Source organism: Fringilla coelebs (genome assembly GCF_963513975.1).
Source record: "Fringilla coelebs genome assembly, chromosome: 3".
In the NCBI taxonomy this organism is placed as follows: Eukaryota; Metazoa; Chordata; class Aves; order Passeriformes; family Fringillidae; genus Fringilla; species Fringilla coelebs.
In genome coordinates, this window is record NC_140030.1 from 39,829,928 (window position 1) to 39,902,016 (window position 72,089).

At 38.2% G+C, this 72,089-nt stretch overlaps 2 protein-coding genes across 2 annotated transcripts; both read left to right on the forward strand.

Moving 5' to 3' along the window:
• Positions 1–21,828: 21,828 nt before the first annotated feature.
• UFL1 (UFM1 specific ligase 1) lies at positions 21,829–43,073 on the forward strand. The gene is made up of 19 exons (XM_084202243.1): positions 21,829–21,915; positions 22,591–22,736; positions 23,610–23,638; positions 24,345–24,442; positions 25,259–25,373; positions 25,605–25,735; positions 26,343–26,401; positions 29,634–29,780; positions 30,906–31,081; positions 31,762–31,941; positions 32,261–32,381; positions 34,616–34,738; positions 36,496–36,616; positions 37,505–37,668; positions 38,534–38,664; positions 38,806–38,886; positions 39,624–39,709; positions 40,146–40,326; positions 41,009–43,073. The coding sequence occupies exons 1-19, from the start codon at positions 21,839–21,841 to the stop codon at positions 41,219–41,221; spliced, it is 2,379 nt and encodes a 792-aa protein (XP_084058369.1). The 5' UTR covers positions 21,829–21,838; the 3' UTR covers positions 41,222–43,073.
• Positions 43,074–59,625: 16,552 nt separating this feature from the next.
• FHL5 (four and a half LIM domains 5) lies at positions 59,626–68,176 on the forward strand (the record flags this gene model as incomplete). Its single annotated transcript, XM_084203609.1, has 5 exons — positions 59,626–59,796; positions 61,999–62,173; positions 64,385–64,554; positions 66,667–66,853; positions 68,025–68,176. The coding sequence occupies exons 1-5, from the start codon at positions 59,638–59,640 to the stop codon at positions 68,174–68,176; spliced, it is 843 nt and encodes a 280-aa protein (XP_084059735.1). The 5' UTR covers positions 59,626–59,637.
• Positions 68,177–72,089: the final 3,913 nt, after the last annotated feature.

Genomic DNA, 72,089 nt, shown 5'->3' on the forward strand with positions numbered 1-72,089 from the left:
TGCAAAGGGGCTGAAAAACAAGGCTGTCAAAAGAATTATTCCCTCCAAATGCTCTCATCCCTGCTGTGGCACTGAGTGTTGAGCTAGGGTTCAGCCAAGGAGGAGGCTTAACTAAAAGAGTTAGGGTCAGGAAAGAGACCTACAGCTGGAAGTGGGGTGGCATTGCAAAGGGGCCACCTAGAGAGGTGTAGGTTTGTCTCTTCAGCCTGTATCCTTCTTGTGGCAGCCTGTTTGAAGCTCTTCTTCAACTGGATTTCTGTGGTTATTTTTTCTTGTCTCCTAAGAATCCCAAGTGATTAGGTGACAGCTCCAGCCCCAGTTCCTGCTTCCATCACAGGCTCCAGGTTCCTGGGAAGAAAATTCAAGTCTCAGTTGTTCCTTTTCCTAGAAGATTTTTCAGTGTCCTAAATACAGCTAACCTACAGTTTACTGCAATTTTATTCCTAAATATAATCCCGAATATAAAATAAGTATAGGCCCTTTCCTTCTTCATTTTACCCAGAAAAGGATTTACTCTAGGGGTAGATAAAGCCTAAAGGGTTGTTCTTTTTTTTTCAGACAGCCCTTCTTCTGCACCACTCAAGCTGTAGCTCTAGGCTTTTTCTCTCAATCATTAGAGTTGTAAAAGGAAGTGACTGGTGCAAAAATAATTGTTTCCTTAGGAATTTTTCATCTTCACTGGCCTTTTATTTTCTGAGGTTCATTTCAGGGTTTGGGTTAAGGTTATTTTTGACTGAAAGTCCACAGCATGTTTGATCCCATCTGGACAGCAGCTGACAAAGAAACCCATGGGCAGGCTCTAATATTCTCCTTGGAAGAACAGAGAATCTTTGCATGGAACACTGTTTTTGGTTTATGCATCAGTCAAGCATTTATGTCAGTGCCAAAAGAGGTTTAGAGACAAAGAGAAATCTGAAATGAAGTTACAGTGAGGCTGCAATGCATTGTTAAGTAAGAATTGATACTACAACTAATTCTTTGAATGGAGAGGGATTCCTCTCCTATGCTCAGGCTAGGCTTAGGGCACTCTGTTAATGTTAGGTGTGTTGAGGAGAAGAATTAGCTCAGAACTCCAGGGAGACTAAGTCTGGAACTGGGCTGTCAGAAGGAGTTGTGAGTTCAAAAAAAATTTTCTTTTGGCCAGTTTTTAGTACAGATAAAGTCCATCTGGTCTTTTGTGACACATCACATGTAGGATTTGGTGTTAGGGCTTTGGTTACTGTTTTGAGAAAGAGAAATAAATAAATGACACTTTGGAGATATCTTTTACAGTTGAGTAAAGACTTACATGTAAATTTTTTTTTAGGAATATTGATTCTTTTTGGTTGGAATATTAGCCCTGTCCTAGATCAAACTACAGTTATTGCCTAAGACTAGAGCTGCAAGAAAGAAAATTCAGAGCTCCATTGGCAGGGGGGCTGTAATGGGTAACAATGAACCCTGAAATTCTCCCATGAGGAAATTTTTGTCATGACTGGGCTGCCATGCTTTTTTCTGAGGTTCGCCTTAGACTGGGCTTTTGTTAACAGAAATGTAGTAATTTTTTTGAACATGTAAGATGTTTCCATTTTTACTTGCCTTAACCAACAAAGTAATGGTGGATCCATGTGCTTTGCATGGTACCACGAGTAAGGATTTCTTGTGCTAACCACTCACTTGCATATATGAGTAGGCATATATTCACTTAGGCTAAATGCAAAAATTGTGGAAGACAAAGTCACAAGGTCCTGTGTCAAGGAATGGCCTTTTCTTCCCCCCATTTTCCAACATACAGCAACAAACATTCTTATCTTGTTCGCATTATTTCGACAATGAAAATCCTACATGTTCTTGTTTTGTATGACACTGCTTTATTGAGTATCTGTTGCATTACATGCATGTTGACACACAAGTCTGCTCCAGTTTTCTGTCAAGATCTGTAAAACTGAAAAGCCTTAGAACCATGAGTAATGGTTAGAATTAACTGAATTTGTATTCAGTGACTATTCAACACAATTATTTAATTGTATAATTTGACTTACACTCGGCATCACAACATCTATGTGTTTATGTTTGTTATATGCTAAAGCAAAGCATCAAACCAACAGCTTTATGATTGTAAACCTAGTACACACAACATAGCTTATATTTGAGAGAACATAAATAAAACTTTTCTGTTGCTTCTGGCTGCATGGATAATCTTCCATAAACAAATTGTGGATGACTGAACAATGCTAGCCTGAACATGGCTGTTTAGGAGATTTTTGTAATAAACCCCTTCTTTCTCAGGGAGATGCTTATGCCTTAGGCTCTCTGCAGTAAGAACCAGAATTTAATTTTCATAACTTGAGGGAGCTCAGATTCTGTTTTTCAATTTAGTTCACAAAGAACAAGAGAAACCAGCATTTAAATATGTTCATAAAGATTAGTGCATCCAGCCCAGGACCTGATTGGGACCTACCACACCTTCCTGTCTACGTATAAGCAAATCAGTATAAGTGAAACAAGGAATCGCTCTGAAAGGCTCTGATATAAGAATGGTTATGGCAGTACTGGTTGTGGGAATAATCCTAACAGTATGGCAGAGAAAACTCATATTTGGTTTGCTTCTTGAGACTACTTAACACAAAGCTGACCCAGTTTATACATATATTGCTTCTGCTTTATGAGCAGAGCATCTATTAATCAAGTCAGAATTCAGACCACTGTTTTGCCTTCTGCATCAGGCATTACTCAAAATCCTCTTTCACATTCTGCATTAAAATCTTCAGAACTTCACAGCCATATTTTAGTAAAGTACAGGAGCTTGTATATGAAATTACTGCTGTTTTGTATGACACTATTTTCTTGAGTCTCCCCATTTAGCCTATTTTCATTATCATTTAAATATATGCATATACAAAGTTCTTAACATCCTTATATTCGGTACTGAATATATTCAAAGGAAAGCATAATATACATATGCTGCACTCCATGTGCACTGGTCTTATCACTACTTATTACAATGAAATTATTACAGAACAAGAAAACATGACAGAGCAGCATTCAGCTAGATGATATTGAAAAGTTCTTCAGATTGTTTTCTTCTTGTCTAGACTATAAGACTGAGGCAAATGTAGATATATGGTGATGCCTTAAAGATGTAGAAATAAAAGAACAGACTTTCAAGACAATATTAGTATAGGAGATAATATAAAGCTGGTCTTCAATGGAGACCTCCAGGGGTAGATATGGAAAAATGCCTGCACAGGGTGAATACAGTTTTATAAATTTACCAAATTAGCATAATTGGCAAGTATTCACAATTAGAAGCAGAGGTGATGAGGGAATTCCCCCTTCTGGTTAACCCTTTTCTGGACACCCCCTCTGCCCCCCCTTGGTACTAGCTGTACTTTGCTTATGAGAAAATGTCTGGGGAGAGAAGTTCATCCTTGCTTCCCAGAGAATTTAGTCTTGGACCCCCATGGCTTGGAGCCTCTGGAGGATGTATTTTGTCTTTCAGCCTGTCAGGGGAGGAAAATTACTGGAGTTAGATAGGAACTATGTAACTATACAGCAATAGTCTACAGAACTAGGAATATATAGAGAAGATATACAAAAACAAAAATAATTCTGGCATCAGTAGTATATTCTGCTGTTCTGACTGCTCAGGAATTCTAAGGATTCTACTCTGTAAATGTGTGCATAGCCAGCCATGTGCTAATCATAGAAGCAAGAATATCACAATGTAAATTCTAAACACATGTTAACAGCTGGAAAAAAGTATCTGCACCATTTTTTTCAAGTCCTTGTCTTTTTGGTATTAACAAGAAGTACAGATACCTCTTGAGACAAATGACATTTTAAGGATAAATATGAATTTCAGCAGCTGCTATTTTTCAACTTTTATAGGTTATAGAGAATAATTTCTATTTACAGAGATGTGGAGACAGGCGAGCAGGAGTGTTAGCTGAGGGCAAACAAAGGTTAATTGATTTTACTTACATATCAAGCTCACCCCCTTCCCAATACCCATTTTGGAACACATAGCAAGTAAATTTTAACCTCAGTTTTAATTATGTGTCTCTATGTATGTTTACACACATAAGTAAGGGCTTGGACTGGTGACCTAGCTACTCATCTTTGGTTTTTTACCTTCCCTGAGTAACAACAGTGCTAGGCTGTATTGTAACACCAGATTGTTACAAAATAAAACTATTTTGGGACTGTGCTCATTGCACTCAGGGATCCAATTGTTCAGGCCTCAGGCAGTATCTGTACAAATGATGTAAAGAAATGATTTAATCTCCACTGGAAAGTAGAGAAGTATCACTGGAAACAGCTGAAAAGAGCCCAGATAGTGAAAATGGTCAAGCTCATTCTATATCAGGGCACAGGTTTGTCCATGTACTTGCCCTGTGGCAATGGGGCTATAATTAGAGCTGTAGCTGCTGGATTAAAAGAGATGCTGCTATACTCAAACTCCTACTATGGGCAAAAAGGAACATAACACATGAATGAGGCTAAGAATGTATTTTCATTCCATTTAAAGTTTTACTAGTCTAACAGTCTGAGTTAGATAATTAATTGTCATGGTCTTCAGCACATCAATAAGTTTTAATTGCTTTGACCTCCATCCATGCCCATTGGTCCAGGACATGCAGTTAAGCTCCTCACCTGAATTATGCCACAGGTATGTTTGTGCTCAGCTCTGACCCTAGCTTGGTTGCTTGTTGCTTTGTGTCTCAGATTATCATTAGACTGCAGTAACATCCACCACACCTATGCTTCTGTTAGAATGAATGCTGTCCCTCTGCACATTGTTGTACCCAGCCTGAATATTGTTTTTTGTGGTGAAAAATACTTAAAGAGCTATGCCCCCAGCCTGGGCTTTTATAACCCTGATAAGGCATCATCTGCTACAGCACAAGCAGCTGATGAAGAGCCAAGACACAGAGGCACACCTTACCTACTATGGCAGCAGTAAAAATGCATATTTTCTACCCAAACATTGTCCTTTCTATTTCAGACTGTAATGGCTCAGCACCCCGTGCTGCTCTCCATCTGTGCCTCAAACTACAGTAAAGCACTGAACTATCATGGATGTTCTGTTAACATGCTGATATGACTTCTGTACCTTAAGCACATTACTAAGTTTTACAGGATGAAAAAAAAAGAGCAGGAAGAAAAAAATAAGGACTTTAGGGTAGACTATTTTACAATGTTTGAAATAAGCAGTTTAGAAAACATCTAATATTCGCTCACAGATGCTGCCACCTAGAGTCTGGCATTATGACACAATGAACACAAGGATTATAGAGTAACTTTCAGACAGGAATATTCAGTTTGTGTGGAGGTGGAGGTGTTAGTTTCTGGGGGAGTAGGTAGCAGGAAAAGGTTAAAGAGAAGCCAAGCAAGCAGAAGGCAATTTTAGACCTTGAAATTTGTAAGTGTGTTCCTTCAGTAATGGTCAAAGTCAGATCTTGCACTGAAAGGAGGAACGGTAGAACTTAGCATGGGAAAGCAAATTGGACCTGCTATTCTGTCCATTTATCAGAATACCTAAAAAATAGATTTCTTTCCAGTTCAATTTCCAGGTCTGAAAAATAATGGTCAGCAGAATAAGAGATGTTCTAGTTGTGCAACCTCGCCTTCAATTTTGATGAAAAAGCCTGCCAGTTCTCAAAAAGTCATTGAGAAAGCATATTTAAGCTTCTCTCTCTCCCCATCAGTAGAATATTGCAGAAGACAAAATATCCCCATGAGGCAGCCTAACTGGAAATCCAAGGCAGCCTGGAAAATGAGCTATCCTGCTATGCTTTAGAAATTGCAAATAGCAGCAACCCAGTTTCTCAGCTAACCTGAAGGACCTGGCAGCATTTTCTACAAGATGCCTAATTCCATGCCTGGACTCTCACACTGTGTGTTATTTGTTTAGAAATGAGCTACAAACCTGGATCTCAATTTGCTCAACAGGATATGGTTTGATTAAATGTGTCTGGATGCATTTGTAATGGGATTATAGATTTCAATTAGGAGTCATTACAAAGCAATACTTTGTCATGCATACTTTAGCAAGCAGAACTGAGGCAAGGACTATGATGGAAAAGTCTCTCTTTTCCCTCCAAGACATTGTTACTGCTTCTTCACACTCTAGTACTGTTTTTTTCTCAAGTTCACATTATGTTTCTTTCCTTTCTCTTTGCTGGCCTGTTGTCAAATTGATGGCTTCTAGCTCCACTGAGCTCTGAACTTGCTCCCAGTAACAGGCTGATCTGCAATTCTTCTTCCTGCTGGTGAATGACAGTGAATAGATCTTTCCTGTATTTCATTGCAGAAAGGTTAAGCCAATTGCCTCCATGTTGGTAGGGGTACAGCTTGACTGAACTAAACCAGCACTGCCTTACATTGTGTCTGTGCTGCATGGTGGAGAACAGGCTTGAGAAGACAGTGTCGATTCAGTGAGCCCCACGATCCTCCCAGCTGGTGACAGGTGAAAAAGCCAAAACCCAACACCTACTGCTCAATAGGTGAGTAAGCCTCACTTAGATCTGCTTTGTCAGGCTGCATCCCAAAGAGTCCTACTGCAGAGCCATGCACACAAGGATTCCCTCTTTTCCAGGAAGCACTAGACCTAAGGCTGATTTGGCCCCTTTGTGCAAAATTAAGGGTTTACAACATGGCTTGTGGTCAGTTCTCTTCTAATGAGTGGATTCATATCTCTGCTGCCTGCAGTAGAGACTACTGTCACAGAGACATGTAACAAAGTGCAGCTTACAGCCATGCACCTGCATTTTCTTTCCACCAAACAGGATGACCTCATTAAAAATGGAAACGTTGCATAGCCTGTACTGTTCTCCAGACTATGTCCTGGAAGTCTGAAAAGCTATTACCTGGCATGGACTAAAATCATGCTAGAAAGAGAGTTAACAGTGCAGGAATTCCCTTGGATCTGTGCCCTGGACTTGAATAGTCTTGTGTCCTCAGAAAGCAGGAACTCAACACAGCTGTGAAAATAGACGTGCAATTGATTCTGAATAGGATGCCAGTTTAACAAAATACTGCTTGTTAACTATCGTTTAAGCACCCATATCCTCCTGCAAAAAAAATAAGAATGCTGAGTGGCAAAGGTGACAACCAAACAAAGCAGCTTATTCTCCCGGGCTCCCCCTAAGGGCATGGTTACTTAAACATGCCTAAGGGTCACCTAGGATAGGCAAGAGAACAAGGTTCTAATGTGTCAGGAAATCTATTCAGTCCCATACAATATTATAGAACCACAGAATCATAGAATGGTTTGGGTTGGAAGGGGACCTTAATAACCATCTAGTTACAATGCCCCTGCCATGAGCAGGGACATCTTCAACTAGGCCAGGCTGCCCAGAATCTGGCCTTGAACACCTCCAGGGATGGGGCATTCACAACTTCCCTAGGCAACCAGTTCCAGTGCCTCATCACCTTCTCAGTAAGGAATTTTTTCCCAATATCTAACCTAAACCTACTCTCTTTTGATTTGAAGCCATTCCCCCTTATCCTGTCACTACATGCTCTTGTAAATCTTGCCCCATTGTTCCTTACTGGTTAGAGTTACCTTTTCTCCTTATCCATCATTGTGGTGGTTTGTGATGTCTATTATCAATAGGCATCTGGCCTGCTACTGTTATGGTCTGTCAGTGGATTGCACATGCTCAGATTTTATTCCAACCTACAGAACAAGTATCAGAACAAGTCTGCACTGTACTGGAAACCCCGTTTGCATACACTGCTGTGCACTGGCACAAATAGTATGGAAATGACTCACAGGCAATGCACAACTTATAATTTTGCCAAATGGGGCAGTGTATCGGCAATTTTGTTGCATCTGCCATGATATTCAGGCCAACTTTCTCTTCTGCAAGGGAAAGAAAACTGTCTTCCAGACCAGATGAATTTAAAAGGAAATATGACAAATTCTGCCCATTCATTCCACTAACACATTTCTATTCACTAGTTACTATTTTATTTATATCCTTTAGCATAGCAAAGATCTGGTGCCTCTTAGTTCCAGTATTCTGGATAGCTATTACCAACCCATGGAATTGGGTGGCCTACTAAGAAAAAAACTCCTTTCTACAAGAACAGCACAAAAATATGCAGTTAGTTAGCCTGGACTGATCACCTAGTTTCTTGTTAATCCTTTATTTGATGGAATTTAGTTCTTTGAAACATACAGAAAAAAAAAAAGTAAAAAACATGCTGGAGTTTAGAGTACAGATAGAGAAATGGAAAACCAACTGAGAAAAGAAGAACAAGAGAAAGTGAGAAACACAGGTAACAATTCCAAAGGCTCACGGCAGGCTCACATGGTAGAATTATCATTAACTGTGTCAGAAAGGAGCTGACAATATCCTACAGACATATCTGATTACTTCAGCAAATGAGAGAGTGGGAAGAAAGATTGCTAACAAGTTGCAGTGACTGAAATTAGGTTATCCTGAAAATCAGAACATAGGAGAAAATAAATTTTCAAGTTATAGGTATGTTTTTGAAAAGCACCCACCTTTATGCCATTTTCCAGTACCACAAAGCACATGATGTTAGAGATAATTATACATAATTGTCAAAGGTCATAAGCAAAACAAGTCTTAGTTAAATATAGGGTTATTTGACCAGACAGTATCACTGAAAATGTTTCCTTCAAAAGGTATTTCCCTTATATCTGAAATTAAAACCTGACCTGCAGATCTTCCATTCTGCCCAACTTTCTAAAAACTCTCTAGACCTCTTGGCTTCCCGCTGGTCACCTCCAGGAAAACCCTCCAGGAGAAGGATGTCAGAAACTTACAGATCAGGAGCAAGGCTGAGTATCTGATATGTAGGGTGGCCAATGAGTTCAGGGCAAATCAAGCAACCAGCAGATTGAAAAAGAATGCCTTAAACAGTCTGTGTGATTCTTCTCTTCAGGGAAAAATGAGAGTCAGTGGAGCCCATTTGCACTCTTCATTTTCTCATCAGCCCCAGAAACCCGTATTTCCTAAGATGTTAATTTATATTGCAATACTATTTATAACAGTGCTTTTCTCCAGAGTTAAAACTGATAAACAGGGAAGTACAAATATGGTGGGATTTAGACAGGTATAGGACCAACATGTACACGCCAAAAGGTAGCTGCCTGGGAGAATTAAATGCCAGCACTAATGAGCAGTGATAAATTATTTTCACAACAGAGACAAGTTTTAATGCTTTAAATTGGCATACATTCAAGTTTTAGGTGAGGGTTTTGGGAGGTCTTTAGGGGTTTGGGTTTTTTCTTGCTTGTTTAGAGAAAATAGAAAGTATTTCCAAGACTGCATATTGGAAGAAATATTAATTCCCCTTCATCTTACAAGATCAGAGAAAAGAGTATCAGGTCTGTGTTCTCAGTAACACTTGTCTGCTTCCACTGAGCAATTCCAGAGCTGCTGTATTCCATGTGGCAGTATAATGAAGTTCATTGGAACCTCAAAAGGCTCATATTTATTTCAGCACATGATTTTTTAGTGCTGTTCTAGGTAACAGTTTTGATCTATAATCCCTGGGTGGTTAAAAGCCACTGATGTTCTCATACTTTCCACCAGCAGGTGAAATCTCCTAAACCAACAGCCACTGTGGGGTGTTTGCTGGATGCACAGCTGGGATTTTTCAGAAGTCAGCCTTTGCAATCTACCCTCGATTCAATGAAGCTGAAAGACATCTGACTTTCAGCTAATAGAGCGAGGCAGAGAGCATTTTTCAAGGAATGGGAAAGCAATTCCAGCAGGATTGCAGTCACACAAATGAAAACATGACCGTGTTTTCCTTGGAACAACACTTCATTATGTAGTGAGGAGATTTCATAGGCATACACTCCTCCCTTATCCTCAAATGAAGCACTTCACTGCCCAAATGGTAGGAAAAGCAGAGGCAAATACTACTCTGGGTTTACCTAGCCATTAGTCCTCAATAAGCTGACACCTCTAAGACTGCGTGTAAAGTGGACGCATGCTCACACACAACCTAACTCCATGAAGGACTGTTTTCTTAGCGTGTCCTTATTAAAGCATTTTAATTGCTCTTTACCTGACATATCAGCTACTTGCAAAGATTCCAATATTTTAGCACAATTATTCTTTCTTTATATTCATATCTGTTTCGATTTTTTATTCAACTGAGAGCTGAAGAACAGGAGAACAATGTTAGTGCCTTCTGGGCTTGCCATAAGGAGAACTGAGATGATCAGTAAAAATTCCCAGTAAGCACTCTGTCAAGAACTGAAGTATACAAAAAAAGGATGACCAACTTTCTGCTCTAGGCCAGCTGTGCCTCTTCAACACTCACAGCTTTACTACTGCTGACAATGCAGTACAGACAGGCAACAAACAGCACTTGCATGCGGAGCATCTCTTGGCTAACAGTAGACTGCAAGATCCATAACAATTCAGTCCTGCTGGGAAGCACAGGCAAAAGACACTGCTGCAAGAATTACAAATTCTGACTTTTGATTCAAAGGTACTTCTATGACAGGTCTTGCATTTCAAAAGATCTGTTCTCTGGGGATGTGCATCTTTCCATTGTATTCATATATCATTTTGCTCAGTATCTGTGGTCTCAGATTTCCCTTTCTATTCCTCTTATACAGTGTCAGTCTACTTGATTTGGCATTTATTCTATTCACCTCTGGAGTCATCCTAAGGCAGCTGGTTAGCCATGGAGAACATAATAAAATTAAAAACAGCAAACAAAATCCCAAAGGGAATAGGTTGACTACCTCAGGGATATTTCATTTTATATAAATAAGCTATGCAATTTAGATTCATGGAATGTGAGAATCCAAGCTTTGACTCCAATTTGCAGGTGTTAGTTCATGCAGAAAAGAAACATGTTTAAGCGGGTAATTCTCTTGATGTCAGAATTAACTTATAAATGTGTAAGTTATTTGTCCATTTTCCTCTACTTTCAATCATTCTTCACTACTGTGAATTTATTCTCTATAAGACAGATCTCCGAGTTTCTGAAACGTTTGGGAATGAACAGCTGTACTATCAGTGTTAAGCTCAGCCACACAAATTCATTGTGTGAATTATTTTATTTTACAGATTTATTTTGCAGATTTCATCTGTGCAAAATCCAAGAGTAAAACAGTGGAACTTATTTGTAAATCATCCTACATATTATCAGCTCAATGGCTATAAACATTACTTTGATTTCTGTGCACTCTGCTTTCCAGTCTTTTAAAAGTTATTGCCTCAGCTACCTGCAAGCTGCATTTTTTGTCATGAAACCTACACACTTCATAACCCATTGCTGAATAATCAGAGGTTTGTAAAAGCATATTTAATCCATTGGCACAAATATTTTCTTTCATTAGGTATTTTACAGTTCATGCCATGAGGTTTTTTTACTATATGGAACTAGAATGACTGCCTTAAGGTCTAGATCCCTGATTCCGTTAGTTGAAATTTTTTGCAAGGAGAGGATGAAAGGTTGCTGATTTCTGAGACTGGAAATATATTTGAGTTCATTATATGGATTGGATACTTGGATTAAAATATCAGATTCTGACTACACAATTAAGATTCTGTGAAATCCACTTCACTTTTCCTCCACTTTTTAAAACTCCATTCCTCCTGATTTTTTCCTCCATATTATGGTGGATTGACCCTGACTGGATGCTGGGTGCATATTGAGACATTCTGTCACCCTGCTCTGCAGCTGGATGGGGAAATTTAACAAAAGGCTCATAGGTCAAGAGAAAATAACAGCATGGGCAGGAGTTACTTGACTTGAGGAAATTAGTTTAATTTATTACCAAACAAATCAAAGTAGGATAATAAGAAATAAAGACAAATCTTGAAATAACTTCCACCTATGTCCTGGGCTTAACTTTAATCCCAAATTCTCTTTCTCCTCCTCCCCAGCAGCTAGGTGGGACAGGAGATGGGGCTGTGGTCAGCTCACCACAGGCTGTCTGCTGCTCCTTCCTCCTCCATGTGGAATTCCTCACACTCCTTCCCTGCTCCAGTGTGGGGTCCATCCCATGGGAGACATTCCTTCATGAACTTCCATGAAAACTGGCATATTATTTAGACTTTAATTCCATTACTTTAAATTACTATTCTTGATAGAATATCAACTTCCATAGCTTCAACCTTCATAGCTTCTTAGAACAAATAAAGAGTGAACCAAAAAAGCTGTAAAACAAGGAGGCAAATAAAGAACTCAAAAATTTATTACTTTAATAAAAAATAAATTTAAAAATATAGACAGAAAAGTAAAACTCATCATTTTCAATTTAAGTTCAGGTTCTGCTGAACATTAGGGACAACTCTTGCTCACCCATTCGTCAAGGAAGGGCCAGGTTTCTGTTTGTGGCTCCTGCCTGCAGCACTCCTGGTCACCACTCTCCTGAAATGGCAGTTAAAAAGCAAACAGGAGCCAGGTGCAGGCCTCTCCCACTCTTGTGGATGGTGCCTTTCCCTCCCTAGCAGGTTCCTTCTTGTAAAACTAAACATGCTCCCCTTGTGGGGGAACACAGCTCTTGGGCACAGCTCACATAGCTGCGTGTGTAACACATTACTGCCACGTGCTCATTCTGCCCATGCCAACCCCACAGCAAACTCAAGTAAAACCATAACTAGATAACCTATTAAATAGACATTTCTAAATTTTACTTGGGTGACAGTCTCAGTGAGTGATGAATAATTAAATGTATCACATATTTTCACTGTCTAAAAATGCATTTAAGCTATTCTGAACAGCTTTGTTATGAATTCTCATGGCTGAGTAATGGACAAACTTGAACAACTTCTTGAATTTGTTGTTTTGGAGGTAACACCAAAAGACCAGGAGATGTATCTACTGCTAAAAAAAATGCTAAATCTGAGTGTTCAATGTCAGTGCAGATTTGATGAAAAGCTCAAGAGTTTGTTAGCACATTCACAGCATTCCACATTGCAATTACAAAAGGGAAGATTAATATAATCAACTTCAGTCAACTCAAAGTTGACTATTTCAAAATGAGTAACCTCAAGCCCTGTATGCATGAGGTGAATGAATGAGGCACCTCCAGCGGGTAATTCATCTCACCCTAAATCTGGTGTTTTAGACAAGATGAATCACTCCATGCAGACACTCAATTCATTTCACTGACTCAAAACTCAGTGTTTAAACTTATACAACTTCCAAGATTATAAATCAGATAGGAAGAAGGTTGCATAAAACATCTATTGTCTGAACTCTGTTATCAGATATCTACATAGGCATTTTCATTGGGAACATATGTCCAGAAACACCTAGAAAAATAGGTTTCATAATGACAGGCAGATTCTGAGTGCAAATATTTCAGAACTTAGGAACACAGTCATTATATAGCATGCAGTTACTAATATCCATAGACATGACAAAGCACTACAGTATATATCTGAGCCTTCAGTAAAAAGATCCATGACTTTTCAGAATTCTGCTAATAGACTTTTCAAATATCCTGACTAAAATGAACAAACTGAAATTTCCAAGGATAGGACCTGTTGACAAGGCTACAGTAGTTAGAAAAATTAAACAAAGCAGAAACTTGGCATTTAAAGGGCCCAAATAATTTCTGGTTTTACTATTTAAAATGTATTATTCATTTTAGTATCATCATGCTTGGAATTCTGCATACACAATATTAGACACAGTAATTGTGCAGTTCTCTAATTCTGCAAATGCCACAAGTACTGATACTGTAAGTATGTGCCATGAGAAAGGGAAGAAGCACATCACAAAACAAAAGAGCACAGAGGTGCTACAGAAATAGTGAGGCAGTTGGCTCATGAATACCTCAGACTGAAGTTGTTAACTTCTCATGGTCAATTATCTGGTTTTAGCCTTTCTGTTAAAAGGCTGATCACCACCCGCTGCCCCCCCCAGTCTTATTGGCTCTGCAGGAATTGGAAATTCCACTTCTGATCACAGCATTTTGGGGCTATCCTAGGAAATATTTTTCTTCTGTGTGTAAACTGAAGATAATGGCTGGGATTCCACATGAGGTTAAGTAAGCTGGAGACAAAGTACAAATGTCCAATGCATATAAAATGCTTTCAGCTATTAAAAACACCTGCACAGCACTGGTAAACATGACACCATCCTTGAGGAAGACACATATTTCTACAGGGGCTGTGAGAGAGCAGAAGAATTATCCCACAAAACCTAAATGACACTAGATATCTACATTCATGCAGCTGAATCCTTCCAAAGGTAGGTGCCTACAATGATGCTTACTTAGGGTTTCACTACAACTAATAAAGATCTAACCAGCATAATGCAAGGAGCCTAGAAAGCATCATCTTACTGAGCATATATTGACAATTTGATTTCATTGCCCATCAGTAGACACCAAGCATTATTTCTGATGTCATAAGCTATTCAAAACTCATGACTCCCAAACATGACACAGGACTTGGGGAAAAACAGTGTCCTTCTGGAGTGGTGGCTAGAGGCCAGCAGGATAGCTCTTTAATATCTCAAACAGCACTCAATATCTGTATAAGCACCTCTCCTAGTTGGTCACCTGAAGCTTCCTCTGGACTCCACTCACAATATTGACTAGATGCTTATTTTAGTTGACTAAGCATAAGAACCTAATACCACTTGAGATGTTTAAAAGTCTTCCACATGACTTTCAGAAAAGCCAATGACTCCTTCAGGCCTTTTGTTATACTTATAAGATCCACACAGGTGGCAAATGTTAATCTCAGACTGGACCCCAAGCAAGATTTCCTATCTAATATTTAAAGTGAACTAACTGGGAGGTTGCTAGAAGAGATCAAAAAACAAAAAAAAGCACAAAATGCTCAGGGACTTTCAGCTGAGGGCATGAATCAAGAAGACCATTCTGTTACTAGTAAGACTAAAGTTTGTACTTGCGTTATGGAACCAATGTCATGCACAGTGTTTCAAATGCATATCACTATAATTGCTGGATCTTCCTTAGACAACAATCTAACTAAAATCTCTAAAACCCATCCTAAAAATTGAGGAACATTGTTTTGCTACTTTGTACTGTTGCAGCTGTTCAGGTACTCTTCCCAGACTGAGCCTCCATTTTATTAAGTTATATACGTCTCCAGTGAAACCATGACACATCTTTATGTGTCAAGCGCTCTCTGCACACTGGCAATCTGTTAACTGCTGTAAGGAAACAAAATTTCTATGAAAAGTTCATAGGTGGCAAACTGATATAAAAGCTTTTTTGCTATTTGAAATGAAATTTAAAAATCTGATCTCAGAAACCGAGTTAAACCGATTGTTTTTTTAAATTGTAGATTGTATCTCAATTGTACAATATACCAATCTTGACATCACCTGCCAATCCACAGTGAAGGGGTAAGGTGAATTTATGACATTATGATTTTTTTCCCACTTTTTATTTTTGGCTTTTAATTCTCCTATTACTCACCAGCAGCAGTTTCTCTGTGCCCTTTAATTAGGCTGACATTAAAAGATGGTGATTTCTATAGGGAAAGAGTGAATTACTTATCCAAAATATTGAGACAATGTGCCATGTGGAGAAAACAGAAGAGGAAAATCTCTACAAACTAATTTTCTGAGATTTAACATTTACATCGGTCCTGAAAAAAGCAATGCAATAATAAATACTTTGTGTAGATTGCCAAAAGCTAAGGCATTTTTTTTGACCCAAATATCTGACTCCTTAAGGTCAGTGGTTATCATTGGAGCACTTGGGAAGATTATTCTACTCAATTTTTGCAGGTGCACAGGAAGACTTTTTTCCTCAAACCTAATATCTGCAGATGTACATTTTGCAGAAGGTTTGAATTTAATTTTCTTTTTCTTTTTTAGCTGTATTGTTTCTTGTAGAAGGATTAATTTGCTTCTCAGTGTGCATTGGCATTTCATAAATATCCATCTAAAAGATCTATTTGCAGTGTGCACAACACAAATGCACCCTCAAATAAAACAACATAGAACTGAATTTATTAATATGTTGAACTAAAATAGAGTTGTTCTGCTTGAGCATGCCTATAATTTCAGAGGTTTGGTGCTGCACTAAACAGGAAAAACAAACAGGAAAAAAAAAACAACTTTGAAGATTTTTTCTGGAAAACTTCTACTTCTTTGAGTCTGTTTAATTAGTTTTCTAGAAAGATGTTAAAATTAAGTTTTTCAAGAAATTGTATTGTTCAGTTCAAAAAAGAAAAGCCAAAGCATGGGATTGTTTATTTCACTTACAAATGTAAGCAAATTTTGGTAAGAGCAGTCAGGAAATGAATTAGCAAATAGCATGCAAGAACACAGTCAGAAGCATTGGGGCTACTGCAACCTGGCAGGTTACCACATAGGACAGATCTCCTACAGTGATCCACACCCCTTGGACATTTTAGGCAACTGAGTCTCATTTCCCTGAGAAAATTCCAGATTAAACCAGTTCAGTTGTTTGCCTCATAACTCACATCCTGAAGTAGTTACAGAACCTCATTGTTCTGTTGACACAAAATTTGCCTCTACCTTAATTATAGCTTTTCCCTATAGATCAGTTTTTTACCTTCTGATTAAAGACTCAGTCATATTTCAAGCTTTTAAAGGCAAAGACAGATCATTTTTTTAAAACAGACCCTCCATTCCCTGTCATAAACTGTCCCTACACATCTTACAGGTTTTTTTTCTTTTTAGCTTGGACAGTTGAAATTGTATGTGATTCTGATAAGCATTGTCTTTCACCAGGGCATTAACATTCCCATCTTTACCAGAAATATCTGACTTCAAGCATCCTGACATCATAGTAATCCTTCTCACAATATTTACATTTTTAGGCCATGCTGATTCTGTGGACTAATTCAACTAAAGTGCTATGGTGACACAAACTAATGCTCATTAAGTCAAACTGGAAATTAGATTAAATCATCTAGATAGACTGATCTCAAAACAGCTTTCCAGATGGAAGAGAGGATGAGGGAAGAAGACAGTTACTACTCGTACTTTGAAATGAGGAACATCTGGTCTCCTGTGAAGTGATATGAGCGAAGGCAAAGCAGTGATCTGAAGTTTCTATTCTCATTCAGGGCTGAAAACATCCCAAGGAGGACAGGAGAGCAAGAGAAACTGCAGTCAAAAGCCTTCTCTCCTGTAAAGTGATGGAAACCACATGGTTCAAAGGGGCAATTTCAGAGGTCAAGGCATGACAGAGAGAGAGGGAGGCTTGAAACCAGGTTCCTTCCTTTCCATTAAAATTCCCCCTCCTGTGTGAAATACAGAATTCTACGCTTTTATGAAGTTCTCTCCCATTTTATGGCAATGGACTTCCAGCACCTTTAGTACCTGAACCCACGCTGTGCTCTGAGCTGGCACCTCTGCTGATCTTTTGATACCTGTCAAGAATATGCAAAATCTCAGTTCCCTGCTTTAGGATGAGATTAGTGACAGCTCAACTACAACATAATCCTCATACAAACAAACCATCACATAAAAGGCATTTGAAAATACACCACTGGGAAAAAAATCACTCCAGGGATAAAAAAAGTTTGGTTTTCTTTTTATTTGCATGTCTGTCCACATTGCAATTTTAAATTATATTAACAATAAATCTGTACTTCCCCCCTGTCTTTGAGGGCTTTTCTTTTAATTCTCTGGTTTTAAGTGCTACTTAAGTATTTGCTTGCCATTGGATTTGGAGACCTTCTGTTGACAAACTCCTTAAAATTTTCTCTGTTCCCTTTGATAGCATAAATGGTTGTTTATTTATGCAGCAACATATATTTTGTATTGTTGCAATACTTCACAAGGGCTTCCAGCACACTATGTATAAAAATTTTATATACTACTTCAGTGCTTTGTTCCATGATAGCTCAGTATATCAGAGGAAGATATATTTAATGTTTGCAGTTTCTCGCTATGACATGCTATGTTATTACTGACAAATTGATCCTCTATTTAGCTTTAATCAAAATATTCAGCTGAATGACAAAATGTGAGTATTTACAGTGGCTTTTGGTTTTTTTTTTTAACTTTTAACTGGGCATATGGCTGAAAACTGCAGAAATACATGTCTCTTCCCTTGAATCATGTTCACAGATCAGGTCAAACAAATGGTTACTCTAAATTCTGCATATTATGTTTAACCATTCCTCAGAAAAGATCAAAGGCAGTTTTGTCAAACACAATGTGGGAATTTGCTCATTTGAACACTTCAGTACATTTAGTCTTCTAATCCAAACAGAGAGAACTACCTTCCAAACAAGGATATAAACTGAAGTCAGTACTTCAAAGCTTAGAAAAACTCATTAGCTCTATACATGTATTAACAGAAAGAGCTACTTAAAATAGTAAAAGAAATCGTACTTATTTGAATATAATGTTATGAGCACATGTCTGAACCACATTAATAAAGTGTATGAATGAGGCAGCTGCTGATGCATTTAGTAACTCACTTGTGAGATTTTCCACATATATGTGCTGAATAATACCCTGTATGTCTAGAAATATTTTGCTCAGGGAAGATTATATTATTGATATGAATATTCACTGCAAAGAACCAAATGAGTACCAAATTTCCTCTACCTACTGCTAGGTAGGTAATCACACTAATTAATTGAAAGTGTGTTGTTTCCTAACTGAACCAATTATGCAGAAAAGGCTGCCTGAGGTTGAGCTAAGCACTGTCCTATTAGCACAGCTACAGTGCAAATGACAGGAGAAGAGAAAAGAGTGCACCGAAAAGCAAAACATTATGCTATTTATAACTGTGCATTAAAAAGGGACTGTGAAAATGAAAAAAGCCAAAGCTACACACAGCACAAACAGCCAGGGTGAAAACCCTTCTTCTAATGAAAGTCCAATATCCACTTACCATTTAAAAAAAGCTTGTGCTTTATCCTGCCAGTTCTCTGGAAGGGGTCATTAGGCACCTGTTCCCTTATCAGAAACATCCTTATGAGTCACCACATCAAAACTGTTACTAATATTTTTTATACAAGAAAAATAAAAAACAAATGAGATGAGAAATAACCTTTTTGATTGCTAAAATCAAAGTAAACACATTAACAAGCAAAAAATGACAGCTAAACCATCCAAATTCACAAACTCACCTGTTTGGTAGGAAAATATGTCCAGCAAGTTATGAAGATAATATAATGACATATGCAGAAGGAAAGAACCATTTAAAACACTTCTAATTTATAATACATTTCATTCAGTTTACAAATCATTTTCAGACATCCTATCACACAATTATTTATTCATTTCCACCTGCATAATTTCTAATTTCTCGTCAAAGCAGTGGTTACACTGCTATTTACTGTCTTTGTCTTCATAAATTCTCTGTATCAAAAACACAGACTGCACACAATCCAATTTCCCTGCAAATATCAGGTAAGGTTCCATTACGAGGTGTGGCCCTGCTCCTTCTGAGGGAAAGAAAAATATACTGTGCATATCAGAATTCCTCCAACTCATTTTTTATGCGAAGCAAAATTTTTTTTTTTGAAACTTTGTTCTTTATTTTGCATTACTCATTTTTTCTATGTATTTTCGACATGCTCCTAAAAATACCTGCTATATTACTATTATGTTACTACATGAATACTAGAATACCAACCTTCATAACGTACTTTATGTCATACAGACAGCATTGATTCATTTTGACAGGAGTAAGAACCTTATAATTTGCTTTTACTGTCCCAATTAAGACAGGGTAATTGATATTCCTAGAGTGAATCAATGCAATACTGTGCATGGCTTTCATAAGAAATTATTTACTTTATGTCAATGGAATATAGCCATCAATCCATATTATAATAGCTATGTAAAAGTCTATTTAAACTTTCGCCCTCATTATAGCTACAAAACCTTTCATACTTATTTTATATACCTGCATCAATGAAACAAAAACATTTCTGCTATTGTAATAATTTTGGAATCAGTTAACTCAGAAGAACTGCAGAAAAATAAATGGTATCAACTTCATTTTTCAGCATCATACCCATGCACAAAAGAGATGCTAATAACATTAGAGCTCAGCTAACTGCAAGAGGTTTGTGCAAGTACAGTAAAATGAATCAGTTACGCTATTTTTAAAAGATTTAACTTAAAGGCTGTCTAAAGAAAATGGATTTCTACATAAAAATACGTCTGAATTGCTACTTGAATAGCAATTAGGTATAGAAAATATTAATGCATCTGTCGTGCATGTGTACATACATCTCAAAAGAAAAGGGTCCTTATAAATTTTTTTTTTATTGTGGACTCAAAACAGAACCTGCAATTTGGAAATATCAAAGGCTTGTAACAGTTGCTTATTTATGGTTCATCTGCTCCTTCTTTGTATGCTGGTAGAACATACCTCTGGGCTGAATAAATTAAAAAAAAAAAAAAAAAAAAAAAAAAACAAAAAAACAATAAAAACAATGTCCCCCCCACAATAACCCAGTTCTATTTACGGATTACTATTTCCAAAAATCTGGGAACTGTGGCTTGAACTCAAGTCATACACAGACAAGTGAAGGTCCAGCCATTATACATCACTTTGGAATCTTAACTACAACACTCAGTTTGGCCAGTCCAGTGATTCAGATTTTAGCTGAAAGGGATTCTCTATTGCCTGGTAGAGTATACATATAACAAAAGGACTTCAAACCCATTTAAGATTAGGTAGGAGGCATACAGTTCTAAGTCCCTAGTTCTTTTTCCTGTTGTCCCCTATGGTAGCCTATTTCGATATAATCTTCATAAATACTGTCCCCAAAATTGCTATCACATTTTTTCCCTATTCTTCCACTACACTATTCATTCACAGAAATATGCCTAAATCAAGGGCGTGGCTAAGCAATGTCCCTGGCTGTCTTCTTTGCCTGCGGAGGAGCACAGACACCTCCCTGCTGCAATTAGTGAGCTTGGTTTAGAGCTGTGTTTTAGGAAGAGCTGCTCTTTGGGGACCCTGTCTCGCTGCCGGCAAAGGCTCCAAGACCAGCCCTTAACAGCAAACCTCAGTTGCCCAAGCAAAATGAATCCTGCCCTTCATTTTTTATCTCAAAGGGAAGCCACATACTTATCCCACTATAAAAGGACAGAGCCTCAGCAGCACAAACCCCATTCCCGGTGCTAGGCAGCTGGCAGTGTCCCGCTGCCGTCCGGCCTGGGAGGTGCCGGGCACTGTGTCCTGCTGCTGTCCGGCCTGGGAGGTGCCGGGCACTGTGTCCGGCTGCCGTCCGGCCTGGGAGGTGCCGGGCACTGTGTCCGGCTGCTGTCCGGCCTGGAAGGTGCCGGGCACTGTGTCCTGCTGCTGTCCGGCCTGGGAGGTGCCGGGCACTGGTGGCTGAGGCTCCTCCTGCTCGGCCCGCGGCGGGGGCACTCCCTCCCTGTGCGGTGCTCTCTGCCATTGCCACAGCCGAGTCAGCTCCAGATAAGCGCCCAAAAGGCCTTTAGGTCTGTGCAGCTCACCTCTGGTCTGACAGCTAAATAAATTCAGCTTGCCCCTCGCTGCCTAACAGCGATCCCGCTAAGTGGCGACACTAGTGACCTCAGACCCAACTCGCGGTCTAAATTTCATTTCAGGTTTCGGTAGTGGCAGCTCCTAGCGCTGCGAGCCGGGCTCACAGCCCAGGGTCCGCTGCCATAGCTCCGAACGGAGCGGCCGCTCTCGGGCCGCCGCGGGCAGCACAGCAGTGCTGCTGCCGCCGCGCCCGCCCCGCCGGGACCCCGCTGCTGGAGCCAGCCCCGACTCCGGAAATCGCTTTTTGTTCCTTTTCCCGTGGGTGCCTTTTGCTCCGTTTGTTTTTAATGACCCGGCCCGCGCAGAGGCGCCTCCGTGCCGCGGGGCGGCGCTGCGGGCGGAGGCCGGCCCCTCTCGCTGCTCGCCGCCGCCGGGCCGCGGCTGACGTGTCTCTGCGCGATGGCGGCGGCCTGGGAGGAGATCCGGCGGCTGGCGGCCGATTTCCAGCGGGCGCAGTTCGCCGAGGTAGCCCACAGGTGAGCCGGGTGGCGCCGACACCGCCGCCGCGCCCCTTCCCCGCGCCGGCTGTCCCCTTCCCCCGCGGCCCCCGGTCCGGGCGCCCCGCGGGGCCCGGCCTGGCACGGCCCCTCTGCCGTTCCCTGTGTCACTGCTGGAGCCCCGCGTACCTTCTGGGACCCCAGGGCACGGACAGGCCCAGGGAAGCGACTGAGTGTGTGGTCACAGCTAAGTTCGAGTTGCTCAAAATCGTCACGGCTCCAGTGCTCTGTTTCTCCCTTCTATCTGCCTGTGTAGTTGAGGCTGTTGCCCAGAACTTGTTTTTGTTAAAGAAAAATGAATCCAGAATGCGCAAAAGTAAAATAAAAGCGCACAGAAGTGTCATAGATACGAATTCTTTAATTACAGGCGTTCCTAAATTCACCAGCAGGTGCGTTCTCACAGCTGACAGGGCTGAAAGCTGTTCAGGAGGAGAGTAAAAGCTTTGGAGAGATGACCCGCTCAAATCAAACCATATGGATGATTTGGGGGTGATAAGCAGGATACAGACATTAATTTCTTAGTCTGAAAAAGTATGTTCACAAAGAACTGGAAGCAATCTTCATTGTACTCCTCGTGTTTAGTGTGTTTGAAACTTTAAAGATAATTTTAGCAAGTACTTGCTTAGAATAACTGCTGACTCCTGCTTCTGCTAGGTTGTCAGAACGGAACTGTATAGAAATTGTCACAAAGCTGATTGCAGAAAAGCAGCTGGAAGTAGTGCACACACTTGATGGCAAGGAGTATGTCACTCCAGCACAGATTAGTAAGGAGATCCGCGATGAGCTCCATGTTTCTGGTGGTAAGTGTGGCATTTTCCTTCTTCCTTTGGATTTGAAAGTTAACTTTGAAGGCTACAGGAAGATTTTTAAAGTTTTCAGTAGCCTTAATCTTTCAGAAAAAGTGAGTTTGCTTCATCTACACATTAATTCACCTACTACTCTTTTATTTTCACTTCAGATCTGTGTCAGGCTTTTAGGTAAGCATATCAAGATAGGCTATTTGGTTTATTTTCACCCATGCGGAATTTCTGACATAAAAGTTGTATAAAAATCCTTTTGAAGGAAATTTGGCGTTTTAATGCAGTTAGTATCTGGCCGAGATGTTTGGCCTTGTCTTGCTTGGGATTTCAAAGTCCTTCTCCTCTCACACCATTAGTAATAATAACATTTGTAAATTGCAATTGATAAGTTCTTTTATTTTACCAATGTGAAGAGCCACTTGTATTGAAAGATATGACTTAGATATATAAGGAAGCAAGTAAGGAAGTTGAGATAGCTTTTTGTCAATGGCTTTAATGAGCAGGCAGTGTATTGTACTTTGAGTTATTCTTAAGGGTGAATTTCACAGAGTCATATGTTTAGAGAAATGAACTTATTATGTCCATACAGATTAGCCATTTTCTCACTGTTACCACAGGTTTTCCTCAGTTTGTGTTTTGCCGTGGTGTATCATACCAGTGGAACAGCTTGGACTGAATTAAAATTTGGTGGATTTTTGTTAGTAGCATCATGCAAAGGTAGAAAGTTTTAACAATCTCTGGGCACTCATGGACTAGTTTAATTGGTCTACAGAAGAAGTAGTTAAATATTTTGTGCACAATGATCTGTATTTCATTCTAGATCTGTTCAAGTATGTTTCGTGTACTAAAAGTGTGTTTTATCTTTCTTTGAAGGTCGAGTTAACATTGTTGACTTGCAACAGGTAACTTTAGTAATAAAAACTTTATACTTCTTTGTTTTCTTCACCATGTATAGTGTGAATATGGAGTTCATTAGTTATACTCCAGCTAAGTTATTTTTTTAAAACAGAACAAATTTTATGAAGAGCTGGTAGCTCATGTCAGGGTACTGCAAATTACTTAATCTGTCCATTTATTGCTTCATTGAAACCTCTCTGCTTAGTGATAATCTAGGAATTCTGAAATCACTACTGATATATACAGTTTTTGTTTATGAAATCTTTCTTTGTAAACTAAGGAGGGCAGACAGAAAATAAATATATTATCCATTTAAATTTAAAGCTGCAAGAGCCTGCGTAATTAATTTTGCATGCTTCTTTAAATCTGCTCTCTTCCTTCATTATTCTTTGTCTCCACTAATCTTTGTCCTGCAGTAGCCCTCCTCTGTGGCTAATTTTCAGTTCAGGCTTGAGCAAAATTACTTGGAAACAGAAAACCTTTCTGAAAGCCAGTTTCATATTTTGTCTTACTGCTTTCTGATGTTTTTTTATAATATACATTTCTTTTAATCTTGTAACAGCTGCAAAGAGAGGTCTTTTCTCTAAAGGATTGCTACTTTATTCCAAAACACAGAGCAGCTTTCCTCAAGATATAGGAACGTGTAACTAATATCTCAGTGTTGGAGAATGATTTTCAATTTAAAGTTCTAATAAGAGATTTTTTTTTTAGGTAATAAATGTGGACCTTCTGCACATTGAAAACAGAGCTAATGACATTGTTAAATCTGAAAAAGGTATTCAGCTTGTACTGGGACAGCTTATAAATGAGTGAGTACCTTCAGGAGCAATATGTATCATTCATACCATGTTTACTTTTTAAAACGCAGACTAAAAATAATGTCCAACCTTTGTTGCTTCTGAAGTGAAATACATTTTTCTTGGCTGATCTTAGAGCTGCTTGGTGGTGATCAGTGCTACTCTTAGCAGGCGAGACCTATCTCAGCAAAGCATCCAGTCAATCCATGGTGTAAAGGCCCTACTGAACAGCTGTGTTCAATGTCCTGTGTTTAAGAGGCTTCATTTCTTACCCAGTGTCTTTGTGTACAGCAGCCAGATCTCATTTGCTCTCTGGCTTTGCTGTCTGCCTTCTACCTCTTGTTTTAATTCACAAGCCTAAGATGTTTGAGCTAGTTATTTCGTGGCTTCCAGCACACTAACAACCACTGAAGTAGTACTCTTATGGGGTTGTCCTTTTTATTGATTGAGCTTCAGGATCTGTTCTTGTCAAAGAATATGAAGTACCTGGCACTCTTGAAATAGTTAAGACCTGTCTTGCTTACTTAAGCTGTTTTCCAGTTTTCATTAACGTAATGTTTTCCTTTTTCTCTTGCTTGAAATTTTCATACAAGTAGATAAATGCCCCATCTTAATACTAGTTACCTGCTTAGCAGACTTTTTAAAAAAAACACACATTTTCCCTTACACTGTTCTGCTTTATTCATTTAAAATAACTTTCAGTTTATTTTTGCAAAGATATAACAGAGGTATATTAAAAGAGGTTAGTTACTCAGTACGTGATCTTGAGGTTGACTTTGAATGTCACACTTAACGTGTTGTCTTTTCTTTTTCTCATTTTTCCTAAAGGAGTTATCTGGATCAATTAGCAGAAGAAATAAATGATAAATTACAGGAAACTGGCCAGGTGACAATATCGGAACTCTGCAAGGCATACGACCTTCCAGGAGACTTCCTGTTACAGGTGATGAAAGCCACTAACCTGGCAAATGCAGAATTGGTTGTGACCACCTTCTTTCTTTATCTTTGCAATATCCATGGCTTTAAGTCACCGTTTAGTGCAAAATTAATACTAAGGTTAAATCTTTGTTTTCATGGTGCATCTGCAAACCATACTTCTGTTTTCTGTCATTTGATACTTATATATCTGATGGAAGAAGGCATGGTTAGAAAAGCTCAATTCTTCTATTTACAGGCATTATCCAGGCGTTTGGGCAGAATTATTCATGGACAGCTAGACCAGGAAAACCGTGGGGTGATTTTTACAGAAGCCTTTGTGTCCCGCCATCGAGCACGCATTCGTGGGCTCTTCACCGCGATTACTCGGTAAATTGCAATGCCTGCAACCACATATTAAAATATTTTTGCTATAGGTCTTTATGGTCCAGATTCACTTGTAATTGAAAAAGAAAAAGGACCTATGGATAGATTCCATTAAGTGTCGTTCAATTCCTGGAACCAATTCTCAGTTACATTAGACTCACTTTTTAGAAATGGGAACTCACTTTTGAAAAACAAGGGAAGTATAACAATATACATTATACAACATATATTAGTGTTTTGGCTAAAGAAAATGCTACTCTGTAGTTCTTTTGTTACTTTGTAAAATATCTGTCCTCTTGTCACTCCACTGCTCCTTAGTCAGTTACATATTGATGTGGTCACTACATATGATCATAGATAAGTTTTTCTTATTAAATCAAAATTTTGTGTCACTTTGTAGGAAGTGGAAACTTAACAAAGCAGATGTTTCCTTACAATAATTATCATAGCTTTTGTGGTACTACTTCACAGTAATTCAGAATTAAAACCTTGTAAGCTATTTTTAACATCAGTGTAGTACCCTGAGGCTATGGTCATCTCTCTTATTTCTGGATTCTCCACATCAGTTTCATATCATTAATTTATATTTTGTTTTTCTTTTTTTCCCAAGGCCTACACCTGTAAGTAGCTTGATCACTCGGTATGGATTTCAAGAACATTTACTTTACTGTGAGTTTCATTCAGAATATTTTGTGTGTTTGTTAGGAAATCTGTTCTTCATTATTAAAACTGTATTTTTAAAGAAGCTTTTTAGTACATAGACTTAATTCTGAAATACAGAACAATGTGTTTCTCTTTAGTGTGAAAGTATTAAACCCTTTGTGCTATCCATAACTAAAGGGATGTTCTCTATATCCAAAGCAATGAAAACATTTGTTGATGAGATGCCTCTGGGGACAGAATGATGCAAGAAGTGCAGTACTTATTTATTCATCTTTTTCATTATTTGCCCTTAGCTACTAGCAGTTTTATCAGTGAAGCACACAAAAGGGGACAGATTTTATGTAGCCAAATAGCATTAATTGCTCAGGATTTTATTTACTGACTTTTTTTCTGTGATAATGGAGGCTAAGCTTTTGTTGTACTCTTAGTTAAATGACTTTATATGCTGAGAGATAAAACATATCCTTAAACTGTTTGCTTTTATTTTCCACAGTTCGTTTTCTAAGTAGAAATGCATAAAGATTCCTTATTCAGCTGCTGAAATCTTTAGGCTCTACTTGTTTGTTACTTCGTGTGCCCTCTCAAAAATGCTGCTTCAAGCATCATTAGTCTTCTGTGCTCCTGATCTTTTAAAATCCTTTAATAGTTTTCTATCTCTTCTTGTGAACCTTAATGCGTCTCTTGATTAGGTCTTTTAGCCTTCAGAGCATTGCTCACTTTAGGTACACTGTAGTATCTCTCTGCTTATCCTGTTGTTCTCCACCACAAGCTTATTCATTAAAAATTAAAATCCTAGCACTTAAAATCATATAAACAGTCTACTTCCACATGATCAATTTAAAATGTGCCATCCAAGTTTTCATAGATAAAGGGAAAATCTGTGAAATTGCATTATTATAATGTCTCAATACCCAGCAAATTTCAATATTTGGTTACAGTCTATTTCAGAAAAGTCCTTCAAGTACATCGTCAGGTTTTGATCATGTACAGTGTTTATTGGTATTGAAGTTCTGGTATTTTCCTGACATCAGTGAGCATCACAATACGTACTTCTAGTACTTCCATGGGGTTTTCTTAGTGAGTTTGTTCATCCTTTTCTTTAGTTTTTCTTACTTTCTTTCATTACCTCTGCAGTTTCTAAGTTTCAAAGAGCTTTTTATCTTTTTATTCGCTGACAGATTTTATTGTGTCCATTTGCTGAGATACCATTTCTATTTCACAAATGTAGGAAATGTGAAAAATACCTTTTAATGATGTTACTTTTTAGCTTTTTATGTCTGTCTCTGTTATTAATGTGTTTAAAAGTGGTCTTCATCAGTTTTCTGTCTCTTCCGGAATAAAAATGGAAGTTCAGTGTAATATTTGTATTATTTAAAAACAGCTAATTATTTAATCAATACTTGGGTTTAGACAGGATAAATATTATTCTTTGGTTCTTTCACGTAGGTGTGCTGCTATATTCATCTTAATGAATAAAGTTGAAAAAAAAGTTACGATAAAAAATAGTTTTAGAAATGAGAAACTCTTCAGGTTAAGACACTAATTACAAAGCATAATGCAATCACAGATGTTATTCTTTTCTGGGCATTATGTTACTGATGTAGGACTGACATAGAGGGGCACTTACCATCTTTGTCAAACTTTGATGGAGACCTAACAGGTCACTACAAACTACTTGGTCACCTTTAAAAATAAATGTCTGTCTAGACGTAATCGTAGCAATGGTCTGTGAAATCACTGAGAGCACCTCCTGTACCCTGGAGTTTTAGAACTGGCACTTGATAAAATACAGGATTTAATTGATGTCTTCATTTGACTTCTTTTCTTCTGACATCTTCTTTCCATAAAGAACATATTTTTTCTTTTCCTTCATGAATAGATTTTTTAACCAATTTTGCGGAGTTCTAGGAAAGTCTTAATTCTTTTTCCTAAAAACTTTGAATAAAAAGTTGAAATTGCAAATAGAGAACCATTCTGTATTATCTGACAATTGCTTAAGTGGAATAGACACCTTCACTCTGTTTTCTAGGGCAACTAAAATATTAGGAAGTATAAAAAACTAATTTTATTTCCAGAATTGGTCTTAAAAGTTCCATTTTATTTGATGTAACTGAACCATGGCAGAACATGATTTCTGGCTCTTGTCTTAAATTGCATAAAGCTATGTCTTGTTTAAATCAGTTCCTCTTTCTGCTGCATTTTTTCAGTGTAAGTATTGTTCAGCTTTGCTAGTGGCAGTTGTGTTCAATAGCCGCTACCTTATAGAAGCGCATCTACACTATGGGCATATCTGACAAAAACTATCATGATTTGCTATGCACTGTTTCTTCTGGAACTGGGCTTTCAGGTAAACTTTCCTGCATAAGTGAGCTAAACCTCTGCGTGCTGTACTAAGCATGTTGAAGTGTTGATTGCTGCTGCTATTTAATGAGGAAGAAGCCTTGCCATGTGATTTCATTTAATGTTTTGTTCCAGAGCAAAACACATCTTTTAATGAAATAGAAATTAACATAAACTGACTATTAAAAAAAGCCATCTGGCTAAGCTCTGGAAATTAGCAGAGTTAGCAGTTGATGACACTGATTTTTTTAAATATCTCTCTTGTATTACAAAAAGGCAGAAGCAGATCATAGGAGGCAAATCAGATATTCCTATGCAACTTAAATGGAATTTTAAAAATCCTATTTAGCATTGAGAAGTGCTTAGTACTTCAGTACTACCAGTTACCAATATGTTTTTGTTAGCAGTATTTGTATATTCTCAAGAGGTTATTATTGGCAACTGTGTTATGCAGTTTAGGTAATGACTTTTCATGTAATTTTCTGTGTTCAGATTTTTTTTTTTTCCATTTTGGTTAACATGCAAGCAGGGAATTCAAAGAAAAATTACTAATAAATTGCTAGTATATTTTACTCTTCTGGCCAGAGAAAGATTCTTCTTTGTCTGAGTTTTTTGAATTAAAAGCTAAAAGTGCCCAGGTATATACTCAATAAAAAACGTTTTAATCCTACCATTGTGGCTCACTCTTTAGAAATGTTGTCTGATTTCCAGAGCTTTTGTGAAGAAATTCTCATAAGTGTTAAAAATAATTGATAGAGCTTGGCAATATTTCACTAGAACAAGCACAAACTAATTGGTGGAAAGAAAGAAAAAACAAACCAGGGGAAATAATTACTATCTTTTGATTAATGGATATACTAACTTAGGAAACATCTCTTCATTTATTTTCTTCTTGTAGCTTTGCTAGAAGAACTTGTTAATGCTGGTCGTATAAAAGGCACCGTGGTTGGTGGGAGACAGGATAAGGCTGTGTTTGTTCCAGACATCTATTCCAGAACACAGAACAAATGGGTGGATTCCTTTTTCAAGCAGAATGGTTACTTAGGTAATTAATCTATATTCTTACAGATAAAATAGCTTTCTAAAACTGTTGTGGGTAATTGGTCTTACCTTAATATAGCTAGTGCTTAGGGTGAAGCCTCACTAGGAGAAGTGGAAATCAATGCAGTGGCTGAAACTCCTTTGCTAAAAGACCATCTTGCTCATAATGATGTGTGTTATTTTTCATGATGAATTGTATTTCAGCAGAGGGTACCGTACTGCTAAACAGTAACTATTTCTCACAAACAATTACAAATGCTGTTTTTATTACTGCTCTGAAGACATTGATTAGCCTGCTCATTGTAGACTTTTCAGGTCATCATGGCTGGAGTTTCAGGCCAGGTGTCCAGATTGCAACCGAAGTTTGGCTGCTAACAGTTCAAACATGCAGCACTCAGGAAGAATTTTTTTCCAAAATAATCTTTGTAGAACTGGAGTGAATAGCACTAGGGTCCTGATTAGAATCCAGACAATTATATCTAACTTCAAGCTGAATGATGCTAGATGATGGTGTTTTTAAACACCACAAACTGTGGGAAAATGTGGATCTGAATAAGGAGAGGAATGTCCCCTTATGGTCTCAAATAGTCAGGCCCTAAGTAGCAGTTATTCTTGCAGATTTAAAAGGTTTACCATAACTTAACCATTACTTAACCATAACATAACCATAACTTAAAATGATAGTATGAAGTGTTTCTGTAATACTGCTGACTGATGGAATGTCTGTCAGTCTTTGAATGTTTTCCCCACATCTTAAATATAAATTGCTAAATAGTTGAAAACAAAACACTTGGACACTGTATGTATTGTAAATATTGTTCATTATATATTAGAATATTTGCAGTCATATCTTTCCAAAGTATAAACTTAATAGTATGAGAATCTGAAAAAAAAAAATTCTAAATTCAGATCAAAGTCACATCCATGATGTAATCTGCATACTTTTATTAACAACATTTAGATGTAGCTTGTACTGAACTAAGTTTTAGGTCAGCATTAGCTTAAGGCTGCATTGACTCGTATAAAAAATACGTTTAATTCTTTGTTTCCTTCTTTCAAAATAAAGTTGTCCCATAAGATCTTGTATATGAAGGAACTAAATTTTAACAGACATCTAATTATTTTATAGAATTTGATGCATTGTATAGACTTGGCATCCCTGACCCAGCAGGCTACATTAAAAAAAGATACAAGTCCGCACAACTCTTATTTCTGAGAGCAGCTTGTGTTGGTCAAGAAATTGTGGATCAAGTTGAAGCCTCTGTGGAGGAAGCCATCAGCTCTGGAAACTGGATAGATGTAGCAGTAAGGAATCCTTTCAATTGCTCTTGGATTTATTTATTTTTTCTTATTTTTGTGTCAAATGATACTTTATTGAAACTACATATATGTGTTATGAAATTCTATGTTGTCAAAGAAGAAATTTCAGTCTAATTAAAATGACAAGTAAAAGGGCATTATTTGCCTTTTATTTGATCTGAACAAAAACAGGGGAAGGACATATTGGCATTCAGTTTATAGATACGTGAGACTAACTTTCATTTCAAAACTAGTGCTCAGCTAGAGAGCAATATATTTCTGTTGGGCTTTTTTTTTTTTTTTTTTTTGCGAAGATGTCTAAACTAAATGCTTGAAACACGTTTGATGAGCAGAGGGATCTTAGCTACTTTGTCCTGTCCTAATTTTGGGCCTTACAGCACTACCTTTGTTGCTCCTAAGTGCTGCTGCTGTTCTGTGTTTGGTGTTGCTTTGTAACTGTTGAGCTTCATTTTGAAGAAGTTGCCATGCATTTGCCTGGAGGTAACACATATTTCTAGAGCGATATGGATTTGCCATGTTAGAAGATTTAAAATAGTGTATACTCTTAAATTAGTAGCTTAGTTTGAAAAGTGCAGTGCTTTGTAAATAATTAGTAGGTGTCAAAAGCCTGTGTATTCTGTTTATCGACTTAAAAGGCTGTTGTATTTTAATTTTCTTTACCCTAGACTCTTCTGCCCAGCTCATTGTCAGTAGAAGATGTTGGGATTTTGCTACAGCAAGTGATGAGATCTTTAAACAAAAGCTCTTCAGGTTTAGTCTTCAATGACACCATTGCAGTCAGTGAGAAATTTCTAAGCAGCTGTGCTGACCTCTTCTCTGATCTGATGCAACAGAAAGCAGAAAAGGTACAGAAGGTTTTTTACTGGTCAAGATGCAGTGCATGTTGAGTGTTGGGAGTAAAGCTCATGGGACTTTCCAGTCACTGTTACAATTTCTGTATGTCTCACCTGAAATACAACCAGAGAAGAAGTAAGATAAATGAACAACAGGTTTCTGTGTTTAATGGGTGTAATTTATATTCTGGTGCACTCAGGAAGTCCAGTCTCATGTGTTGCACTTGGAAAACATGATGTTTGATTCATGTACTTGAAAATGGCCAGCTGGCTTAAATGTTTCTTCCATTGCTGCATCTTTTTGCTATGATGTGCATGTTCTTCATTTTAGGAAATTAAAAACAACCCTGTTAATTTAATCACTGAAGAAGATTTAAAACAGGCTTCTTGTTTAGAGAACTCATACACTAATAAAAAAGACAAAAAGGATGAAAGAAGAAAGAAAGCAGCAGGTAAGATATCAATATTCAGCTTAAGCAAAAAAAAAATCAAAACAAACTTGTTTCATCTTTGAAATACTCAAATATAAAGTTAGTATATTTTTTAGTCCATTAAATGCTTCCAGTCTGTTGTTTAAGATATTCAATAAATAATCCAACTGCTTACTGTTATACTGTGGATATGCATACTTGTCAGCTATGCCCATGAGAACTAATTTCTGACTTAGAAAAGCAAAGGTAGTACTATCAAGGACTCTTGAGTTCATTCGACACAAGGTAACTGTTTTTACAAGGAAGGAATCTTGTGTTCATGTATTATTTTATACAATATGATCACATAAGACTGAATGAAACCAGTATTAGCTCAGGGACCTCTGTACCATGTTTTATTACACGGTATAGATAAAGTTTTAGTCTCCATTTTTCAGGGGTCCAGGAAAATTAATATGTTTCTTATTATTAGTCTTTGGATGTTAATTCCAAAATAACTTAGTCTAAATTGAGCATGAGTTTTGGAATTTTTTTTTTTTTAAGAATACTTGTCATCTTTTCTGACAAAACCATGCCATGGAATTTTCTGGTTTTGCACATGTAACAGTTACTTGGAGATTAAGACAGTTTACTTTGAGGTATATTCTGGATTAAATTCATCCCAAACCTTACTCCATTTGTGTGGTGACTGCTTGGAATAGACTTCAGTTGAAGGAAGAATAAATACATGTGGGTTTAACCCTTTGAAATCTTTCTGATTTTTAAACCAGTATTCAGTCTGAAGACTGTCAGTCCCAAAAACTTAATGTGATTCTTGTGCTGCTGCAACACAGCTGAGCAATCTATGTTGAACTCACTTGCAGAGTGTTAGTGTGCTACTGAAAGTAAGAGAATTAGAGCACTGATGCATCTGGCTTGATTGACTATACTCATCTGCAAAATAGAACATTCTACTCTTAAAAAAAGACATGAGTTGACATGGAAATTAAACTTATTCTTGCCACAAGAGATGGCAGATTTTTCTGGGCCATACCTAAGGTAGAGAAGCTTGGATCTTTAATTGAACTGTCATAATAGAATGATTTTGGTTTCCAGCCCTCTGAGGAGTGAGACTCTACTGAGCCTGTACTACATGTCTAGACAAATTCATACCCACAGCTAACAGGCAGCACCATCAGCAAGCACTAGCCTGAAATGTATTATTATGGACTGTTATGTGCATTACCTAAAAACACCCCAACAGTTTTATGTAATGTAATTACTGTAATGCAGTCACATTTCAAATGAGTTTGTGAAAAGCACTATTTTTTTTTGGCTGTTCCTGCAAAGTGATGCTTAAAAATCCATCTATGGTATGTAACAGATGCAGTTAGCTTTTTAAGTAAGAGCACCATGTCTTTGTGTTTCCTTTTCTTAAAAAATAGTAGTTACATAATGTGGTCACTTGAAACTTTGGGCCATATTTAATTGGAAAAAACACCCACTTTCTCAAGGCATAGTGTATATGTCTGGCACCATGGAGTTTACATTTCTTCCAAGTGAAAAAATAACAGAAGAGGCTGTGAAAAAGGGAAGAAAGAGCAGAACAGCTTGCCTTGTGGAGAGGGACTGTATAGCAAGTTGAGATTCTGTCTGCAGTTGCATACATTGATTGCAGGACCTCTGAACAAAGTAATCTGTTATGTGTGTCAGAGCTGGAACATCCCATTACTCTGTAGTCATCTAGGAAATGTCGAAAAAGATTGAGTGCTCTAGTTAATTGAATGTGTGCTTCCAGTAATATTTTGGGTAAATGCTTATAGTGTAGGATTCCTTCTCAGAAAATTAACCAAGTTACATTATCTAACATAGTTTTTATAAATTCAGTTATAAATGCTCATGCTAAATGCTTACTGAGATGCTGTTTTCAGCCGACAGAGATTCCCCCATTACATTATGGACCCTGGTATCTCATCTGTTTTTAGCTGAAGCAAGATACTGCTCTTTTTTTTTTCTTTTTTTTTATTATATGTGCATTTGATGTTTGTGTTTATTAATGACATTGGCTTAAACAAAGCTTTGCTTCAGTTGCTTTTTTTCTTAAGAATGAAACTTATGGCCTTACGATTCTGAATTATACGTTCTAGGTTGTGTTTAGAATCAGGTGGTGGTTTTCAATCCAGCATTAACAAGTAGCATAGATAAATTACCGTGGTATCATAAACTTTTTAAGTGCTACAACTTTCCTGTGTACTAAGCAAGTAATTCCCCACCAGAGGGCAGTGGAAGCGTGAGAGGAGGTGGTGGTGGGAATGCCAGAGAGATAAAGATCAAGAAAACCAAGAAGAAAGGAAGAAAGGATGCTGACAGCGATGAAGAGTCACAAGGGACTGCCACAGGTTTGTCGTTTTATTTTATTTATTTTATTTTATTCATATCTGTTCAACATGGTTTTACTAGTTGCTTTTTTTCCTACGTGTCTGTTCTTCCCCCACTGTTTAGATAGGGTCAGCTGAAATGTCAAGAAGATGAGAACACTACGTAGTTAAAATTGTTTCTATGGATCTGGTTTTGCTATTTAAATGAAATGGACATTACATGTTCACTGAATGGTATAACGTAGTCTTTTAAAAGAGTAATTTAAGTCAAGGAAATAATACAATAATACCGTTTTATATTCATTCTTTAATTTTATGTAGGAAATGCTGTAGATTTTGGCATGAATGTTATCACTTGATTTTCTAACACTCTGCATAGTGTATGATAAATGAATGGCCTAAATTAACAAATCATAGCAATCAAACAGTTTTTTTCTTCATAGAAATAAAAGTATATAACATACTTTTTATTAAAAAAATACATAAAATATAGTAATAAAAGAATATACAGTCAAAACTAATGTTTTGATAGTTTTAATAGCCCTCCTTATTGGTGCCTGTTTCTCTTCCTTCACTATTAAAAGGAACATGAAAGGCTTGCTAAGTAAAAGCCATCATTGTTAGATTTAGAGCAAACAGTGGTTGCAAATGAAGCAATCATGTTCTTTCTTCTGTTTGCTGGAGAATCAGAAATGTGTGCTTCTACTTTATATGTAGGATTGAGACTTTAAATACTGACTGAAAAATACTTTGAAACATGGTATTTGATATGTGAAATACAGTGTAGTAATTTTGTTTGATACTGTTCTCACTGAGTACTGTAATTCACATTTAAATGGAATTATTTTTCAGGACTACTCAGTTACTAAGTAAAACAATGTTCAGTCACTTTTGATTTTTGGTCTAGGCTTTCTGTTCTGCCCTTACTGCTGCTTGTATTGCTGGATTATAATAAATAGCTTGAACCACGATCTCAAGGAAAACTCAGGTGAAACCATTCAAATGTAAACAAGATCCTTTTTAAAACCTGATTTAACCTCCCTTTTCACTTGTTTATAAACCTTGTATGTTCGCTACTGCTGTGGCACAACAGGGAACATCATTGATCTCCATACTTATGTGCACAATAAGCCTGTTTTAAGTTGCATCTGGAACATGTCCTTTTCTGGTTCTCTGTCATCATTCTGATCTCATTCTTATATGCAAAAATTCTACAACACCCGGGATAAGTTCATGTTTTGTGCAGAACCAAAATAAAGATGCTCTAAATTGTATGCATGTAAGTTGCTTTTATTACTGGAACACCTTGTCTGGTTTAATTTATCATGTTTCAGATTTTATACTGTACCTTTAAGTTTAGGACACTGTTACATGATTGTGTATCTTACTAAATGGAGTTTAAAAACATAAAAACAAGAGTGTTGTGAAATCCTTCAAGTAGGAACGCTCAATTCAGTTTTGGCACTTTATTTGGTCTTGGTGACATTATGGTTTCTAAAGTAATGGGCCCAGCAGAAAAAAAGTGTCACCAAAAATGCCTATCCTCATACACTATTTCAGTTGTCTCCTACAGAAACTTCTAAGTGATTAAAAGAAAAATGTTGTCAGTTTTTCGTATGTGTAAAATTCAGCTGTTATGTATAATCATCCCAGTTTTTCTATTGTTGATAAGCATGGTGTTTGGACTTTGAGGCTTTCCAGTGCCTCATGCCATGGAGTAATTGTAGCAATACTAAATGGAATGTTTTCTCAATGAGTGTTGTTTATGGCCACTACAGGTAGGAATAAGAAGCTGGAGTTCTCTTTCATGTCACAAGAGGAAATTGAGGATGTTTTAAGGACCCGCATGCAGGATTGCCCTGAAGAGCTTATTACAGAAATTGCTGAACATCTAAGAAGGTAATTTCAATAATTCAGCTGGAGTTAGAAAATTTGTGATTCACTTCAGATGAATCTGCACTTCAGTCTTTTTTCTTGCTTAGAAAACAGGGCCTTGTTGATAGAAATGAACCACACTATTCTCTTTCTGTACAGCTCCTTGTTACACATCTGATGTATTAGAAAGCTGTGCTGACACAGGAATGTGCTTCTGCTTAGCAGTACATGGTCCTGCAAGCTCATTTTCAGCTTCATGAGTGTACTTCCACCCCCTTACACTGATCCATGCTGGGGTTTCACCTGTACCATCTTCTGGACAGCCTTTGGTATATGTTCATGTTTCCTGGCATCTGTCTCCACTGGTATCCCTGAGAGCTAGGCAGTAAGTTATGTCAGCAAACTGAGTATGCAAAGATTAATAACTTCTTTTAAAATATGTTCCATACCAGAGGAAATGTGGATATGTATGTTCAGAGCAAAAGGAACATAAGACTGTAACAGCCAAGCTTGAATAACCTGGAGTGCCATAGTAACTGTGTCTTTAGAAATTTGTTCAGAGGCCCCTGAAAGTTTGTGAATAGCATTGCTTCTGGAAATCCTTTTATCTTTCACATTTTTCTCATTGAGGATTGTGAAGACCTTGGCCATATATACTACCATATATACTATAACATTAGAACATCTGCCATTAAGTATATTTTAATCATTAAGTATATTTTAATCAATATTTTCCTCATGAGTTTTTTTTCTGTTTTCGTAATTGGCTTTTTGTTTATCTCACCATTCTGTAGCATTCATTCATTTACTACATATTGAGGTAATTTCTTTTGTTGCTGATATATTTGGGAAAACCTTGTACAGTTTCACACTTTGCTTAGTGTTTTCTCCTTTCTTCTTTCCTGTTCTAAGACCTTTGACAAAAACTTACCAAGAGGTTGTGCGTTCCGTTTTTACATCTTCAACATCTTCCTCTGGAACCAACAGAAGACAGGCTATGAAGGACTTGCAGGAGGAATTCTCAAACCTGTACAACAACATTCGGTTATTTGAAAAGGGAGCAAAGCATTTCACAGGTAAAAAATACATACTTTGAAAAATGAATATGCTCCTTCAAGGATGTTAAATTTATTCCAGAATCTACATTAAAGGTCAGACAGGAGTAAGAGTTTAAAAAGGAAAACCTAGACAGTGAAGAAAAAAAAGGAAAATTATTAGGCTCATTTTATTCTGTCAGCTGTGTTACTAATGAAAAAATTGAATACCACCTAATTCTAAGAAGCTGCTGTTTAAACCTCATAGATTTGATACTGAAAGGAGCTGCTGCTTCAGGATAGTCTGTCAGATCTGTTTTGCAGGGGGTTACTCTGTAAGGTGTGACAGAAAAGTTAGCATTAGGAAAATACCGTAGACATTTCCAAGATTCTCTGCTGTATTCAGCTTTTGCCCAGTAAATTACCCGTGGAAATCTAGCAGAAGGAAACACTAGCAAAATGACCTGATATTCCTGTATTTTGGAATATATAGAATTATTTCCCATTGTTCTTGGACTTGTATTCTGTAGCCTCTTTTTTTTTTTTTCCAAATTCCAGTATTTCCATCTTAAAGTCACTGCTTGTCCTGCAGAATTTTCCTTTGTATGCTCTTGACTTGATCAATAGCAGTGTTTCAAGAGGATTGTACAGGGTTGTTTACTGCTTATACAGATACATCTTTGAAATACTAGCAATGCATTAAAATGTTCTTACAGACCTGAAAGCTCACTGAACAATGTTCCATAAGAATGTCACAGTAAATGAGGGGTGTTATCTTTGTGTATCCAGATAACTTTCTCATTCTGCTCATGGTTGATAGAGTCCACAGGTAGGAAGGTGCTGTGATAACATCATTGGAATCAGATAACTATAGTAAGTTACTTCAATCACTTATTTGTTTTAACAGATGATACTCAGACTAACCTTGCCAAACACCTGTTGAAGACTCTGTGTACAGACATTACAAATTTGGTTTTCAACTTCTTGGCATCTGAGTCAATGATGACAACAGAAAATTACTCTGCAATCACAAGTGAGGTACAGAAATAAGAGCTCCTTTCTAACAGTCTCAAGTAGATCAGTGATATTTTTTCAATAAGTAATTGCTTCACTTGAAATATGCCAACATCTAAAAAGATTATTAATATTACAGATGATTTCCATTTTTGTCCCATACAGGGCAGAATCAAGATTTTAGGTAAACTACCAGAAGATACCAAAGGTCCTTTAACTAAACTGCATACTTCTCTGAATGGCAAGGTAAAAAACAAGTTCAAATTTTCTGTTTTGCTGATAGAATGCTAATAAATAGCTGACACACATAGTTTAGTACATAATCATGCTGCTGTGGAGGTTGAAGGCAGAACAATCTTTTGTATTTGTGTAAGGCAGCAAAAGAAAGTGTGTTTTTGTATCTGTGAATGTTCAGAGATTAAAAGATGATCTTACATTTTGATTCTGATAGTCACTTTTGGCTCCTTGCTGCCATAGGGAATTCAGTGTGCCTTTCATGGTCAGGTGAGAAGAGTGAAAAGTGAGAATCTCCAGTCTGAAGTGGTTGATTTGTATTTTGTTCCCAGAGTTCTTGCTTGTTCTCCCATTTATTTCTTAACTAGTAAAATTATGGATATTTAAAAAAAGCCCAACCGTTCAGATTATGGCAGTGTAGGCACAAGAAGAGTTATTCTTTCATGCAAAAGGCCGTACAGAGGTGTTTCTTAATAAAAAATATATCTGTAAATAGTTGTAGAACATATATTCATTTTTAATTTTATTTCCAAGACTAATGAATTACAGTTTGGGTTAGTGTTTAAGTATATGAACCGTTGTAAGATGAGCAAAGGTAATTTCTACTAAATACACGTTAATTTCTCTTTTCTTCTGTAGTTTATTTCAAATGTATTCACAGTCATCTTTTGTGTGATTAATGGTGAACAGTAGTTAAATTTTTTTATAATCTGCAAACAGAGAATAAACATTTATATTATTTTTAATAGAGTATAGAAGATTTTCTTTCATGCCTTGATTCTGCAGTGGATATTTGTGGTGTTATGGTGAAAAAAGGAGACAAAAAGAAGGAAAGGTACGTTAATTTTATTTATTCTATGAAATATGGCTATATTGCTGCACAAATGCTGGATGGTTAGTATGGGAGCAGTCATACTCAATGTGTAAGAGGCAGTCCTTCTTTCCAAACTGCTTAACTGAAAAATAGAAAATCAAGCAGTTCTAAATCCATGGGAGAAGGAGAAGAGGAGAATTCACATTTAGCTAATTTTGTTGGCTCACTACTTTCTGTGATATAGTGTATAAATTGCCTAGGGATCTTGGAAAATCTGAGCTATACCAGTGATAGGTTTTTTTGGTTTTATTTCAATTAGCATTTTGGAATTCCACGTAAATGGTCAGAGGAAAAAATTAAAATTAATTGATGTTAAATAAGTTTTAGCATGTGTGATCAACTACTATATGATAAAGCATAGAATCATATTTTTGTTTAATATATTCTTGTTCCTTAGGCAAGTCCTGTTTCAGCATAGGCAAGCTCTGATTGAACAGCTCAAAGTCACAGAAGATCCAGCCCTTGTTCTGCACCTGACATCAGTATTGTTATTTCAGTTTTCAACTCACTGCATGCTTCATGCACCAGGAAGATCAGTACCACAGATCATTAATTTCCTAAGTGGCAAGATCCCAGAGGTATTCTTTTCTAGCTTTTTAAGGGGAAATTACCTTTTTTCTATGACAGAACATGAAAGTTGTGCCTTACACTATTTTTGCTGCATAAACCTGACATCATTTGATTTCATGCCTAAACATTACTTTTTGTGCAGAATATACAGTTCCTCTTATCTGTACTGTATTGCAGATCAATCTCTTCAGGGATCTGTAATCAAAAACTTTTTTATAAAATTAAAAATCATTCTGTTTTTAGTCCTCTGACTTGAACATAGAGAGAGGTCTGTCTTGGGGAATATTACAGTTCTTACACCTGAACATTTTGCCGTCTTTCCTCTGAGCTAGAGCATGGTTGCTTTTTAAACTTTTCTAATCCAGTTTTAAAGATGTACCTCTTAAAGAGCAAATAGATTGAAATTCTGAATTTTATACTGCTGAAACTGGTGATGCTTACTAACTGCATTGCTTTCATGCTTCAGTGGTTTATTGTCCTGTTTTTGCAGCACTTGGATGCACTTTCAGTTTTTTGCCTCTTTGAATGTCTCTCAAAATTCAGGTTGTCAAGTACTTGGTTAGAAATATATTTCTGTATGCCCAAGAATGGGAGAATGCTTTTTAGAAAATTACATTTTTAATTATAGGTCTGTCTACCTTTTCTGCAACATTGACATCCCCTGGGTTTGTTCTCATTTTTTGCCCTCAGGATCAGTATTCGCTGATAGTCAAATACCACGGATTAGTGGTGAAACAATTGACCAGCCAGACTAAGAAAAATGAACACGGAGACAGTGACACCAAAGATAACATGGAAGAGGAGGAAGGAGCAGAAAGCATTCGAAAAGAGCTTCAGGAAATCACTACCTCTATCAAAGATCTTGTTCTCAGACCTAGGAAATTTTCTGGAACAGAGGAATAATGTTATTCAGCACATCCACCTCCATAGATAGAGTCAGACTTTATTTTCTTCTATGCTGAAAAAAAGGGATAACAGAAAATGCTTGACAGACTTTAAATTTGGCCTCAAGTAATTTGCAAATTACAGCCAGGGAACACAGTTGCTGGGTGATAGTGAAAAATGGAATTTTGTTACTTTTACAGTATACTTCTAACACACATTAATGTAGATGTGACAGAACACAGTTGTGGACGCTTTGGCTAAAAAACCAGGTTTTTTTAATTGGCATCCTCATGTGAGACTTCAAGAAATTACTCTTCAAATAACTGTATTTTGTTCCACACACACATAGGCTGGTAGTTTTACTTCTCTGATTTGGATTTGTAGTGAGATAAGGACTGCATATAAGCCTGTCCATCTTAATTTCAAATACTGGTTTTAGAACGTATTCTGATACCTAACAGCACACCAGCAAAGGCTGTCTTTACTCTGGTATCATTAGTGGATGTTTTCAGTTTCTGTTCACTGAACAGTAAAAACAGTGAAAACACTTTGAGTACGAGTGGATATCGATGAACTTAAGGGAAGTGACCCACTACTAATACGAGTTTCATGAGCATTCAAATTCATGAACATCAGCACACTGATACTACTGATGTATTCTGCTAATGTCTGAAGTAGCTGTTCATTTAAAACTTGTAATTCAGAAAAGGTGACTCTCTTTTGCATTGGCATTTTGGGAGCAGATAAATCCTGTTACACTTGCCATATACATGTACATGCCATGTGTTTATTCAGCAGACTTGTTGAGTGCTTAGTCCAGTTCCCATAGCAGATAGAAACATTTGTGTTCATTCTGTCAGCTCTTAAAGAGAACTTGTAGCATTCTGTTTTTCCCGAGTTTCATGAATATAATTTAGTTCATGATCTCTCTACATAAACTTCGTAGACAGAAATACTGCCTCCCTCAAGTTTTTTATGAGCCTTATATTTACATGAACTGTACTTTGTCTTCAGGACAGTACAAAAATGTGAAAATTTGAGGTCTATCACTATTAATGCCATAATTCTTGTATGGCAAATATACTTCTAAATTTATTTTGGAGAGAAGATAATTTTCAAACTTGAAATATCTAAGTTCTGTTACTTCAGTAATACCCACTGATTTCATGTTTGTAATTCCAGGGGGCTTGTGTAACATCAAGGTTGAGTAATAAGAGATGAAAAACGTTCATTTTACTAAAAATGTCATTCACCCATCCTTGCCAAAATTAATGCTCAAAGAGGGCAAATTCCGTGCAAATTCTGCTACATTCAAATTTTTCTGTTTTCCAACAATTCATATATCCTTGTGAGCTTAATCATAAACATATCCAAGCCTGAAATGGCAACAATTGAAAGTTGAAGAGACCAGGTATGGAACCCCAGTAACAGAGTAACAAACATTCTGGTAATTTTGGTGATGTGCACAATAGAATTTTACACATATTTAAAAGGCAGTAATGTTTAACAGTGTTCATGCCAGCGCTGATCTTTTATCAGCCATGAGACAAGAACAGTTTGAATTGTAAGGCAGAAGCAAAGGTAGTTGTTTCTCTTTCCTTGGCAGGAGGTTATAAGAGCTGACAGTAAAAATCAGTGGGGAATAAAAGACAATAAATATTCGGGTTATTGAACTTTGTCTAAGAAATGGTTTGTGTTCCAGGAAGAGGTTTGATTTCATGTTGTTCAGCGAGAATAATAAGTTCCTATAATGAATGTAAACAATTTTATATGACATTGAGCTCTTTTGTAAATAATATGCTATATGAAATTCTGTATGCAAATAAGAAATTATTTTAATAACATTAAATGATTAAGTATTTGAAGAGCATTCTGTTGACATTACCAGTGTTTGATCATCTTGCAACTTGCAGCTTTCAAACAGCAATAGGTAATATGCACTGTTAGACTTAACACACTGTTCTGAGTGTCCCTGTATTTTTGTTTGGTATAAAAATCAACTTACTGCAGAATTTACTTTATCATGTGGTCAACTTGCTATATTCCAGCCTATGTTATAAGAAGGATTTAAAAAATAGATTATTTGAAGTAGATACAATGAAAACACTACAGTTCAGAGATGTGTTCTGGCTACTTAAGAAATTCAAGGAGACATGGTTGAAAAACTGTCCCAGGTATTTTTTCTTGATTTGGAATTTCAGTCTTTAATTTATGATACAGAAGTATATCTTCTGAACGAGAAAGAAAAATAATTTTGCTAATTCACGGGGGTTTTTTCCTCTCCCTAGGAAGAATGTATATGGGAGGAAGAGTAATCTTGTCTTACAAATCAGAGGTGCATTTCACAAAACAAAAATGCCCTTTGGAATATCTAGGAAAATGAAAGGCATTACAAAGTATACAAATTAACGCTTTTACTCTGATTTCAAGTGTTAGTGTCAGCCTCTCACTTTCACTTATGCTGTCTAAACACCACCATTATGTTTTTAATCTCATAAACTGACGTGTATAGATGCATGTATGTGTCTATACACAACCACTTAAAAATGTTCTCATAACCTTGTTTGCAGTAGATGCATTAGCCATAGGTGGAGTACTGCCTGTCTCAGCAACAGCCTTGCCTTTCCTTCTTTTTAAGTGGCAAAAGATGACTCTTTTAGTTGGTTACTTCCACATCTGCTGGAACTGAGCAAATTGTTGCTGTTAGAACTTTCAACTCTTCGTTGAAACTTTCTTGCAGCTTCTTAAAAAATTTAGTACAGGTTTCTGAATAATATCAGTGGCTCTTGTCAGCATGAATCCATCTGAGAGCTTGTTCAGATAAAACTGCAGTAGTTCTGTTCTCTGTAGGCTCATGAGTAAGGCTTCTCAAGCCGTGGTTTCTCCTTGAATGTTTTTCCTAGTAAGTAACAATAATAGGCCAAGAAAATAGAAATTTCTACAAATAAGGGTAGATTGGGGTTTCTTGTTTTATAGGAAGTTTAGTACTTTTGCAGATGACAGAAGAGTGACTTTGGTGGTCAGACTGAAGGTGAGTGTAGCCCAGTATTATGTCTCCAGCAGAGGCCAAAAGTCAGTGCTCAGAGAGAATATAAGAACAAGACATGTAGTATTTCTCCTTTGAGTGCTTTCTGGGCCTCCATGTTGCCCAAACTTTTTGAACAACAATTGTACTTTATTATAGATACTCTCTGCTAGCCCAAATAACAGAACATATTCAGTAAATGCCAAAGATATTTTGGCAGGAAAACAAGGTCTTTAGGAATTATTAAGGTTAACATTGTTTTGTTCTTTAAACTATGAATATTCTAAATTGGAACAAGTAACCTGAGTAGTTTAAGGAGAACCATCATTTGCTTGATGAATTTCCCAAACCTTCAACATGAAAAGGAAAGTAGGTCAAGACAGGTCGTGTTGGGAGACAGATAAAATAAGCTGCTTTGTATTTCAGGAAGTTCAAGAAATGCTGCAGGAGCTGCAAGAGACATCATCTAATTGATAGACTGAAAAAACAACAGGATTTTGCTGACCTTCTCATTTGTACATAATTTGTACCTGTTAGGGAAAACCCTGATTTTGTTTTATAAGTTTCTCTGGGCCTGTCTACTGTTAATACAGTTCTTATCTCTGTCTACAGTTTAGACAAATTTGAGGGTAGTCTTCGAAGCATAAGAAAAGTGATGTGCAATAGGATGTGTCTGAACTTCTTGTCCTTGAACATATTGTTTTAGTATTTCTAAGTGTCATTAGCTCTGTCAACAGATCTGCTTAAGAAATACTTCTGTCTGGACCTGATTTATGAACTTGAAAAGGTACTTGGTTAAGAACTATGCTATTGGGGTTTTTTTCTTTCTGGAAGGAAGACAAGAGAACTATTTATGATTCTCATTCTAGACTCAAATTCACACCTAACTGGTCCTCTCTCTCCTCAATCTGCTAAAATCACAGGCTTGAAATGAAAGGTCCTTGGTATAAATAAAACTTCTAGAACAAATTAAAATAGGAGGAAAGAGATCAGTCTTGTTTAAGTAATGACTGCATGTCTGGAGAGGTTTAACAAGACTGCAAGCAGAGATCATCAGGTCTTGGCAATAGTAGTCAGAGGATCAGTCTTAACTGTGAGGCACTATCTAGACACAGATAACCTCCATAACATGTCCAGATTTGGCAATTTTACCAAAGTATTTAGATAACATCATACATATTTAAACCATTCAAACATTTCCTTCTGTCTGTGATACTAAACAGCTCCCACCCACTTGACGTTGTAGACCGAGTGATTCAGATCTATTGGCTCTTGGTTGTGAAAAAATCTGCCTTGAGGTCAGTTGTGGTTCATACCACAAGCAGCCATCCTTTCTTCACTCTGCCTAATTTCAGCCTGCTTTTTAAAATGGGCACAATATCCTTACTTTCAGCTGCATTTGGTTAAGGGTCTGCATAGAGTCATGTGCAAAGTGTAAGGACCTCTGAATGCTCTGTGCATGCAGGAGCCTGTCTGTGAGAGCTGGCCCCTGTTGGGCCCAAGCAGAAAGTAAAGGAGGTGGCTGTGACTCAAAAGCCAGAAACACTGGGAAATACTGAGAGAGAGCCTAGAGGAGTCCATTGCTGCCACACTGATGGTGATCCTTGGGAACACCTTCCCATCTGGTGGAAAGCAGCAAATTGTAACAGCCCAGAAAATGCTTCAGGCGTGTCAGAATTTTGAGTTCTGCTGCGTCCCTGAATGTCTTTCCTGAAACTGTAGGAGGCTTTTTTCCTGCCCCCCCTCCCCCCCAGGATTGTTTCCTGCACACAACAATCAGACTTTAGTAATTGCAACTTTTCTTTTTCTTTTCTGATTTACAAGCCCACACGAGGCCTTTTGGATTCATTATGCATGAACCAGTTTGTATCTGGGGATGAATAATGTTCCATCTTTCTTTCTTTTTGCCCTTGCACTAAACAGTTTTGTTTTTTAACAGAAATGCCTTTTTCCATTTGAGAACTCTCAGAAATATGTTCCTTTAAGAACCTCCTACATGGTATGTATTTGCCATTTGTAAACACAGTATGTCAAAGAATGATTTGACTCAGTGGTGAGGCAGCCAGATATTTGCATGTCATGAGGTCTAAGGGAAACAAACTGACCCTCGGCCTTCCCCCATCCAGGCAAATTCTGATGGGACCCTCAAATAGCTCTGGCAAAGTGTTCTGTTTCTTTTGGACTTGATGAATGCTTGTTTCTGTGAAGACGTGTAATTATTTCTTCCTTTATTTTGCTGCGCAAGTTACAGAGAGGAGCAGCTTAAAACTAACTGTGAGTATTGAGGCTTTTTTCCACGATTCCTTCATCTGATAAGCTTTAAACTTGTTAGTATAGAAGGTACTTAATTAAATATTTTGAGCAAGTATGCAGGAAGTTTTTCCCCACAAAACTGCTGAATAAATTAGATGCAGACTTCCACATATATATTATGTTTTTAACTTTGTGTACCTAAAGAGATGGAGTTTTTTAAAAAATTAAAAATTATTTTTTATTAAACCTTTAATTTGTAGTAATTGGCTAACCCACTAATTTGCGGAAAGATTATCTGGGGTTTCCTTTGTAAAGAGACGAGGATGAGTTTTGTTTACCCCAAAGAACCATCCAACAAAAAATGAGTGTGCTTTTTCCCATTACATTTTTTATCTCCTAGTAAGATTTCATTTGCTTTTGCAAGAAAAAATTCTAGACAGTGTCTTTTCTGTTAAGTCACTCATTTCTAGCATGAGTACTTTTAACACCTAATGTGGATTGTTCTTGATTTTGGAAGTAAAACAGTTTCCAAGCTGGCTTTTATAAGAAGTCAAAATATTGCTGTAAACAACAAGCATAATCTCCAAATTCTCCCTCCAAAAGGCACTTTGTGTTATCTTTATTTTTAGGATTTTTTTTGTTTGTGTTAATATTTTTCTTCTCTTTGTGCAACAAGTTGTTTTTTGTACAGTAACAGAGCAAACTATAGTGGACTTGATATATTAACATTATTACAGATTGCTGATTGTCAACCCATGGAATTTTACTGCAGGATCAGGAAAGTCACTTTGACTCAAGGGTGTTTAATTGGTAGAGTATTGAGATGATACAAACTAACTTGCAGGATTAGAGAAAAATGAATTCAAAAGCTGCTTGAAAGAGATTCTGATGTATGGCATCTCCAAATTATTTGCAGGCAGTCATATAAAGCATGTATTTTTTGGTTAACGTGGTAAGACATGTTCCATTGGCTCCGTACCGATAATCCCAGCCTTTTTCATTTCTTTTCCCTAACAAAGTTTTATTTCTTGAAAGAACAGTTGAAAACTTTTAGTATTACCTAACCGTGGACAGACAGAAATAAATATTTTAACCAGCATGCTTCCAACATCAAGTCCAAAATCAGAAAGTGAAATTCCAAACCTGTTGGAAGGAGCTGACTGAAGCTCTAGGTGCTGTCAAGGCTTTTAGATCGCCTGGAGAGTCAATCCAAGCGGAGTTTGCTCCACACTTCCCTGCCAATTTAGGGTAAATGATGCTCATAAATTAATCATTTCTAGTTCAACTGTTCTATTAAAACCTCTAGAGCCCTAAGTTTGGAAGTTGGTGTGCTGAAATGCTGCTGATGCTCCACTTGGGCTGCTGCAGCTGAATTCATTCTTTTGGGAATGGGGCATGCAGCTCTTATGAGAAAGGAGGCTGTGAGCTCCTTGTTTCATACATTTGTGTTTTCCTGTAAAATGTCAGAGGGATCAAGTAAGGACATTTTTGTGGAAATATGCAAACATGACTCCAAGAAAACAAATAATTAAAACCCCGTGACAGAAATTCTGTAGCAGAGATAAAGGGAAGGACAAGACTCACAAAGGGAAGCTACACTACCTTAGTTCCTTCATAATGATGGCTAAGTTTAATTTCTGCTAGAAGTCACCCTGGAGAGGAATTTATATCTGTCCTTTAGCTTAAAGTGCCTTACTCATTAGCTTCACCAGGTTTAAGGAAGTTTTTGTGAATATCCCCATTCTCTGTTGCCATGTAGTACATGTCAGCTATCATCCCCACTTGTTCCCCTTTCTTAAACTTGTAAGGTTTATTTGATTCTACTTCCTTCATGGTGGTATGCTGCTTTTTTCCCAGCTATGGTTGCCTTTGAATCTGTTCAAGGTCCATGTAAGAGGACTGGTTAATTCTTGCACATCTCAGTGTAGTGTGGGTAATGGAACTGAACAGGCTGGATAGCTGGCTGCTGGCCTCACACTTGAGAGGCTTTATCAGTCAGAAAAATATTAACCTTTCTGTAAAGTGTCTTTGTGCATAGGTAGCAGAATTAATAGCAAGAATGGCCAAGTGCCAGAGTATGGTGTAGCTGTTGACAGAACCTTTTGCATAAGAATATTCATTGTAACCTCAGAGTCATAAAGGACGACTGCAAAGTGCGCAACTGGAACATTTTATTACCTTGGCTAAATTTGGAAGTGTTTTCTACCTCTAGCACTGGGAGTTGACCAGTTGGCAGCCTTTGCACACTGCTTTTAACTATCCCAGGCCAGTGCCACGGATACAGCCTGATGAGCAGACCCATCTCATGGCAGAGGTGCAGCGAATGGCTTCTTTCGTTCCCACTCCCGAAGGTTTGCTCTCTGACCTTGAGGAAGTCAATTACTTTGCTTTGACAAGTATTAATCTTTTCTGTAGACAAGTAACTCACAAATGTGTTTTAGGGTTACTTTATTACTGTTAGAAAAGCATTCTGAAACCTCTGAAAGGAAACTGTAAAATACAGAGGTTTAGGTTTAATTCTATTTATCAGAAGCCCATAACAGTATTGGCCTCAAACTTGCTTATCAAGCTCAGTCTTTCCCAAGTGAGCTCTTCAAGTTTCAAATTCAGCCACATCATGATTCATTTATGTATTAAACATGCAAAACTGTGGCATAATTAGAGTTCAAAAATCTAACTTGCATGGGAAAAATGGTTTAGTGTACAAACTATTTCCTGCTGGTCTTCCAATTGGCAATCTTTAGTGCTTGAAAGTTGAAGAGCATTGAGAAATATTTCAAATTAAAAGCTCAAACAGTCTGGGTTTGTTGGATTTTTTTAAAAAATAGCAGAATTCTTAATTTGTTTGATCACTTGCTTAGACTTTTTACTGAAAACTTTTAATAAATTTTACATACATTAGCAGAAAGGCTTTGGACTGTATTTGTTCTTGGTGCAGTTTCTGCCACTGTGTTCCGCTCTCCCCCTCCTCAGATGAACCTTTTTCACCACAGCTGGTCAGAATTATGGGCTCTGAGCACCATCCTCTACCAAAATCAATCAAATCCATTTGAGGTTTGCAAAGATGGCTGTTGCTACATTCTTCATATTGTCACTAGAATAAGTCCACATCAACCAGACTCTACTGGTATCAGTGGGCTCACTGTTCCACAACATCCTTGAGTTAAATTACGTGTTTTTAAAATGTTCCTTAATGTTAGAAAGGAATTTCTTCATTCTTACCAAAGTTTGTCCAGCATTCTAAGATTTTGTGATGGGTTTTATTTGTTTTATTTTTCTGAAGGAAATGTTGACTGTCTTGGGTGTTCAGATAAATTCAGCCTTAATTTTTCTTCAATCAGATAAGGTCAATCCTACGCTGGAACCAATTTTTAGATAATGTGTATTTATAATCATAGAAAGAAATTCACTCTGAAGTCATGATGCCAAAACCAAAACAAAAACAACAACAAAAAATACTTTTTCACATATCAGGACATTACAAAAATCCCAGCAGGGCAGTTACTGAAGGGTCAGTAACCTCACATCATAATAAAGAAAGGCAGAATACCATGGACTACTAATTTTAAATCATAGCCGCTTCTAGAGTATTTTAAGTAGAAAATGTTTAATGTGTGGTGCAGAGACTTTAGGCTTGAGCAAAATGTTTAGGATACCCAGTCACATAATTGTTCTGCAGATTTTATCTCCCAAGAAGGCAGAACAGCTAATGTAAGAGTCACAAGAGCTTCAAGCAGGGGGCAAATGTCACTGGTGGGAACCCAGGGCTGAATCTCCATAAGCACTGGTTGTTGTTGCTGCCACAGGATGTGAGGATTCAAGTTAAACCTGAGTCAATGCCATGTTATCTCCTGTCTTGTTTGGCAGCACATTATCTACTCAACTGCTCAAGACTCCAGAGGTCTTTAAGTACCATTTTTTGCCTGTTTAATGGATGATGCACAAAGTCACATATTTAAAGAGCAAAAAAAGGAAAACCACCAACATTTTTTTCCTATATTTGTCTTAGTGACACTGTTATTTTTCCTCCCTGGTAGAGGACAAACAAAAAGCCAAAGACCTCCACTCCCTGCTCTTTTTTCTGCCAGCCCTACTCCTAAAAGGGTTCTCCTAAAAATGTTCACTGCTGTCAAAATTCCTTTTATGAGACCACTTCTAAAACTGTTTTTACATTGTGAGCATACATATATCCTTTGTCTGTGCTAGAATGAAATGTGCTAGATAACTATCAACAGTGAATATAGGACATGATGTAAAAGAATGTGTATATCTTAATATTTAGTCTTTTTTTTCCCCAGACCAAAAGCCAGCAGCCTGTCCCTGATGTGCCTATGTAGATAAACTAATAAGGCTTTCCTGTCCATAGTGTGTTTAAGGCACCCAGGGCAGGAAATAAAAGCAAAAAGCCACCCTGATATTATTCCACATCACTGGTGGTAGGCACACACAGCTGAATTGCACTATTTTGTAGCTGCAACCACAGTGCAGATGCTGAGACTTCATGACAGAATTATGCATAGCACTGCCCAATAGATAATAGCACACCAACCCTAAACTGCAGAATTAAAGCCTAATCCGTAAAATATTAAATCACCCAATTTGACAAAGTGAATTTAGATAAATTATTTAGCTACATTAATTTACACACAGATGCCAGTGTTCCAAGTGATCTGTTTTAAGAGAAGACGCAGCAGGTGGTCATGTAACGCTTAGAGGGAAGCAGAAGGAAGGTAAATAAGTCTGTTAAAGAGTACCCACAGCATATTTTCGGGTTGGTTGTTTGTTATGAGCTCTCCTAGAAACCTTTCTCACCATCTGTCTCAGTTATATCATATAACCTGTTCATTGCTGTAAAAATGGTAGAATACAAAGAGTGTCACTTCTTTCAGATTTTCTTTACCAGATTATATGCTTCATTGTCTGTCTACCTAGCAGATGGAATATATGCATATGTGCTTTAATATGCTTCAGCTGTTATTATTAAATCTCTGTATTCCAAAACCGGTGCAACTGCAGAGCATCATTAATGCTAAATATCATAACCATACCTACTGTGTTAATTGTCATCAAAAATCCAGAGTCCATAGGTAGAGATCAGGCTGTTTCTAGCTCTCTTCAATGTTTCTGCTTACCCCTTCTCTCCTTGTTGCCTCGAGAAGCTGTGGATGTTCAGTGTTTAAGGCCAGGCTGCATGGAGTTCTGAGCAGCCTGGTCTACTGGGACGTGTCCCTGCCCATGGCAGGGGGGTAGGAAATAGGTGATCTTTAAGGTCCCTTCCCACCCAAACCATTCCATTATTACTTGATCCTGCCTCTTGGAATTGCCCATCTTGAAGCCTGTTTTCCCTTGGGAAGGATTGGAGAGTGACACAGGAGTGGTCACCCCAAACATCTCACATATAATGGGGAGACATTGGCAGTGCTACATTTGCAGTGGCCAGCATTTCTCAGACTGTACAGCAGTGGCTCTGCAAACAGTGATTTCTGTTGGTGTGATAAGCAGCCCAGGGCTGGTCTGCAGAGCCACATCATCCCTATTTTCAGAGATGAGCTTGATAAGAAGGTGGCAGCCAAGCCAGAGGGAGCACTGCAAGCAGCAAAACTGGCCTATGGAATATTTGGCCTGCAAATCAAAATACCTGGAAACAATGATAATTGAAGTAGAGATCCTACATACACTACTACTGGCAATAGCCTTTACTTTTCCTAAGCTGTAATGCCATCTAACTCATCACAATCTCTTAACAAGGCTGAGACTAGAAAATTATACATTTGCTTCATTTTGATAAGGTGTCATCCTTTTATTAAAAGAGTGCTGTGTCTCGGTTTCTATTTTTCCTCAGGAAATTAGGTCAGGTTGTCATAGCACAGCTGGAGATAAGAGGAAAAACCACTGCAGCAGATGCTTGATTATCATTTGGGGGATTTCTGTTTGGGTTTGGGGAAGCAAGTATTTCTTTTTTTAAATAGGGTAATGAAAATCCTTTCCAATTTTAGCTTGTTGCTAACAATGCTGCTGCTGCTGATCTTTATATTTTTGTTCATTATATTTCTTAAAGCAGTTCTAAGTAGGTCACAGGCTTTTAAATAACCCTTCTAGAAAAAGAACTGCACTGTGTAGACAGTTGTAGTTATATTTTTAAAAAACACTGTGATTCGTGTGATGCACCCCTTCTCACACAATAGAGTAATCTTCATCCACCTTCCTATTCCTGAAGTAAAACGTAAGGGTAGGGAAATCGGGTCTCTACAGCTAGGACCTCTGCAAAGATGAGAAATTACATATTTTTTCATTAAGATCCTAAAGATTACTATCAGAATCAGCATTCCCTACTGAAGTTCTGTTACTTCTTGTTAGTGGCAAGACTGACTTGTTTGGTGACCTCCGGGCACTCCACTCACCCTTGTACAACAGGTATCATTTCTTGGAACTACTGTTTTTCCTGGGAAATATTTCAGTCCCAAAGGCAGGCTTGTGTCACTTCCAGGGAAGTGTGTCCCTGCCAGGTGCTGTCAGTGTATGGCTGAGATGCTGCTGTTTCCTTGAGGCACTTCTGCCCAGCTGTGCAGGCATTTTCTGCAGATGATGGTTCCAAACTGCTCCTCTGATGCTGCTCCCTACCAGTGTCCAAAGGGGGCCTTTGGGAAGTTGGAGAGGAACTCTTCATCAGGGACTGTAGTGATAGGACAAGGACTAATGGGTACAAACTGAAAGATGGGAAATTTATTGTAGACATTAGGAAGAAATTCTTCACTGTGAGTCTGGTGAGGCACTGGAACAGGTTGCACAGAAAAATTATAGATGCCCCACCCTTGGAAGTTTTCACAGCCAGACTGGATGGGGCATTGAGCAACCTGGTCCAGTGGGAGGTGCCCCTGCCCATGGCGTTGGAGTTGGAACCAGGTGATCCATAAGGTTCCTTCCAACCCTTAAAATTCTATAAGTCTATGATTTACACAATAGAAATGAACTCACTGGTGGAAGTCTCAGATCAGGATTTCAGTGCATGTCTTCATTTGAAATTTCCGCTTTCTGTTTATTTAAACACTTTTTGAAGTATCATTCATGATTCCCTAATCATGGAGTGTAGGTGAGTCTCAAGGCAAGAAAGGGTACTTGGAAAAAAACCCAAGCATCTGCAAGAGACCAATTTTGTTGTTATGAGAATGCCCCCACTCCTGTTCTAGTGCCCATAAGAGAATACTGAGGGTTTGTGGAGATGTTTACCCTCCCTCTTTTGCCATTCAGCAGTGATACATTTTCTGTGGTCCATCACAGAATCACCTTGCCAATTCCCCCTGCTTAACCTCATGAGCGTCCTGCCACCCCACTTCTCCAGTTATGGGGAGGTCCCTCTGGATAACAGCAGATCCATGTGATGTATCAGCCTCTCCTCCCACTGCCAGTGGTGTCATCTGCCAGTTTGCTGTGGGTGCCACTCTGTCCTGTCTAACTCACCAGTTAATTTGAACATTCTTTATCAGATGAGCCCTTTGTAACAGATGCAATCCTCAAACCTGTTTTCTGGTTCAATATGGGAAGTACAACTAAGAATACTGACAGGATTTTATATTAAAAGCTACAACAGTGCACAGCTAAATTATTTCATCACTTCATTTTATTCCATACATTTGACAGTAGTCAGAAAGGAATGAGGTCCATAATGACACAGGAGAAAACTCTGGCTCTACCAGACTATGTGAAAACCTGTAAAAAATGTGGGTAAGAATTCAGAAAAAAAAAAAAAGGAAGAATTTAGATGACTACACCATTTGAGTTTGTATGGTGTAAACAAAGCAGACAGCAATACCAATTAAGGAAAAAATTACAAAATTCCTGAGATGCTTGATCCCCTAGTTAAACCATAGCTCTTGCCTTTTTTGCTTGTAGTCATGGGGTGTGTAAACACAGTACAATTCAGTATGAATTACCAGACCAACCTCTGACATATCTGCTTAGCCTTGACACCCCACCAAAACAGTGTCCCTTGTGGCATCCATACTGGCTGCTTAAAGAAGGATTTCAACAGTGAGAGCGCTGCACTCACTCAGATGTACCCAGGACCTGATGCTGTATTACTGTCCTGTGCCACAGAGATAAGATAGTTCAGAGTTAGTATCTGTGTCTTCTTTCCTGTAGGTTCTTGGTTTGACTTGATCCGTAATACATGCTCCTAGCTCCTGCTGCTTCTCTAGCCATTTTTAGAAAACCAAATATTACAGAACCCTTAATGTATGTAAATGCATGAGACAAAAATAGAAATAGGGAAAATGAAGTCAGCAAATGCATGCAAATAAGGCAAATATCATCAGAAGATAAAAACATGCACTTACCTAAAAATGAACAAGTGCCTAGGGCAGCTTGCAGGGGTGTTCTCGTCATAAGATATCAAATATTTTTCTTATCCTTCAGTGCTGTTCAAAGGATTTTTTCCCATCTATTTTTTTTCTTTATGCCTCTCTAAGTAGCCTTTTTCCAATAACTGTATGTTCTTAAAGAAAAAGATGATGAAGTTCAATGGCAGGTATATTTAGATTGAGAAATAGTCCGTTCAAATTTCCACAAAGTGAAAGATAGAACATTTTTATCTATATGTACATATCTACATCCATATGTATATACTAATTAATTTCTGAGTAGTATGAATGTTTCTGGGCTTTTAATTTTTGTATGTGTGAGGAAGATTAACATATATTTATAGAAAACATCAAGATTAGTTATTGAAAGGTATATTAACCTTCTGGCCCTGTTTTTTAGCCCCAGTGAGGAAAAAAGTATTCTTTTCCTGATGATTCCATATCTATCAGGATTCACAACTTCACAACCATGTTCTTTCAGCTTTCTTCACTGGAAGTCTTCTAGTGCTCTGCATTTCATGGGAAATAATTAGACTCTCCAGAAAGTCCCTGTCCTAATTTGTTGTAGCTAAATTCTATCCTAATCTGCTTTAACAGGAGGCTGACTAGCCATCTCTCCTTTTTGTATTTTCATCTCTTTTATCATTCAGACCATGAAACTGCTGCATTCTCAAATCTGACCCCAGGGACTCCAGTTACAATATCCTCATGTCCTTGGCAACATCTCTCTACACCTCCTTGGAATATTCTTAACACTAAAAATGATACCTCATATCCCTGCCTACCAGGTACATAAAAATCAACAGTATTTAGCTTCCAATTTAAGGTGTTCCAATTTAAATAATAAAATCATCTTTTCCCAAGGAATGGCAACATTGCAGTCTTTCCCTGTGCCTAGGACTCGCGTTAGCAGCTGGAATGCTGGAGTCAGCGTTTCATTCCATGGGAGTGAATAACATCAGGTCTCCAGAGATTTCTTAGCTGACCTTCAAAACGCAAAATCTAGCTTCCAGCAAACTTAAAGTAAACATATTTCTCTAGAGATTAGGATCAAAGCACAAGAAAAACATTCTACTTCACTGCGTGGCCCTCGTACCATTACTTATTTATTGGAGCAAAGATAAGTGGTGCTGGGAGACACGAGATTCACATGTTTTGTTGCATTTTCTAATGGTAAAAGTAGTTCTCAAAGGTTACCCATACTTTTGCAAAAAAGTTTTGCAAAAAATCTTCATTCTTTTGCATACCATTGCTGCTTCATTTCTAAACATGGTCTTTTATGATGATTCATGGTCAAACTCTGAAGACTGTCTGAAGGAAAGTTTTGGGCAACTTGAGCGTTTTACTAGAGAAGCAGCCCAAGGACATCCTCAGGCTTTGACTCTGTTCTTGGGGGTATTTTATTAAGTTCTCAAGCAACAACTCTCATCTGTAGAACAGGAATAATAGCACTTTGCTTCCATATCCACTTGGGGGTTTGGGAGTGTTCCAGATTGCAAGGCAAGATGTATTCTATTGCCATCTGTATGGCAGTTGTCTGGTGTCAAGTGGGCAATTCTTCTTATCTCTCTTCCTGAGTGATCATAATCAACAGGGGGACATCTGCTGATAAGGGGCTATTGAATGTCACCACATGACTGATAAGAACTATAGCATCCCATTGTGAGATGCTCCGCCCAGAGGGAGGAGCCAAGCATTCCTACACAGATATAACCTGGAAGATTCTGACACCAAGACAGCTCTTCTCCACTGGACTCCTCAGAGGAGCAGCAGCTGCTTCTACTTCCACGGATCTGCTGAGGAAGAAGACACCCCTTTCCTACAGGACTCCCTTGCTCCAACAGAACCACGCCTGACACTCCAGGAGGGCTGCAGCCCCTTTTCCAACCGGACTGCCACCAACACCCTGACCCACAGGGGGTCAGGTTGTGTTCTGACTCTGACAGGACAGTGTTGTTCTAGTGTATTGCATTGTTTTTATTTTATCATTTTTTCCCCTTCCCTGTTAAAGAACTGTTATTTCCTGCTCCCATATTTTTTGCCTGAGAGCCCCTAATTTAAAATTCATAGCAATTCAGAGGGGTGGGGAGGGTTTGCATTCTTCATTTCAGGGGAGGCTCCTGTCTCCTTTAGCAGTCAACTGTCAAACCAAGACAGGGAGGATAATAACATAGTTCAAATTCAGTAGTTCTGAAGTAAAACAGAAGTGGGTCTTGTTTGTGCCCACAGCCAGGGCTTCCTGAACAGTCTGACTTCCTGGGGTAAAAAAGCAATAATCAAGAGAACTGCTTTTTAAAGGAAATTACTTAGTATGCAGAGTTTTTGATAACATAAAAACCTGATTGACACTCATTAGAATGAAAAAAACAGATATTTCTACGGATATGGGAAACAATTTGTTGGAGAGCTTTGGGCAACAAAAATGCTCTATAAGTAACAAAACTTTTCATGAATACCCTTGGATTTTGCTGTTGCCACTTTTAGGCTGAGATGAAACTGTCAGGAATCAGGAGTACTGATCCAGCGGGGGGGCATCAGAAAGGTGCTTCACTCAGGGCTATCCTCCGAGGCAGCTTCATAACTTTAATTCCCACTGAAAAAATAAATGAAAATCCTCTGAAACCCAGTTTCAAGCCTGTCCTGTGACCTTCACTATGGAGCACAGTTAACCACAAACACTCCTTGATTGTGTCCTTAGACACCAGTTTATACTTCTTCCCCAACAAAGAGCAAAATGCGCAAAACTTAACCTTCACTTTGGTCATGACTGTGATTGTCCATTAAATGCACTGAGCTCTGCCTGGTTTTATATGTCATGTTCTGTAAATGTACAAGCTGATGGATGTAATTTTCTCATATAAATGGGTTTCTTTGTTACACATTCAAATCTCTGTTTGATCTTAAGGAAATGGAAGTCCTGATTCAAGCCCTGTTATATTATTTTTCCAAGGATATCACACAAAACACATCAGAAATAGTTTTAAGAAAGCATGTTTCCCACTGATCTGAGTTCCAGATTATTTTATTGCCTTACTACACCCTGTCTTGGCTGGAAGAGTGTAGTAATATTAAGGGTAGTAAGAAATAAAATATATCAATTCAATTCTAAAGATTTTCAATTTACAGGAGCAACGAGTTTTCCAATCAAGTCATTACTTTTGGTCTGAAATCATGTGACATCCTTGCTGCCTGCCCCCTTTCCACTGTTTTACTACTACACCTCCTAGGAGAGATTAATTAATAGATGCCTGACCTTATGCATTGCTGCCAGTGGAAACCTGCAGTAATTGTTTTTTTCTTGCAGCTCAAACAACCATTTTGGTTTAGAGCTTACTGAAGCAAAAACCCAGAAAAAGATTTTATGCCTTTTTAAAGCTGAACCATGGGTATAAGACAGTCAGTGAGTGTATAAAAATAAAGTATGAGGGTGTAAGTGGGCTAGATGTAGGCTTTGTCATGGATAAGAACTCCCTCAAATATTGTCCTCTGTACGTTCTTCCTTACTCTCAGGCTATGCATCTGGTTAAGAGAAATTAATTTGCCCTGTTATTCAAAGTGCATTAATTTCAGCTGCCCAGAGTCACTGTCGTGTAAGTATTTTAGGACACCTTCCCCAGTTGTTTTCAGCTCCTCTAAAATTCATGATTGCTGGTGCTGGCTGCAGCTACACCCATTGAGTTTAACCAAGAGTGCAACCCAATGAGACCAGCAGGCGTTTTTGGGTTTGCTCCACTGTGAACTTTCTGGTTTCTTCTTCCTTCATTTCCAAGAATCAAGACCCAGTCTTAGCAAAGTGATGATGATCCAACCAGCAATAAGAAGACTGAAATAGGTCTTCATCTCCACAATCCTTAAAACACTCACTATTGCAGATCTGTAAGCAGCTGAGGTTTGGATGCTTGTCCAAGCCTCTTTAGCCTGAAAAACTGAAGGATGGGAAATTCATACAACTGACTCTCAATAGATTTGTGGTATTTCCTGCACTTGTCTGAACAGAAATATAAACTATTTCACATTATTTTGGTACTGCCAACATGGAATCCAATCTAGAAATAAAGAAATATGTGAGAAAAACCACTCTTTTCCAATAACAACAAGGAAAACCTTATTTGAGTTTTGATTTTGTTTGACTTATTATTTAGTTTATTTTTCTTAATATTTCACTGTGTTGCTCTCCAGAAGTATTTGTGTGACCTTACAATGCCACCAAATATTAGCAGCACAGTTGGGATAATGCAAAAAACAGTCATATATCCTGGAGTCCCTTGTCTTTCTTCCTTTGGGTCAGGTAGATGTGGGGATATTTTGAAAAGAAAGGAATGAGTATCAAGAGAAAGTCAGGAACATACTACAAAGTGCCTGCCTCTTCTCTTTGGCTTTTTAACTCCTCAGTTGTTTTTATTTCTGAATTATTGCTTCTATCTCTATTACCCAATTTCTGGATGAGCCATATCTCAGAATCCAGTACATAATGCTCATAACACCAGTAGTTTTATGTAGAGAATGTGAAGTTGGCTTCATTTTCAGGTGTCTGACCTGAAATAGTGTTAGAATAAGCTGAAGCAGCCCTCTTGCTCCCCATCATGTAGGTGATACAATTCAGAGTATAGGTTGTTAAAGGCTACCATTTTATTGTTGAACAAGCCAGCATTAAGAAATCCAGGGCACTGCAAATGACCGGGAAATGCCTGTCCAACTTTCACAGGTAATGCAGCATTACTTAGTATTTGAGCAAGCACCATGCACTGAATTGCACAATTTTCCCATCTTTTGCAGACCAGGTGGAGGGTCCCAGCAGGATGACCAGCAGCCACACAGACTGCCATTTCTGCCTGCAGTCTCTCCGTGGCAGGAAATATGCACTGCGAGATGAAAACGCTTACTGCGTCCCGTGCTACGACAGCCTGTACGCCCAGCCCTGCGAAGAGTGCAAGCAGCCCATTGAGTGCAGCTCCAAGGTAAAGATTTAGCTTGCACTCTTTGTTCCTTGTTAAATTATACACAAATCCAATTTCTCTAATGGTAGATGTGATACCCACCCCTTTGCACATCCCTGTATCGCTGAAGAGACTTAAGCGTAGCTGTTGTACATCCACACACAGCAGAGTGAAACAGTGCTGTTTTCCCTGAATAGGAAAGCTCTGGGATCAAAGATGAGGAAATCTGCACATGCATATAGCCCAAGCATACAGCAAGGCTGTGTAGACCTCAGCTGGGCTCCATCCTTCACCTCCAGTCACTCACTGGCTGCAGAGGCTGCACAGTGCTGGAGGGGTGATAGGGTGGGTGGTGTAATTCAGTGTATTATGTTGATTGACACCTTGGAATTTCCGAGACATGTTCATTGAAAAAATATTTTGAGCACTGAATAAATTACTTTTACTGTGGGTGTTGACAAGCAGATGCCAAGCTGAGAAGACAACATGTTTACAGCTTGCATATTATCTCTCTCTCTCTCTCTCTTGGAAATGAAGAGGGTTTTTTATTTCTGCTCAATTCCATGCTCATGTCACAGATGGTGTATTAGTGGCAGTGTTTCTGACCTGTCTTTCACCTCTTCATTTTTTACAATGTTAATTAATAATTCAAGTTCCTCTGTGGTCTTTGACAGGGTTTCTAGTACCCCATACTTCAATTTAGAGGACATATACTTGAGATTGAATTTTAAGGTCAAATTAAACCTATCAAAAAGTATTTGTTTTGCCAAGTCCAGTGTGTACTGGTCACCTTCTCCCCATGCTCTCTTTGCCTATGTTCTTTAGAAATGAAAGGACACAAAGATATTAAAATAAACCTCTTGGAAGGCTTTCCCAGCCCAAGCACTTCAAGGCACATAGTCTGCATTCAGGAATTATCCAAGGAAAGTGCTCATTTGGATGAAGACACTCCTCAAAATCTCATCAGCATTTCACCCACAGCAACACTGAACATGTAGCACCAGTCAGAGTCACCAGAGCACATGCTTTGAGTTCACTTAATTTCACCTTTAAAATCAAAAATTAAATCAGAGACAGGATTACTGTTATTGAAGATCATAAACAAAAAGCCATGTCCTTGGACTGAGTAGAAGGAAAAAATGGGAGAAAAAAGCAGACAAAGGAGTGCACCAGGCTCAAGACATTGAGAAAAGTGGCACACAGAGATCTACAGCTGATTGTCTCACCTCTGCCAAGGGGCTAGAGCTTGGTTTTCTTCCTCTCCTCCTCACTCTGTCTTTGCCCCGGGCTGCTCTGGGCTGACAGCCTAGTTCCTGCAAGGTTCAGAGCACTAACTAAAGCAATTGAAAGTGCTAAGTGCTCAGCACCTCCCGAAACGAAGCATGGTATTTCTTTTATTTTTAGCTCTTTAAAAGGCAGGGACATGGTCAAGGAGAACAATGAGATTGGACTTGTGCCATTTTATATTTCTTACTAATAAAAGAGCCCTGGAAGGGTTTATTTTTTAAGCTGAGAGGGTTTTTTGGAGGTGCATTTTTCCCTTGCTTTTCTAACTGTGGGAAAATTAAATCTGGTTTGGTCTTTTTTGGAATTTTTAGTCAGGGTCTCATACACATACATTGTTAGCTCTTCATATGCCTATGTATTGTTAGCTCTTTCATCCCTTAAGCCCACTGACTCTTAAACAAACTTTTTATCTGTTAAGTTTTCAGAAGGATTTATATCAGATGTAAACAAAAGCAATGATTTTTTCTTCAATATTACTAATAATCATTTTGTTCTCAATGAGATTTTAATTGCTTGTTTTCTGACAACTATTAGAATTATGTCATGTCAACTGGAAGAAGAAGCATTGAAAATACATAAAGTTCATTTCAAATTCTATAGAATATGTGCTTCCTCTCCAGCGGTCTGTGCACATCAGAAATGTTGATCGCTTGTTTCCCCTTGAAAGGCAACTGCAATATGTAATGTGATTCTCCCAATAAAGACATACCTCTGTGTTACACAAGGAAGGACATTCTGCCAAAGCAGCTCCTGATGGCCTCTGCACGAGATCTACACAGCAGTGTGACACTGAGTACCTGCACCTTTCCTGGGCACACTTCTGGTTGGATCCACCCCTGCAATGCTCTTGCTTTTTCATTTCAGTTCTGGAAGGAACTGTGGGACAAAAGCGCTGTAAATAAATGTTTTCACTAACATGAACTCACTTTCTCCAAGGATCTGGCCTACAAAGGCCGCCACTGGCACGAGGGGTGCTTCAGATGTGCCAAGTGCCGTCGCTCACTCGTGGAGAAACCATTTGCTGCCAAGGACGAGGTGTTGCTGTGTACTGAGTGCTACTCTGATGAGTATTCATCCAAGTGTTTTCACTGCCAGAAGACCATTATGCCTGGTAAGACAACAGGGGCCCTTTGCTGAGAAATGGAGCCACAGTTTTAATGATGACCTCCTCCTGTAATAACCAAGCTACAAGGTCCTTGACTTTCAGAACAGCTTGGACTGCACTTCCTTTGTATGTAACATTCTCCCAGCAGTGTGGAGAAGGCAGGCAGACACTCCTGATCTATCACTGGCAGCTCTGATGAATCCTTATAAAAATATTAAGAGTTCAATGCAGGGTAAAATGTGTTCATATGATGTCCTTGATTCGTGTCAGTTCTTAGGAAGCATTCCCCACTGTGAGCATAGGTAGTCAAACTGAGCTATTGTGAGAAGTGCCACATTAGACAAGTCATCTGCATGTTTTCCACATTGACCAGACCCTGTGCTTGTGTTCTTTATACTAGTGCTTTCACTCAGAAATATGTTTTGTTTAAATTGTCAAAACATGACAATTTGCTTTCAAATCATTAGCAGCATTTTCACTAAAATGAATACAAGCCCGTTTTACAATATTGTCCATGTTTACAATAGGCTTACTTCCTGCCACTAGCAATCTTGAAAATTCTCCACTTTCCCCTAAGCTGCTTCTCAGCTTTTGATTGTGTCTGCTCAGGACATGCTCTAGACTTTCCATTTCTACCACAGCAGTGAAGCTCATAGAGCAGAGTGATTACCCAAAAGCTGCCTCTTCACAGGCATCTGAGAGAAGCCACCATTTTTTGCAAAAGGAAGCTGGTTGCTTAAGAAAATGCACCCCTAATTTTTGGAACAGAGAATCCCAGTAAATTTGGCAGTGACATTTAGAATTTTATTTTCCAGTGTATCTTAATGCCAAACAGTAAGATCCAGGCTGTGTAAAATTATATTCTTACTCTTGGTACTAGATTAATCACATTGTATTCAACCTGTGACACTAATTTGTATTTTTACAGTTTGTTTCATTTTCATTACAAGTAAAATCTGCATTAGTGGAAACAAATATTGTAAAAATACAGTTGTGTTCATTTAAAGGATTATAAACTGCTTAAATTGTACATAGTTTACAAAAATACTGTCAAATAGGCATACCTCACTAGATGTGATGAAAAAAGTGCCAGAATGCACTCAGGTTTGCATCATTGTCTTCTGGTGTAAATCCATGCTGCTTGTTTTGTCACAAAGTCTAAATCCTTGCAGCAAGTGCCCAAAGGTGTGAGAAACAGTGCAACAGAAGTATGGGAATGCCAACCATATCATTAACTCCCTTCTCATCAGCTTGCTAGCTCTGTGTTGAAAAGAGCTAGTTGTGAAAGACAGTGAAATTGGCCTTCTGATCACTGGGGTGAAGCTGCAAGCCTTTTGTGTCCAATTACAACCAGTAGTTCCTCCAGTGGCCCCACAGTTCAGGGAACAGGTACAGTGGGATAAATCAGTTATAGCAGCAATCCTCTTCTTCATGTGGAAAGGATGGAAAAGCGCCTTGCACCTCTCTGTGCAGTCTTATGCTACCTACAGGTAGGAAGTTGAGGATGGAGAGCCACTGGAAAAATTCTCCCAGGTATATGTAAATATCTTAGACTTATGTTTTTATATCAAGATAGGACACATGTACTCAGAGACTCCTCTGACAACCTGCACACAGAGACTCCTCTGACAAACATTTACCTGAGCAACTTTCTGCCCTTGTGCTGTATCAAAAGCATCCAGTTAAACATGATAAAAAGGTCTAGGACAGAAATGGTGAGCTATAGGAGAAGGCAATGTAATGTGCTGTACCACAGTAAAAATATTAACTTTTAGAAAGCTGCCAATTTAAGCTGATTAAGATAAATAATGCATTTATAAGTGAATAATAATAATAAACATACTAAACATCCAACAAATTACTTTCTAATTAATAAAATTGCTGTGTACCTGAACATCAGTGAGTCGGCTGGTTTGAGAGAAACTGAGAAATTCAAGCATAATCACAAAGAAATCCCCAAAAGATTCATATAAGAACACACTCTAAAAATCACAGCTTAGGCAATTCAGCACATCTTTTGCCAGATGAATACATGGCACTGAACGTGCTCTTGAAATTTGAAGTGCATTCTTAGAAGCTCTATTAAATTGAAGATAACTGTTTCCTTGGGTAATCCAATGCTGAGGTAGAAAGTTCAAAAACAAGAGCATTCTTAACATTTATGACTTATATTACAAGGCTGTATCTGAGACGATTGTTCACTTTGGTTTTTTTCAGGTTCACGTAAAATGGAATTTAAGGGAAGTTCCTGGCATGAATCCTGTTTTGTTTGCCAGTATTGTCAGCAGCCATTGGGAACAAAACCATTAATCACCAAAGACAATGAGAATTACTGTGTGCCCTGTTTTGAGAAGCAATTTGCTCACCATTGCTATGCTTGCAAAAAGGTAATTAAACACACAATGCAGACGTGCCCTAGTGAGGCAATATTGCTCATGGGGGAAAGGGCTGGGTCATGTGAAATGTGAGGTGAACCAAGAGGGAGATCAGGAACTTCCCAATGACACTGGACACTGAAAGGCAACCCAGAGAGTGTCTGCTGTCCACTCTTGTTAATCTAAGACTGATTATATCTGAAATAAATGTCTTTATTTGGCAAAACAAATGCCTTGGCCTTCTTTAGTTATTCATTGTGATTTTTAGCAAAGATTAAATGGAAAGTTATATAAAACTCTTCTTTCCTGAGAATCTCTGATTTTGCTTTTGTAAACATGCCTCTCTTTCCACCATTTTTCAGATGTATTCATACACATAATTAGCCACCTGAACGGAGCAAATCATCCACAATCTTGGCTATTTTTTCTTGAAATGTATCAGACAATTAGCAGATCAAGTAACATTCAATTGTGATAACACTAGTCACGAGTCCCACTGATGCAATACGTGATGATACTCTTGTGGGTACCAGAAATTTCATTTTTCCCCCAAGTACAGATAAATCAGTTCTTCCCTTCCTTGATTTCTCATGTTTTAAGATTGTCTCTTGTTGATGAAAATACTCAGAGCATCACACTATTCTAGTGTGATATTTTTCTCTAGGGAAATGTTTTAAGCTGTTTCTTAGGACAGAATTTTACTTATTCTTTAGTACCTGCATCACTCTGGAAGCTTTTTTTTTTCCACTTCATCAAATAACTTATAATTTCCTGTAGTTATGTAATGATTACCTGTAAATCTCTACCCTGAACAAAAGCTTTTAATTTCAGGAAAATATGCTGCCTACTTATTTCTTCAGTAGCTAAACTTTAGAAAGTACTTTTATATATTCCCAAGTCTCTACATACAAGCCTTTAACTTGCATTAAATGAACATATGGCAATTATAGTAATTATGCTCAATGTTTATTACAGGCATTGATATTAGCACCACCCACATGAAATAATCAGGATTTGCTTCTGAAAAATTCTAGGAATGCAAATAGTCCCCCTACATAATAGCTAAAACCCTTTTTTTTCTGAAAATTGCATCAGTTCTCATACATGAGAATTGAGCCCAAATAGATTAAATTGCCAAACCAAATCTTGAATTTTTGTCAGTGATTTTTAGATTTTAATGGAAACATAACCACCAAATACCCCAAAACTGGAATGTTAAAGGGATTAGAAACTATTTAAATCTTTTTATTGCTTGACATGACCCCATATTATTCTTGATTTTCCTGAAACTGTGTTCCCCAGGGAAATTTGATGATACTACTATTTTTACTGAAGTTTCTTCCTCTTTTTCTCCTCCTGTTCCAACAGCATTCATTCATTCATTCATTCATTCATTCATTCATTCATTCATTCATTCATTCACTCATTCATTAATTCCCTGTCATGCATGTGACTTAATAGTAGAAACACTATCTTACAGCTCATCTTTATAGAAATTTCTCTGTACAGTCTCTCACAAATTCTGGGAGCCACAGAACAACTGGAAATTTCCCTCTTCAGAAATAACCAGTCCAGAGCTGTGAGTGTATTGCTAGCAAAGAAAAGTTGATGACACTGATAAACATTATTTTTTTTTTTCTTCTTCTGACTGTGTAACTCTCCTTTCTGTTATACTTCTGATTCTTTACTCTCTTTCTAACTATTTAAAATACTGTTTCATGTGGGAAACAGCAAGATACTGGTTGGAGATTAACTATCATCTCAGCATCAGTTCTTTCACCCACTGCCTGTCACTGAGAATTTATCTTCTGAGAGCATGCCTGATTCTAAACACTTATCTACAGTATAATAGAAAAATTTCATTTAAAGATAACATATTTATTACAAATTATGAGGTTATGCTATGGTAGAAAATTGAAAATAACAAACCACTAGCATATGGAATTCAACTGCAGATTAGTTAAATGGATAATCCAGATGAAAAAAAATCAATGTGATCACCCTCTCTTCTCTTGCACATGTTGGAAGAGGGAAAACATGTGGAAGTACTTATGAAGGATTGGACAATCCTCCATGATTCACACCTTTGTTTCTTTGCTCTGTCCTTGTTTGTCAATGCATTAGGTTGTAACTTCTGGAGGAGTGGCCTACCATGACCAGCCTTGGCACAAAGAATGCTTTGTGTGTGCTGTGTGTAAAACTCAGCTGTCTAGGCAAAGATTCATTTCCAAAGATGAGCACCCATACTGTGTAGACTGTTTCAGCAAATTCCATGCCCAGAAGTGTGCTGCTTGCAAGAAACCTATTGCAGGTGAGTCTCGTCTTCTAGAGGGGACCAGACAGAAATGAATCATCAGTCTCTTCTCAAAGACTTTAACTTTAGGGAAAAAACCATTAAAATTACTCCCATCATAATGAAATACTGGAGTTAACTATCAGAGAGATTGTGTCACATGTCCTGTATGTTCCTAGGAGATGCTGATCACACATGTTCCCTAACAGAGGAGGAGCGGTTTTATCAGTCCAAAGGCATTGTTTGATGTAGTGTTTTCTGTAGAAAATTCCTCCTTAAGAATATTTTTTTTTGCTTTTCCCAGGACAGTACACACAAGCCTTCTGTGATTTTTTTCAGTTTTGTTTTTAAATGCAAATGTGATCAAACTGAACACAGATTAACTGCCTGCTGGTAAGGCACACCTGTCAAATTAGAAAGCTTGCCAAATGCAGCAGAGGTCTATTTCATGAATCCTTGTATACTTATATATGATTTATAATTAGACATGTATGTCACTGGTCTATGATAGCTGGAGTTTTCTGAGAGCATTTGCTGGTGTTCTGCACTTTAATCCTATTATGTGTGGAGTCAACTGTTGAAAAGTCCTTCCTGATTCTTACAGGTGCATGCTACGTATGTCATTGGACAAAGAAATCAATGAATACCCAATCACATGTGCATGATTTAAAAAATACCCAAACTACAAAACAACAACAACAACAAAAGCATCAAAACTATTCAAATTCCCCCAGTCTTCAAGATTTTATTTCAGATAATTCTGCTAGGAATCCCATTCTCTGGTAATTTCCAAAAGAATCCATTTTGAAGAAACTTAATTATAAGATTTCATTCAGAGTTGTATAGAAACTATATAAATATTGCAAATAACTTCCATGAGAGTTTGTTTGGAAGATCAGCAAACCTGAATGGACATTCTGATAAACCCACTGTGTTCAGATCTCATAATGGGATATGCAAGCAAATGACTTGTGGCTTTGCTTCAAATATTTCCCACTGTTTAAATTTTAAAGACATTTTTCACTTCAGCCAAAAAAGAATATTTCACACTATGGATTTTTGTTATTTTTTCCGTTTGATATATGAATGACAACCTGATCACACATCAGAAAGTCATCTGTTGCATTACTGAACCATGTCCAGAAATATTGGATTCAGATCTTCTTTTCTTTTTCCTCCTCTCTTTCAGCTCCCGGGGGTACCAAATACATCTCATTTGAGGAGCGCCAGTGGCACGGGGAATGCTTTAGCTGCGCGAAATGCTCTGTATCCCTGGTGGGCCAGGAATTCCTCACTCGGCAGGACGACATCCTTTGCCACAAATGTGCCTCTGCTTCATAGTTCTGTGGAAAGCTGTACAGCTGCATTATTTCTCACTCTGTAGCAAGGTAGTTCATTGGTCTGCTGTAAGATAAAAGCTACTATAGTTATTTAGTCGTTCAAGTAACTTTCAGGTGCAGCAGTTTAACATCGTCATAATTCTCAACTGCTTATAAACAAAAATTAAACAACTGCCCCACACTGGTTAATAAAGCAAAGCAGAAAAGATTTGTAGATATTTTAAGCCTAACTCCAGTATGTTTTCCTTGTAACACACTGCACTCTGCTGTTAGAAGCTTAAAAATTTATCTTTTATCACCTCTGAACCAAGAAGGATTGTGAAACGTCTGTTTGGCATATGAATAATGATGAGCACTGATTCACAGATGCAGATCTTGGCATGGAAAGCTGGGAACAAGCATTTTTCTCTTGGATCATAACATTGAAGAGAGCACCTTGTAAATATTGAATTCTTCCATATTTTGGGCAAAAAAGATGCTGACAAAGCAGGCAGAAATTGTGAGTAGGAGAGGCTTTCACATTGAGCTTAGTCAGAAAGGCCCATTCCAAGGGCCGATTCAATGGAAAAAAAGGTCACTTTCCTTCCCTTACTGGGATTGTTATACAAAGAAGTCACCCAAAACACTGAAGCACAGGTCTTTTCCCAAAACTGGGTAACTGTATTTAATTTTTTAGGCATAGCTGCTCTAGAACATAAATAAACCCATATTTTCAGCTACTGCAAGAGGTAAGGAATGCCCAGGATTGAATAGCACTGATGTACATTTTCCCATAGCTAATATGCCTTAAGACTGTTTCCTCTGTTTTTGCTATGCCTTCAAATACAGGCCTAAAACATACTTTTTTACTCCTTGACTCAAGAGCCAACTCATCGTGCTCCATTTCACCTTGTACTTTCCTTCATTCAAAGCTGCCTTGCCAACAATTGAAGCCCTGTTAAGAACCTTATCTGCTCGGTCTTTGATTCACAGTTCATTCCTCTGCTTGCCAATTCCTTCTTCTGGACAGCAGGCTATAAACTCTCCAGAACCAATTCCTGATTCGTTTCACCCTTATCCACACGTGGTTTTCAGCAGAATTTCAAGAATTAATAATTGCCATTGCACGCTAGGCAGCCCTTGCTCGCAGTACAGGGCCTTAGTTTCTAAGTAGCCAGCCTTTATATCTGCTTGCTGAGCTCCAGCACTCATATGTCTACTATCAAAGGTCATCCAGAGCTGAGTTACAAAATCCATCTGCCTCCTTCTTCCACAGTGTGTGTTGCAGTGGCCTGGTTCCCGTTCTGGGCCATTGTGGATGGAGCAGTGATGTTAGGAATGGCAGGTTCTGCACCATCCGGCAGAGCTTGAGTCTTCATCTCAGATGTCTTTAAGTCATTCTTCTTCAGACTCTGACCTTGAGTGCATGGAGTTATTTGGCTGACTTGAGTGGCCTTTGCTCATATTGAAGACAGCCATTATTTTAGGTAAAAAAGGAAGAATATGTGTGCATGGCTAAGCCAGAGCCAAAGTGCAGTGGCATAAAATCAATATGGATAATGACTGACCAATGAGTACATAGCAGTGTGTTGTCAGTCAATAAAATATTGATCTTTTGCTCTATGTGGTGTTAATTTTTGGTTTTCATTTTCTCCTTTCATGGCAGCTTTTATTGCAGTCTAGAGTTTGATTAGTTTATGTTTTTCATTTCATCCCAGCTGCTTCCTTTTCTATTTACACATCTCCCATGGCTGACACATGTTCTTGGTAAGGCTTAGATTCCCATAAATAGAATATGCTTCATTGCCTTATATGAATAAATATATATCTATATATATACACATAAAACATAGCAATTCACAGTTATGTATGATGTTCTATAAATTTGCACTGAGATATCAGAAATCAGTAAATGCAAATGGTCTTAAATTTTTAAATTAAAATGATGAATCACAATATTCAGGCTTGTCTGTGGGGTGTACCTTTTGTTTGTTTGTGTGAAATTACATCAGCACATCTCAAGAATGTAGTTTGGACCCTTTATTCAGTCTCCTCTGAAGAATCATACATCTTAATTACAAATTGATGCAGGAATTACCAGGCAGCCTCCTAAGACATGAGGGAGTCACAGGTCAGACACACTGATCATGATAATCCCAGTCTTCCAGCCTTAACATTTATGAAAATTAAATTCTTCTCTGACTCATCAACTAATCATATTTTTAGAAATACCAACCGAATTATTTCTTCTGCAGTAAATACAGTACAGTCAAACCTGACACTGAGCATTTTCACTTCAGAAAAAATAGTAAGAAATAAATGTGATTGCTATAAATAGTCTGGATAAAAGTTATATCAGATACAAATTGCTATTTCCTAGTCTCTGTCACCAGCTACCAATGCCTGAATATAAGTACAGTGATACTCTGGTGGTGGGCTGGACACCAGGTGCCCACAAAAGCCCCTCTATCACTCCCTTCTGCAGTTGGATAGAGGAGAAGAAACACTGCTCAAGGCTTGTGGGTGTAGATAAGAGAAACATCTCTCAGCAATTACTGTGACAGGAGAACAGTCTTGACTTGGGGAAAAAAAATTATTACCAACCAAATCAGAGTGAAAAATGAGAAATAAAACAATAGTTTAAAACCACCTTTTCCCCAACCCTCCTTTCTTTTCGGGCTCATCTTCACTCCTGAATTCTTTACCTGGCTCCCCTCCAGTGATGCAGGGGGACAGGAAATGGGGGCAGTGGTCCGTTCATCACACCTTGTGTCCGTTGTTCCTTCCTCCTCAGCAGGAGAACTCCTCACACTCTTCCCCTGGGCAGCATGGGGTCCCTCCCACAGGAGACATTCCTCCATGAACTGCTCCAACTGGAGTGCCTCCCACAGGCTGTAGCTCTTCAAACACTGCTCTTGTGTGGGATCCCTCACACGGGCTGCATCCCAGGAAGAGGCTGCTCCAGTGGGTCTCCCATGGGGTCACAAGTCCTGCAGGAAACCTGCTCCAGCGTGGGCTCCTCTCTCCAGAGGTCTACAAGCCTTGCCAGGAGCCTCTTCCAGCACAGGCTTTCCACAGGGCCACAGTCTCCTTCAGGCACCATGTCTCTGGCATGGGGTTCTGGGGGGCAGAAAGCAGATACCAGCTGCCCCATGGATCTCCATGTATTGCAGGGAAATCTGCCCTGGCACCTGGAGCACCTCCTCCCCCTCGATCTCCACTGACCTGGGTGTCTGCAGAGCTGTTTCTCTCACACATTCTCTCTCTTCTCTTTGGCTGCTGTTTCCACAGCCATTCTCCTTCCACCCTTTTCCAGTCTGTTATCCCAGAGGCTCTTCCACCATCCCTGATGGGCTCAGCCGTGGCCAGCAGTGGGTCCAACCTGCAGCCAGTCGGCATTAGCTGTGTCAGACATGGGGGAAGCTTCCAGCACCTTCTCACCCATGACCCTCCTGGAGCCCCTTGCTACCAGAACCTGCTCACACAAGCCCAAGGGAACTCTGCACAGTGTGGGTCTTTTATATTTATTGTAGATGAAAAGACTTGAGTAGGTGCAGAGAAAGGCAGCAGGAGGAACAGCGTGTCTCTGTGGAGGACTCAGATCATGAAGGGGATAGGTGGCTGCTCCAAGGGAAGAGAATACCTTTGGTTCCAGAGCAACAACAACTAAACTCCTCAGCACTGGAAACTGGACATTAGAAGGTGATGTCTGCTGCTTTTCAGAACAAAGAGGCCAACAGCCATGTGATGCCTGATGGGTGTGTTAAATGTCATCTAGAACACGATTGCCTGGTGTAGAAAAACAATGAGAAAAAATCAACCTGATTATCAACTTCAGTCTGTGTTGCTAACATTGGATTTACTGCAGGATGACCAGGACACAGACTCCAGCACAATTCAATTTTCTTTAATAAACTTTGGAGGATGGAAAATTT

Coding starts and splice junctions, on each gene's coding strand:
- UFL1 (XM_084202243.1), top strand. CDS start 21,839: ATGGCGGCGGCCTGGGAGGAGATCCGGCGGCTGGCGGCCGATTTCCAG. Junction 23,639..24,344: donor ACATTGTTGACTTGCAACAG/GTAACTTTAGTA, acceptor TTTTTTTTTTAG/GTAATAAATGTGGACCTTCT. Junction 25,374..25,604: donor CAGGAGACTTCCTGTTACAG/GTGATGAAAGCC, acceptor TTCTATTTACAG/GCATTATCCAGGCGTTTGGG.